Raw genomic sequence first — 64,399 nt, forward strand, 5'->3', positions numbered from 1 at the left:
CATCCCGGCAAACACCTTCCGTGTCTAAAGCCCTCCAAATGGCTTCCCTTCACCCTTCAAATTAAGGTGCCGAGCAGTGCCTGGCCCAGAGGAGGGGCCCAGACGAGTGTGTGCCGAAGGAGCGGATGAGTGAATGGATCCCAATGCCCCTCTGAGGCTAGCAGACCATCGCTGTGTTTGGCCCGTGCTGTTCACAAACTAATTAAGGAGACAAGATGTACACACACACACACACACACACACACACACACACACACACACAAGCATTAATTAAAGATCAGGCTTCGAACACTTTTCGTGAGCTTATGCCAAGGAAACCCACGTTGAGTCTCTGTCCATCAGCCTGGCATCTGGAGGCAATGGCTGCCTACACTTGGACTTGAGTGATTGTTTAAAGCCCCGAGCTGCGTCTCCCGCCTATTGAACACTCTGGGGGCTGACAGTTCAGCTAAAATGCTAATGCACCCGGGCAAAGCAAAGGCCATCTATTTTCGCACTCTGTCCCCATCCTGAGAGTGCGCATCTCAGGGAGCAAGGCTGTGCCTGCGGGGAACGTGTGAGAAGTGCTTTCGGCTCCAAGAAAGCAGAGCTGGATGTCTCTCCAAGATTCTTTTTTTAAAAAGCTATTCAATAAGTATATTGCAGAGAGGCCTATTCTGAGCATGACGGGGAACGTACAATATGGCTCTCACGAAATGAAAGAGCCGGTGGTGGGCTCGAGGACTCAACAGAAACAGGTGACGATGGCGAGAAACGAGCTTAACGCAGATTTTAAACACACCGCACACGCGCACGCTCCGTGAGCACCAAAGGTATGCTAGGCACTCTTCTCGTTACCTTACGTGCATTTATTTAAAGCCCACGGCAGCCACACGGGGCAGGTCCCATTTGCTGTGCCCATTTTACAGAGGAAGGAGGGCAAGTCCAGAGAGGTTAAAATAATTCCCAAGGTCACCAGACAAACTGAGCTGACTGCCAGAGCAGAGATGTGAGCAGTGCCAGGGCCTTCCTGGAGGAGGGGGGCAGGAAGGCGGCGTTCTGATGAAGGAAAGGAAGGAAAGGGGAGATCACACACACACGGAAACCAGTAAACAGGTGGGGGGGGGGGGAGGACTAACTCTTAATCAGCGCCCACTGCGTAATTTCAATAGAATTTCATGGAATCCTTGTGGGTACCCCCGCGGAATAGAAAATCATTGTTCCCACCTTCCAGATGGGGAAACTCAGGCCCGAGTGAATAACCGGCTTCTGGTTACATGGTCCCTAAGCAGTGGGGGGGGGGGGGGGGGGCTGTCTCCAACCTCGCCATGCTCAAGGGCCCAAAGAGGCAGCCTGGGTGGGGGTGCAGAGCCTTTCTGGGGCCCGTTTCCCCCTTACAGCTTTCTTCAAAGCCCATCTCATCATCAAGGGGGAGTTTCCTTCTCTTGGCTGACTCTGGTGCCTATGAGATTAGAGGTTTCTAGAAGCCTCTCTCCCACTTTCCCCTCTTCCCTTGCCTTTTTTTTTTTTTTTTTTTTTTTGAGCTGCCTGGGTGTGGGTGGAGAGAGAGAGAAAAATAGCACTGCAGTTCTCAGAACCTGGCAGGTACCTTTGCAGCCGCCCCCACCTGGCTGACTCTTGCCTGGAGAGACCTGGGAGGAAGGAGGAGGCGGTTGGGAGGGCTGGCTGGCCTGGGGGCGGCTCACCCACCCCCCATAGGACAGCCCCGAGAAGTCATGAACAGTTAGAGCTCTGTGAGTGCAGGTGAATCCCGGGAAGTCTGAGGAGGGAGGAGAGTTTAGGGCTGCCCAGGTGAGGAAAGCCTCACCTAGTGGCTAGTGAATCTGTCAAAATAACAGCGCATTTCTTTGGCAATGGGCGGCCAAGGCTCAGTCGGGCAGAATACTAACTATGGGGATGTTTCTACTTTTTTTAGGAAATGTATAAAAATAGCACCTGATTCTTGTAGCTAATACAGATAAGGAAAAGAAAACCCCACCATCCCGTGATAACCACTGTCATGCTTCAACTGCTTGATAAGTTGCTCACCTCATTTAAATAGTATCATCTTATTACCTTTTCGTGACAAAACCCTCTTATCAACTCTACTGGAACTCAAAGCTGGCCCTCAAAAGCAGGGATCACACACACTGACATGCACGTACTTTAAACGTGTCATTGTAACTTAGAACTTACAAAGGCACAACCATTCAGAAAAGAGGACTTCTCTCTAAGGGTGGCGTTTCTTTCTTGCATACACTATACCCATATGCTTGACTTAAAATTTCCAATCTGGGTTTATTTGAAGAGAAGCAAAATAGTCACAAAGCGACCTCACTGCAAAGTCCTACATTGTGGCAGTATTTTCCAGTCTTGTGCAGTCACCTTGCCCACAACTAGCTTGAGAACCATTTTTTAAAAACTCATTTTTCTTCTCTTTCTTAAACATTTCTATTGTGGTTATTAAGACAACTCTATGATTTGCACTTGTGTTCTATAAGTTGAGGTGGTATTTGCTTAAATTAACCACACAACCATAGAGCAGACATCAAAAGTTTGGGGAATACATTGATTCGTCACAGTGGAAACAAAATTGCACGGAAATATGAGAAAATAGGAATGGAGGAAAATAAAATATTCAGCATGGCATGGGAATTAATTAGTGTTTTGAAAGGGGGAAAAATGTTGGTAAATCTAGTAGATCATTCAGGGAACATCAACTAAGAAAGATTCCACTACAAAATACAGATCTTTCCACATAATTGATCTAAGGGCTTCAAAATTTCCCATTTTGTACAGATGCATTGCAAGTCATCCTAACTCATCATTTGCTTTTGGTTTCCGTGTTCTAACCTTTAGGTGGCTCTCAATTTTTTTTTACTGTGATAAACAATACTGTGATAACTAGTCTAATCATTTTCTTCCTCACACACTTGACCAATGAGTTCATTCACTCATTCACTCAAAAAAATATGTTTGGAGCCCCTACTAGGTCCTGTGTATCATCCTAGGTGTTGGGGATCCAGCAATAAACCAAGTCAACACAACTCCCCGCTCTTGGGATTGCGTCCCCATGGGAAGTGTCCGTGTCCTTAGAATAAATTCCAAAGTGTTGGGTTCTTGGTCAGTGGCTATACGCCGTCTTAGGGCTCTTGATACACATTGTCAAAATGCACTCAGAAACAAAAGAAATGACGACTTCTAACTTTTAACCAACCTGAGTCATTTCAAAGTTTTCTGCACACACATACCTACACCCTACACACACAGCTACCATGCATGTTAGGTAGCAATTACTGCGTAACAGACTCCTCCGAAACTTAGCCACTCGAAACAAATTATTATCCCATGCGGCCCATCTGGGTGGACTGGCACGGGATCTCTCACGAGTGTAGTAAAGGGGTCAGTCACCCAGAGCTGTAGTCAGCTGGAGGCTCGACTGGGTCACCAGATTCTACTTGAAGCCGGTCCCTAAGGGCAGCAAGCGCGTACTCAAGGGGAGAGGAACGAAGCTCAACCTGGAATTTGGGGACATATTTTAACAGCACCACACCACAGGCAGGTGAGCCTTCCAGGGCACTGACTGTTGCCAGGAAGAGAAGCAAAAACCCCAATTTTCTTGTCCCAAAATGCATTTCGATGAGCCTTACTATTGCCTTGTATCTTTTTTCTTTTCTATTTTTTTAATAAATTTTTGAACGTTTATTTAATGTTTATTTATTTTGAGAGAGAGACAGAGCATGAGCAGGGGTGGGGCAAAGAGAGAGGAAGACACAGAATCCGAAGCAGGCTCCAGGCCCTGAGCTGTCAGCACAGAGCCCGATGCGGGGCTCATACTCACAAACCATGAGATCATGACATGAGCTGAAGTCAGATGCTTAAGCGACTGAGCCACCCAGGCGCCCCAATGTTTATTTGTTTTTGAGAGAGAGAGAGAGAGAGTGAGCGCATGAGTGGGGGAGGGGCAGAGAGAGAGAGGGAGACACAGAATCCAAAGCAATCTCCAGGCTCCACGGTGTCAGCACAGATCCCAACTTGGGGTTTGAACCCACGAACCACGAGATCATGACCAGAGCCAAAGTCAGATGCTTAACCAAACGAGACACCCAGGCACCCCTTTTCTTTTCTATTTTTAACTAAGCCTATTTTCTTCTTATAAAATACATGCTTATTGTTGAAAACTTGGAAACTACAGGAAAGTCAAGATAAAATAATAAAATTGACCCCTCATCTCACAACCTGGAGACCACCCACTGGTAACGTTTTAGTTTATGTCCCCCTTCCTATGCATGTTTCCTTATGTTGTGGGGAACATAATGAACACACAATTCTGCGTCCTGCTTTCTCACCTAATATTATCGCAGACATTTTTCGTCAAGTCCCTACCACCTCCTTGTACTGAATATGTTTAATAGCTACTACTTTCCGTTATCTGGATGCCCATAATTGTCTCACTAATTCCCTTAGTGCTGGACTTTCAGGTTGTTTCTCATTTTTTAATTATTTCGAACAACTCAGTGATGAGTATCTTTGTTCCTAAAATTCTGAATCCATTTAGGATCATTTTCTCAGTTGGGTTCCCGGAAATATGACCGAGCATTTTTGAGACTGTTAGTACTTACTTCCTGCTATGCTTCTTGAAGTGCTATGCTGTCTTCCCATGATAACGTTTTCTTCCTCTTGGATCAACTAGTAACTAGTGTTCCTTTTCAACCAATGTCAGTGCTTAGTTGGTTTGTTGTCAAGTGCCTTCATTCATTCATTCATTCATTCGCTCAACAAATTTTATGCGAGCACTATGTTAAGTGCCAGGACTGGGCTATGTAGCAGGGATGCAATGATTACCAGAGCTCATTATTGAGAAATTTTAGCTTTTGCCTCTTTCCACAGGATGTGAAGTGGCTTGCAAGTAAAACACTGTAAGTGAATAATAAAATAAAGAGGGAAGGTCAGGACTGAAGGCAATAAAAACATCAACAACTGCGTTTCCCACAAGAGTTAACGAAACTGCTGTCATTGATTCTTAAACTTGGTTCTGCCCTCCTAACAGCAGCCATGATCAGTTACAGGGTTCTCATAGCTGGCAAAGGGGAAGCTTTTCCTCTGTGTGTCGCTCTGGGAATGAACGCTTTTCCTAGCACTGAATTCCAAAGGGAATTTCTTGGGTATGATTTTATTACATGGAAGACAGAGCAATGTAAGAAAGGAAGTCCTCAATAGCAACTTGGGTTTTTTAAAACAGTGAATGCAGTAGCAAATTTCACATGGCCCATCTTTAATGATCTTTATCAAGTCAGGGGCATATGTTAAAATACAGCTTCATGAAATTGACCAAGGGAAAAGCCAAACCTGAAAGTCTTCAGGTAAGTAGCCAATTAGATGGTCCAACTTGGCCCAAGAAAATAATTTAGAATTCCTGGAAGAAAAGAACAATGAGATACAAGGTTTTATCTATCAACTTGGCGAAGATTAAGCTTTCTTTAAAGATTAAAACCCAATTTTGGCAAGAGATGGGGAAGTCAGCCCTCTCATACACTGCGGGTGGGAATATCCATTAAGACTTTTCTGGAGGGCAATTAGGCAGGAAGTGAAAAGAGTCTGAAAAATATGCTTGTACACAGCAATTCTGCTGTGGGGAATTTTTTTTCCTAAGGACATAACAAAATATGCATACAAAGACTTATGAACTAGGAGTGTGTTCTTGCTTTGTAATAAACACAGATGGACGCACCCCAGGGCTAGATATCTCTGGAATTGGGGCAGCTTTGGGAGCTGGAATGTTTTCTCTATTTCATGTTAGTATTTCAGCTTCTTTTTTTCTTTTTAAAACTTTTCACTTTTAAATAATTTAAGACTCAAAAGAATTTGCAAAATAATGCAGAGAGTTGCCATACATCCATCACCCAGCTTTTCCCAATGATAACATGTTACATAACCAGAGTATATTATCAAAATCAGGACTTGGATCTAGTAAATACTACTCCCTAAATTACAGACCTTATCAGATCTCAACAGGTTTTGAATGCTCTGTGTGTGTGCGTGTGTGCATGTGCATGTTGTGTACTCATGCGTGTGTGTGTGTGCACATGCGTGCACCATAGGAGTGTGTGTGCATGTGTGTGCATGCATGCATAGGTTTGTGAATGCATGTGTCTGTGCATGTGTGTGTGTGTGTGTGCATGCGTGCACGTGTGTTGTGTCTGTAGGGGTGTTCGTGCACATTGTGTGTGCATGTGTGCATGTGTGTGTGTGTGTGTGTGTGTGTGTGTGTGTGTAGTACTATGAAATCCTATCGTACATACAGATTCACGTAGCCACCAATGTAATCAGATCAAGAACTGTTCTATCCAGAGGTGCCTGGGTGGCTCAGTTGGTTAAGCACCTGACTTTGGCTCTGGTCATGATCTCGTGGTCTGTGAGTTTGAGCCCCGCGTCGGGCTCTGTGTTGACAGCTCGGAGCCTGGAGCCCGCTTCAGATTCTGTGTCTCCCTCTCTCTCTCTGCCCCTCCCCCACTCACACTCTGTCTCTCTCTCTCTCAAAAATAAACATTTAAAAAATTAAAAAAAAAAGAACTGTCCAGAAAGACTCTCACTTGTGCTGCTACTTACACCTTCCCCAACATAGCCTGCAGTGACCTCTGACCTTCCTCCACCACTATAATTTTGTCGTTTCAAGAGTCATATAAATGGAGGCACGTGTGATAGAAGCTTCTGTGTGTGCATCTGCTTCTTCAGCTTACCTGTTTTCTCAAAATTTTGACTGACCCTCCCTCCTCCTAGCCTAAGTGGGTCTCTATTTCCCCCAAGAGAGGAACTCCGATGGCACAGTGCACCTGAAAGGCAGCCCATGTCATTGGTCACTGGCGAGCCCATGTGGATTGGCTGTTGGGGTGTCAGGTTCCCATTTCTGGGCCAGTCACTGTGGCTCAGGGGAGTGGCCATTTGACACAAAACATGGCCAACTTGGCCCACCCCATCACCATCCCCTCTGAGACGGGTGCAGATGCTGGTGTATCTACTTCGCAACTCATTGGGGAAAAGCCTAAATATCTGTGGCCTGATAGCCATTCCTGTGTTCTGCTTTGCAAGCACAACTGTAATTTGGGACTGATTTTGGGTGAACATGGGCTCCCTGGGTCCTCTACGGCCCCAGGGGACAGATGTTTGTCAGTGCAAGCCAATCATGGGAATCCCATTCTCCTTCCCAATGGCCGGTTCAGGCAAGAGCATATGACACAATGTGACCTGAGTGAGGACGCTTTCCATGAAGTGTCTCAGACAGCCCCTGAAAGCCCTGTGGCAACCACCTGGCTGGGGGCAGGTCCAGGAGAGAGAACAGCTCAGCATCAAAAAGCTTCCAAGTGTTTCTCAAGTAGGAGAGAGAGCATCCTTCTGGGTGGTTCTTCCAAAAGCCCTTTCACCAGGAATCACTGGCCCCCAACCCACTGCTGAGGCCAGAACAATCTATAACAAAACAGAACACAAACCAAGAAACTAAATTTGAGAAAGAAAAGATTAAAGGCCAGAGAGGAGATGCCAGGAAATTTCATTAGCCTGAAAACAGAGTAATAATTCTGTGAGTTAGGAGGGTCATTTTGTTCCAAAGGCCTGGAATGATTTCTGTGTCTCTGTGAAGGTTCCGGCCCCCATCCTAAGCACCTGACATTCAACTGTCTCCAGGCTTTGTGGGGATTTGAAAGAAGCAAAACTCTGTCCCCTTATCCAGGGACTTCTGCCTCCACAGGGGAGGGAGCCTGTTGTTTGTGCCTAATAATTGGGTGACTACGAGAAATAAACCCACGGACCCAATCAAAGGAGGGCCATGGAGACTCAAGCACAGTGAAGACAGACTTTAATCTACGTTCTTGCAACAGCGGGTGTCTGATGGACAGGCACACTCGGGGCAGATACAGCAGGCAATTTATCGCCTAGCGTGAAGCCCCTCCCCTGATTCCTCATTGGCCGAGCGCTACAGAGGTAAGTCCCTCCCCTGATTCCTCATTGGTTGAGTACTACAGACGTCACAGCCTTACCCAGAAGCCCGTTCTTTGGCGCATGCTCCTCGCAAAGCCCAGGAAGCAAAGCCTGCAAAAATAAGCCCCGGAAATGGAGAGGGGAAGAAGAACCCGGAAGTGAAGTGTTCTAAGGGCTTGGGACTCCCCTGTGCGTGTGGGGGTAGGAGAGTTCATACATATTTCCAATAAGTTGTAACCCTATTGTTGACAACGCAGCTTTTGTTTGGTGTTTCTGAAAATGAATCGTCTCACTTCTCACAGTGGCTATATAACTACTTGTCCAAACCAGGACACCCAGGAGAGTAAAACAGAGACCTGTTGATTCTGCTGGGACCGCAGACAAAAGCCGGAACCATCCAAAGCAAACTGGGCTGGAGGGTCACCCAGCAACCTGCCCGATTCTGGTGAGAGCTGCACTGCCCACCCCACCCCCACCTCACCTGCTGGGAGCCACATGTCAATCGGATATTTTACCTATTTCAGGACTTCTCAACCTTGGTGTGATGACATTTGGAGCCTTCATTATTACTTTTTGGGGCGGGTGGGGTGGGGGGGACCATCCTCTCATTATAGGATGTTGATGTTGAACAGCATCCCTGGTCTCCACCCACTAGATGCTAATAACAGCCCCCTCCTCAAGTTGTGACAACCAAAAATGTCTCCAGATCTTTCACGTGTCCTCTGAGGAGCAAAACCATCCGGGTTAAACATTGCTGTTCTAGGTCCATCCACTCACTGTTTCGAGGAAGGATTTCAGGCCGAGGATGTGCTGAGGAGTTAGAGTTTATCTACAGTTAACAAGTCTTACAGTATCGGGGCCTGCTATGACACACAGAAGCTGGGGTCAGGAGGATATGTGAGTCTCCCACCCAAAAAAAGTCCCTGTGCCTCTGAAGAGCCAGTCGGGGACAGTCCGTTGGCAAAAAATGCGTGCCTCCCACAGTACACAGCCCTGCAGCCAGATCACCCCCATCCCACCACGGTGTGCCAGGCATGGTGAATGAATGAATGAATGAATGAATGAACTCCAGTTCCATCTTAAACTTACTGAGTGACCATGGGCAAGAGCATTTAGTCCTGTTGAGCTTTAATTTGCTCATTTAAATAATAAAGAGCATCCACATGCCTTACAGTGGTGCCGTGGTACCAAATGAACTGAGACCCTCCAGTCCATTCTATTCAAAAGGGGGCAGGCAGGTTGCTACTGGCATCTAGTGGGTCAGAGGCCAGAGACGGTGCTCAACATCCTGCAACACACGGGGAAGCTCCTGCCCCTACCCAAATGCAGATAGTGCCAAGGTTCTGCAGCCCTGATAAGCCCTCTGCAGCCCTGAGGCACTGGGTTTGTCCTAGAACTTGGGGCTGCCTTCTCCTAGGGAAAGTTGTGGGGGGGGGGGGTCTCTGCCCTCCTCCTATCCCATGAAAATAAAGGAATGAGTTAGAGGTTGTATCTCCGACCTCTAAGGTTGTCCTGACCTATCAGTGGGAAAACTGCTTAACCTCCCCCCATAGACCAGCATTTATGAGGTTTAGGGAAGGACCAGGTGGTCATGACCTGAGCCAGGACCTTTCTGAGTATGGCCACAGATGGCTGGCACTGGGCGACATCAACAGACTCACAGAAGATGCCCCAACCAGGAGAGATAGTAGCTAAGTACCAGTTAGTGTCCCCATCTTCACTTCTGGACAGAGTAGCACCTACCTTCCCACCACCCATCCTCCTGGTGGGCCCTGGGGGGATCCTGGCACATCCAGGTGACTCACACTGCCAGGGACACCAGTGGTGTCCAGAAGACATTTTCCCCTTTTGTTCCCTCACTGCCTCTCCCGTGCTCTCGTGCTGCCCGACACCTGCTCTTAGAAAGTGCCTGGCAATTTTTGGTAGATGACTGTGAGCCATCTAGAAACCCTATCCTCCCCACAGAGATTTATAATTGAAAGCGCTTTAAAACCTAAATAGTAACAATTGCACCTGCTACTGTTTGCCAGACCCTGTGCTACACATTTTGAATATATTGTCTCCTTTATTCTCTCAACAAACCCTCCAGGTGTGTGTTACGGGCGTTATGCCCATTTTTCAAATGATGAAACCAAAACTTGGGGGGATCGAGTAACTGACCCAAGTCACTTAGCTAGTCAGTGGCAGAGATGAGACCCAATCTCAGACACATCTCCCCCCAAGAGGGCGTGCTCGTAATCTACTGAGGATAAATGTGTTATAGGTACGCGGAGGTGCCGCTTCCTGGAGCGGCTGGAAACCCGAGCCAGTAGCTCCCAGCTACAAGAAGATGGTCCCTTTACCCCAGCGGGCCATCTGCAATATCATTGTCTTGAAAAAGGGCGAGAAAGACAGCCTGAGCTAAGCTTTCTCCTACCAATGGATAGAAAGCCTATCAGGAAATTTTAGACATTTACCAGTAGATGGCAATGATGGAGGGAAACAAGGAGATATTTTCTATCCCCATGCGGGAACAGAATCTATGATCTTTACAAGTTTGTGACTGTAAGGAGATTTATCGTTCTTAATCAAGACTTCCAGAAGCTAGGGGCTTCCAGAAGACCTGAGGCAGGTCTGTTTTTTTGAGAGAACAACTTGTCGTGCTGACGGTAGGGTCCCACTTCCTGGAACCAAGCCTCCATGAATCCTTTGCTTGCTCTGAAAAGGCAGCCAGAGGCTTCATCTCACTGTGGCTAACCGTCTTCTGAGACTCTTTGCCCTGCAAAATCAGTGTCATACGCCTCACACCCACTGGGAGGGCTGATTAAAAAGAAAATAACAAGTGTTGGCAAGGACGCGGAGAAATTGGAACCTTCGTACATTGCTGGTGGGAATGTAAAACCACTCAGCCGCCGTGGGAAACAGTCTGTCAGTTCCTCAAAAAGTTAAATATAGAATTACCATCTGATCTAGCAATTCCACTCCAAGGTACATACCCAATAGAACTGAAAATGAGTGTTCAAAACAATACAAGAACACACATGTTCATAATAGCACTATTCCCAATGACTAAAAGGTGGAATGACTCAAACGTCCATCAGCAGATAAATGAATAAATAAATTGTGGTATATACATACAATGGAGTATTAGCCATAAAAAGCAGTGAAGTGCTGACGTGCGCTACAGTATGGATGAGGCTTGAAAACCTTACGCTCAGTGTAAGAAGCCAGACCCAGAGGGCAATGTATTGGATGATTGCATTTGCATGAAATATACCGAATAAGTACCTCCACAGACACAGAAAGCAAATTGATAGTAGCCAGGAGAAAGGGGGAGTGGGAAGCAGTTGGGTACCAGTTGGGCAGAGGGTTGCCTTTTAGGGAAATGAAAGCCCAAACAATCCTGAACGATATAGTCAATTTCAATGTTTCTACGGAGCAGACCCAGAGAAACCTACTGCAGGAGGACACTGTCCTGGCTGGGGGGGCACGCCTGGCCCCCACCCTTACTGGCCAGCTGGCTTCTCAGTGGCACATATTGCTTCCTTCCCAGATGCTGCCTGCCTAGAAAACCACCCTCACTCATACCTTTCAAAGCTTTTTTTGTTGTTGCTGTTAACTTCAAAGTTAGGAAATGGCTACTTAAGATGCTATTTTCTGTCCTCTCAGGAACCAGGTAATTGAGGAGGTGGCTGGAGCCTGGTCCTGCTTTCTTTGTTCTGAAATATGGGCTCTCATTTCCTGGCCTCCCTTTCTCCTTATTCCCACCCTACCCTCCAGGGATTTTGGCCCTTTGTTCTGGGTGCCCACCCCCACCATGCCAGTGCTTTCTACCCAAGGGTCTCTTTGCCCCAGGGAGGTGGCCAGTCACCCAACCAGATAGTAGGTGAGCTGAGCTGCTACACACACACACACACACACACACACACACACACACACACCGCTTTGTCAACAATCTTGCCAAAGGTCTGGAAGCTCTCTAAGGAGCTGTGCGTATGTCGCCTGACCTATGTAACACCTTAGCCCATGTGAATCCATGCTGCTGGTGGCATGGATTCGTTTATCAGATGAAATTAGTGTCTCCTGGAGGCCCGAGGGCATGAGTCAGCAGGCAGAGAGCTTTTATAGAGCTCAGTAGAGGTCCCTGGAAAAGTCTAGCACTTCTGAGGCTGCGATCAGCTTTTGCAAAGCTTTCCCCAACCACCTGGCTTCTTAGCCCTGCAGGGAGCTGTCCAGGTGCTGATCTGTTTGAGTGGCATCTTCCTGGGCCACCTTCAGACCTTGCTGCCTGGGTCTTTCTCTACCCGGTCCTGCTGCATTCGGCCCCAATCTATGGCCTTCATTTCAGTGGCACTTCCTTGGACACTCTGCAACTTTCTCCATGGTCAAAATGGAGAGGAGTCTTCATTTTGCTGATGGGCTCTCCTGCCCTTGGAACTGTTTTATAAGCAACAATCTAGTTGCCAAGGGGACAAGTTATGAGAGCAGAGGCTGAACAGCTGGTCTTAGGGGACAGGGAGAGCAGCTTGGAGGATGGCCAGTGGGAATACGAGCGGCTGCTCCGTCACCCGGCAGAGACATGAACGGCTGTGTGAACACTCCCAGGTTTCACACTCTGCTGCATCAAGAGGGGGAGAGAGTGCATTCTAATTGAAGAAAAGAAATCCATTTTCAGCAGGCTACATTTGGAGGTCTGACCAGGCATTTAGTGGGCTGTGAAGAGGAGAGGGGCGTTAGCTGGGGGCGTGGAAAACTGCTCAGGCAGAACTCAGAGTTGACAGAAAAGGGAGGGGCATGGTGAGGTCTGAAAGGGGGAAGGGCAGGATAGAGACAATGTCCCTGTAGACACCTCCTCCACCAGCAAAGTCAAGTCCAGGACAAAAAGAGGGAAACTTAGGATTGAATCTGTGAACAAGGAAGAGCAGGTGAGTAAGCACTCTCACCTGGAGGTTGAGCACAGCTCTGCCTTCTAGTTCCCCACCAACCAACTAGCCTGGAAGCATCATTTTGTGACCCAGCCTTCACCTTGAGGAAGAACAGAGAACCAACCTCTTGCTTCTTGAAGTCTAGTATTCTTTGGGCCCTGAATATTCTCAGGGCTAGTGGCCCTGTCATCTCAGCCTTCCCCATTTCCCCAGGCATGCAGAATGTGTGGCCCCCAAACAGCTCTGGGGTTCCCCTCCTGAGACCACATCCTGTGTGCCTGGGCCCCAACAGCTGACCTAAAGGATGTGGCTGCTGTGCCCACTCGCGGCATGGGTGATGCAGCACAGATGGAGCCTGAACATGCCATTCTCCCCATTCCCAAATTTCCCATTTCTAGGGAAAATTACTTCTTTCAACCTCCATTTCTCCATTCCATCTGGAAATCAGGGATAGCAATGTCCTAGCCCATCAGGTTGTTGTGAGAACCAAACGTGTTAACACATAGAAGGCACTTAGCAGTGTGTGGCATGTAAGTGATACTAATTGTAATAGGTACTAAGATTGTTAGCCAATGCTCCCCTAGGGACAACTCTGCATCAAGCTCAGTTCTTCCTCTGGCTTTAGCCAGTTCTGCCTCTCCCAACCCCGATTTCTTCACTGGGCCCTCTTCCCTCCCTTCCAATCCCCTGACACACACGAATACATACCCCACATGTCTGAGCTCATGCCCATTTCAAACTTGATCTGGATCTGCTGAGAATTTCTCATCTCCTCCATCCCAATACTATCAGTGGTCCCTTCATCTCTCTTATTACTCAGCCCCCATCAGTGTCGACGACCACTTAGGCCTGGAGTTTAGGGTTCCCCAGCCCATCTCCTCACTACACTGACAACATAGCCCATATGCTTCTGCATGAATTAGTCAGGTGTAGGTACTAGAAAGGGTAAGAAAGGAAGGAGGGAAGGAGAGATGAATCAGGTTAGACTAGTAGTGACAAATAGCTCTCCAAATCCAGTGGCTTCAAACAGCGACCTTTTCTTTTCTTGCTTGTGCTATGTCTATCCAAGGTCAGCAAGGAAGCTCTATGCCTTGTAATCATTTCAGAGTGACAGAATGACATTTTGACTAGTGTCTCCACAATCCCAAAGGAAGGGAAAAGAACATGGAAAAGCATTCAGAGGCCCCAAAGCTTCCACCTGGAAGTGACCACATGTCACTTCTGTTCATATTTCATTGGCTAAAGAAGGTCCTCTGTCCAAGCATGCCTTCAAAAGGGCAACAAAGGAAATTTCCTGGGGCGCCTGGGTGGCTCAGTCAGTTGAGCATCTGACTCTTGATTTTGGCTCAGGTCATGATCTAACAGTTTCATGGGTTCATATCCAGCGTCGGGCTCTGTACTGACAGAATGGAACCTGCTTGGATTCTCTCTCCATTTCTCTCTGCCCCTCCCCCTCTTGCACTCTGTCTTTCTCAAAGTAAATAAATAAACTTTTTTTTCTTTTAAGGAGGGGCACCCGGGTGGCTCAGTCAGTCAGTCGGTCGGTTAAGCATCTGACTCTTGACCTCGGCTCAGGTCATGATCTCAAGATTTCATGAGTCTGACAGCGCAGAGCCCGCCTGGGATTCCCTCTCTCTGCCCCTCCCCCGCTCGTGTTCTCCCCCACCCCCCAAAATAAATAAATAAACGCTTAAAAAAAGGAAACTCTTCCTGTGGTGTGGACAGCACCAAACACCCAAGTATGTATATATATATATATATATATATATATATATATATATACTTCCATCATGTGGACCTTCCCAATCAGTCCAACCCTCCCAAGGCACCCAGCCCCCACCTCTACCTCTAAGGGGACCTGACTGGACCTTTCCTCCTCTGAGACATAACTGGACATTTTCCTTGACATGAATACAAGGCACATTTTACAAAACTGAACGTGCTCGTGTGTGTGTGCGTGTGCGTGTGTGTGTGTGTGTGTGTGTGTGTGTGTGTGTTTCTAATTAAGACCTAACGCATGAAGCCCTCAGATTTGCTCGAATTGGCCCAGGATTCAGAAGAAGCTGAGGTTTTATGAAACTCTTCAACCAATGGGGAATGTATGAATTATTGAAAGGATGGAAAAAGAGACCCAGGGAGGAAGGGCTGCTCCATTATTCATCAGGCCCAGAGTCCCCAGGTCCCCAACCACTGCTGCTGGCTTTGACACCTACAGCCTTTTCCCATTATGTGTACAGGGAGCGTTTCAGACACGTCGTATCGGCAGCCTCCAAGCAGGGCTCCCACGCACGCCATCCACTGCCTGTCTCATTAGCTCAACCCTGGGCTAAGAATGTCAGTATGTAGTGCCCACCTGCCCTCCCTTCCCAGGGTTTCTGCTCACAGAAACCAGGCCTGAGGTCCAACTCCTTAAAAGAACCAGGCCTTTCACTCCGGCCCCTACCCCAGTTTTCTCTCCCTACCCTACCCCAGGCCATTTGCTTTGACCTCACACCTCTCACATTCTCATACCTTTGCCCATGCTGACCCCTAAGCCTGAAACTGCTTTCCCATATGCCTTTGTCTACCGGGTGAACTTCTATTCATCTTTAAGACCCAGATCAGACAAAGGGCAGCTAACTGCTTCTGAGAGCTTGTGTGTGAGACATGTGTGCCAACACGATCTCAGCCAAGTGTCACAATAACCCAGGGAGGTGGGTGTTAGCACCAGCGCCAGCTACGTAATTTGCGGGGCCCAGTGCAAAATGAAAATGCTGCCCCTTGTTCCAAACTGAGAAAGAACTTCGAGATGGTAAGAGCAGATCGTGAAACCAGGCACAGAGTGTTGTGAAGAATGAGCAGGTCCGTGGGACTGCACACATCACACGCCCGTGAAGTCAGCCCTGATTACTGAGGAGTAAACCAAAACTCAGAGGAGTTAAGAATCACGTCCAAGGTCACACAGCTTGTGAGGGGCCGAATGAGGCTGAAGACCTCATGCCATCTAATCCAAGTCCTTTTTTGCTCACCCTCGCATCTCCTGAGGTATCCTCACTTGCCTCGGGCAGAATGGCAGGGGGGGAGACTGTGAGCACCCCCAGAAACCGATTTTCCTTTTAAAGAGTGCTTTCTGCAGGCAAATGGGTCCGTTGCTTTATCTTGGGCACTGCAGGATGACTTGGAACACAAACGTCACACAGATCAAAGAGGGAACTGATCCGGGGAGCAGGTGGCATTCCGGCGTCCTTCCATCGGCCCACAGGAGAGGCCACTCCACCTGCCATTCCCACCCACATACCCTCACACCCACCCCCAGCCAGTCTGCTTCCACCACCACCCCCAACACGCGTACGCTCTTCAGTTGCCTGAGGCCATGGCTGCTGTCCAGCCGGGGTGACCCTGTACAACACAGAACCCGGGGCAGGATCTCTGACCTTTGCTGGGAATGTTAAACGCAGACCTTGAGAAAGACACACCTCCTGGCCGCAGTGTCCGTGTTTCACCTTTTCATAGCACCGAACCAGCTCCGCCAGCGTCTCTGTTTGCTGATTTGTTTTCCCTGAAAAGCTTCAGTCCTGGGAACATCCGTCTTACTGATACCCATTCCTTCAGCAAATACTCACTGTGCCCCTACTATGTGCCAGTCCTTCTGCCTTCGAGGAGCTCACAGGCACAGCCGGGGAGACTGCCAGTAAACTCGCCATTGCTACGCTGGTGACAGCAAGAGAAGTCTCCTGAGTCCAGGTGAGAGAAGGAGAAATTAATTACTGGGTCAGAGACAGCAAACCGAGTAATGAGTAAGGTCTTGGAGAATTTGTGGGAGTTTTCCCCGTGGAAAAGAGGGCAAGCCAAGCAGAAGGGACCAGCACATCTGGAAGAGTTTGGGGCTGCTGGGCATTGAGGGTTTGAGAGACGTGGACAGCCGTCCAAGGGTAAGAGGCCTTTCCTCCTGAGCAAGTTCTAGGGGCTACGGGGGAGCACTCGGGGAAGTAGGAGAAGAGAGGAAAAAGCTGGGAATTTTTTAGGCCTAAAATACTGTGAACAGAAATGTGGGGGTATACTTCCCCAAAAACCTTCAGTGGTCCCAGCTCCACATGGTCCCATTCACACACGACAATGTTTTCCCGTGATGCCCAGGTCAGATCTCAGCAGCAAAAGTTGCCTTACAGTTTTCAACAAACATGTTCATTGCTGATGTCTTGTTATTGGCAAGCTACCTTTGCCCCCCGAACGCATAGATAGCCCATGTCTTTGTCTTTGACCGTTTCATTGTCTACAGAAATTTTACTGACCCCCCCCCCCTCCCCCCCGAGCAGAACCTCCCTATGGCCTGGCTGGACAAGCTTACATCCTGGAGATTCATCCTTGCAGGGAGGCGCCTCCTACTCAGAGCAGATTCCGGAGCTGCTGGTCTGTGAGCAAGCCCCCCCCACCCCCCCACCACACACACACACACACACATACTGGACAAGGCTACAGGTCAGGCTGCCGTTGCAGAGAAGTGAAGGTGGGCTAGTATTCAGGCCAGAATGGGTAACCCTTGGGTGCCAGTATCCAATCTGACCGGACGGGCCACCTTGGCCCCAGACGCAGCTTTCAAATTAGCCATCAAGTCACAAATATTTATTGAGCACCTACTGAGTGTCCAGGGCCCAGGGAATGAAGGACACATACAAAGTGAAGAAGGAAGAAATTAAAAATGTTGGTTGCTACCATGTATTATTGTACGTGTGTTTCCACTCACGGTGCAGAGGGGCGAGCAATCTGCTTAATGCTACAGAAAGCAAGCATAGCGCTAGAGTCTTGAAAAGCACAGATCCTGCAGCCAGACAGACCTGAGTTGCAACGCTGGCCCTGCCAGTTTCCAGCCGTGTGTCCTCAGGCACATCACTTCACCTCTCTGGGCCTCAGTTTTCTCGGCGGTAAAATGGGATTGTTGGGAAGGCTTTAAATAACTTCATGCACACAAAGCGCTCTGAAAAGCCCGCAGGGCACTGGAAGTGAACAATAAATACTAGCAGACCTCGGCGTTGCTGTTTTTATCCTTAGTTATTACTAAGCAGAAGCAGCTGGGATTTGAAAGTCTGACTAAAGTCGGGGGGGTGGGGGTGGGGGTCTCAGTCAACCCCCATGTGGCCCCGGAAGCCTCTCCTCCCCCACCCCGGGCCCCTACTTTCCACCCGCAAACCCCGCGAAGGTGCTTCCCCGAGACGTGCTCACCTCCCCGGGTGGAGCCCAGCAGCCGCAGGGTCCCGCGGCCCGCCCTCCGCTCGCCGCGCGGGGGCGGGAAAGCCCCGCCCTCGGCCCCGCCCCCTGCCCGCCCCTCCCTCTGCGAGTTCGGGGCCCCGGCTGCGGCGGCTGCTGGGTCACCCGCGCGGAGCGGTTCGGCCGGACGCGACGGGACGGGCGCCCGGGAGCCTGGCGCCGAGCCTCCCGCGCGGCGCGCCGAGCCGGCGAGGCACCTGCGACCTGGGTCGGGGGCCGCGACCGCTCCAGCGAGGTAGGAGCCGGGAAGCCGGGGCAGGGAGGGTGGGGGAGACCGGCTCTCCCATCCTGGGGCGCGGGGTGGCGGTGGGGGGGGGGGGGGGGAGGACGACCTCCCGCCGGCGCCTCGGCTCCTGCGCGCGGCCGCCCCCCCCCCCGCGCCCGATTCCCGCGGAGCCAGGGGCAGCGGCCACACTGCCCCCCGCGTGCGCGCATGCAGGTCCGGCGCGGGGAAGGTAGGGGCCGCGTGGTGGCGGGTGCGCGTGTCCACGCCTGTGTGTGCGCGTGTGTCCGTGTGTGTGCGCGCGCGTGTCGGGGATGTGCGGGGGAGGAGATGACGCCCCCTGTTCGCCGGCGCTGCTGGGCAGTTCTTGTTGCCCACTCCAAAGCTGAGGGCACACGCGCAAGACGGGCTTGAGTGGGGCCGGCAGAAATTATCCGCGTAATGCGGGAGGGAAAGCACCCCCCCCCCCCCCCGCCACCTGTTGAGCTGGGCTGTCCACCTGTGCCTCGAATTCCCCGCTTCTCCCGCCCGACCGCGGGGACGGCGAGGATGCCCGGGTCCGGCGGGGTAGGGAAAGCGCCCCTGCCAGATGCCGCGGAGCAGAGGTGGACACGGAGGGGAGCAGAAGGTGGCGGGCATGGGGACCCGCTGGCCGGGGCTGAGTGTGAGCGCTAAAGCCACGAGGCACGCACCGAAACATTCCCCCCGTCACTCCAGAGCCTCCCTCCTCCCCATTTTAATTACTTGAACTGCCTTTGCCCTCATCCTCCTTGGGCAATTGATGAAGGTTAGTTCGTTAAAAAATTTAAAGCGAAGTCAGATGGTCACTTCTTGGGACTGAGAGGGATTTAAGAGGTAATTCCTGGAACGTGGCGGGGGAGGGCAGAGGATCCTGTTCCGAGCCCCTCCCAGTGCTGACCCTGCTGGGTGCGGGGTCGCAATGGCCAGGTGCAGCCTTGGGCTCTCATCCGCCTTCTAGAACTCACCAGCCACCTCGGCGTCCGTGTGTATGGTTGAGGAGGCTCTTGTTCAGAGAAAGGAAGGGATTCACCCACTTTGTGGGATTATCAGCGACTAGATGAGAGCTGGACCCAGGACAGGGTTCCCAAGTGAGAGACAGACGTCACACTCCAGCTGTCACCTGTGCTGCGTCCTGCCCCACACCATCCCAGGGAACAAAAGCTGGGACTTCCTTCTTGGCCACATTATGCCACTCCCTCATCTGTCTCAACCTCAAGCTTGATGAATTCACAGCCCGGGTTGCAGGGAGGGCGGGGGGGACTTTGGTTTCGAGCTGACATTCTGGCTTCAGGACATCTCAGGACCGCAGGCATCTTGGTGACAGATCGGCTGTGCCTCTCTGCTGACACCACAGCCAGCACCCCTCCCAGAGTCTCCTGCCTGCCTGAGAAGCCCTAAATGTGCCTCACTTCTCCACTAACGTGACGGCTGGAGAGAGCTGGGGGCATCCTGTCACAGGGTCAGGTCCCCAGGGTGCCTAGAAAAGGTGAAATTTGTAGCGGTTCCTAAGGCATCCCCATCCCAAACTTCTACCTTCGTCTTAACTTGTGGGAGGCAGTGGACACCCTGAGGGGCGGGGGGTGGAGCCAGGGCCGCCCTGTCCACGTGTGTCCAGTTGGTGAGACCTTGGCATCCTGGCAGCAGGCTTGTGAGAGCTCAGCCACTCTCAGGCTGTGAGCTGGGGTTCTGGGACTTGGGGCGGGGGTGGGGGGGGGGAACGCAGTGGGGAGGTCGGCTGAGTTGATCACAGTTGGCTGGAGGAGGCAAGCCTGATGTCGTGGTGGAAAACACAGGCTCCAATCCCAGCTGGATCACTGACTTTGTGACTTTGGCCGAGTCCCAGAAACACTTGGAGGCTCAGCTTCCTCTTCTGTAGAATGGGGCCGGGACACAGATGTCGGTGTCGGGCTCAATGGCGGTGTTCCGGGCTGCTCGTCTCTGCTTCCTCCAGCCCCCAGCCTGACTCTCAGCCACTGTCCTTGTGGGAGGTGACTGTGAAGCTAGGATCCCTCATGCCATCCTGAGCATTGGGGGGGAGGGGGGGTGCGTGGCGGTGGTGTGAGTTTGGGTATCAGGGTAGCTCACAGATTGACTCGGGGTCCCAGAAAGTGAGGACGCGAGTGTTGGAACCCAGTCTCCACCAAGCCCTGCCCCTCGGAGAGCTCGTGCTTCTGCCCTGGCTTCTAGCCACCAGTGTCCTGGGCCTGCCCACACGGCCTCCTGACTCATTCCTAGGTGGTCACCGGTCATGTGCCTGCTCTTTCCTTCCATCCTGGATTGGGGTCAGCCTTCCTCCCTGGCAGAATCAGGGCCAGCTACATGTGACTTCAGAGGCACCAGGAAAACCCCTGCCTGCCACCTGCCAAATGTCCTGTCTCCCCAGCCCTGGCTGCCTGCTGCCTAGTATTCCACCATTAGAGACTCCTTCCTTTCGCTCATGGCCTCATACCCATTTGTCAGCTATGAAACCTTGTGACTCATTTAAAAGCTTTCGGGACCTGTGTGCGAGGGGAGAGGGAGAGGGCAGAAGAGAGAGGGGAGACGAAAGAAGGTGGGGAGAGCAACAGGGAGAAGAAAGTGCTTTGCCAGCCTCAGAGTCTACAGAGAAAGGCCCAGGCCCAGTTGTGAGCCCAAGGAGGCCCCAGAGGGAAGGAAAGATTCAGGCAGATGGGGCAGGGCAGGCGGCAGGCAGAGGAAGTTGTGAACGTCCAGTGGGAATTCTCAGTGAGAATGTGGGGTGGGTGGCCCGCGGCGGCAGCAGGTGTTATATAGAGGTTTCCAGCCCTCTGCCTGGGGTGGGGCCTTTGCAGCCTGTTTCAGAGGTGAAATAGACCCAAGGCAAAAGCCTCCTTCCTTTTCTGCCGCCCCCCCCCCCCCCCCCCGGCACACGGCCATGTGGTGGTTAATGTATTCTAGGGCGGTGTTCTCTGCATTTGGAGAGCCTGGGCTCGTCACGCTGGCTGTTTAAAGCTGTCAGTGGTAATTTGTTAGGTCAGCAAAAGGCCTGGGCTGAGCAGGACCACGGGACCTTTCAACTCCTGTGATGCCCTGAACATCCCACGTCCTTCCTCAAAAGAGCAAAAACCACATCATTCACTCAGACCCACAAGTCTCCTGGGCTGCCAGAGGCCCGGAGGTGCAGGGCTCGGCTGGGATCACCCTCAAACGTGGTCCTCAAAGATCTCCCTTGTGGAGGTGGTTCCTTGCCCCGGTGGGCGTGGGGGGGGGCAAGTTTTGGGGGGTACGGGGATGAGAACTGACTGTCCCTGCCCAGGGGGTCCATGGACAGGCTGGATGCGGGGAGAGGCAGGCCAGCATCACCCCGGCCCTCAGAGAGCCTGGAATATGTCCTGACCGCATAGCCGTGAGCTGTTTGCAGCCCATCTGAGCACCGCAGAGAGCAGAGCTGAGACCAGAGAGAAGTTACAGGTCACCAGTCTGACCTGTTGGCCATGAACTCCCCAATGACAACCATTAAAAAAAAAAATTGAGGTGTAATTGACATTTAACGTTATATTAGTTTGACGAGCATTCTTTTCTTTTCAGTTTATTTATTTATTTTGAGAGACAGCGTGCAGGTGCACAAGTACAGGAAGGTCAGAGAGAGAGAGAGAAGGAGAGAGAGAATCCCAAGCAGGCTCTGCACGTCCACACGGAGCCCGGTGCCGGGCTCGAACCCACGAACCATAAGCTGAAGTTGGAGTCTTAACTGACTGAGCCACCCAGGCGCCCAGTTTGATGAGCGTTCTTGAAGATTAGTCTCAGTGCTGTCTGTTCTTGGATGATGATGACAACGGCAGCAACTCTTCATTCCAGCACAGTCATTTATTGAGCACCTACTGTGTACATGGTGATGACTATTCTGTGATGAAAATACAAATGCGGTATGACTGGCTTTCGGGGCCAGATTATTCTATGGCAGGGGCTGTCCTGCGTGTTGTAGGATGTTTAGTAGCGTCCCTGGCCTCTGCCCACTAAATGCAGTAGCATCCCCCCTCCCATGGCGACAACCACAGATGCCTCCAGACATTGCCAAGCGTCCCCTGGAGGGGGAGGGGGGCAGACTCGCCCATAGCTGCGAACCACTGGGGATACAGCTCTGAGCAGAACAGACAAAATTCAATCCCATTCCCTGAGGAGCAAGAGTTCTAGAGAGGGAGATGAACAATAAATATGCTCACGAGGGAAAAATTTAGTAGGCTGTCTGTGAAAATGCTAGAGAGAAGGACAAGGCAGGGCGGGAGGTTTGGAGGGTGGGGGTGAGGGTGCCGTTTTCAAAGGGGCTCCTACCCGGTGTGACCAAGAGGCTGGAGAAGGAGGAGGAAGAAAGTGAGGCAGAGATCTGGGGAGAGCAGGGGCAAGAGACAGTCCAAGAGCAAGGAGGACAGAGGTGGCCGGGTGGCAGCGGACTTTGGAACCACACGGAGGGGAGTTCAGATCCAGGCCCAGTCACTGGGTAGCTGTGTGTGGCCGTGGGCTAGTCCCAGAACCTCCCTGAGCCTTGGCTTTTTCAGGAACTCGTGCCCTGTCCTCAAACCCTCCTGCTGCCCGTGCCAGCTCGTGTGTCCCCCCTTCTCCGTGCACGTGCCAGTGGGAAGCCAGAGGGCAGGCAGAATCCCCTCCCCCCTTTCTCCCAGCTCCAGGCTCTTGTTCTGGACAAGTGCATCTATTCACTGAGCTGCAGCAACGCCATCTGGTGAGGTCAAGGCCAATATCTCCGGAGGTCAAGAGAAGTTCAGCCCTCCAGCTCCCTTCTCCCTCTCCCCTCTCCCTGTCCCCTCTCCCTCTCCCCTCTTCCTCTCCCCCTCCCCTCTTCCTCTCCCCCTCCCCTCTTCCTCTCCCCCTCCCCTCTTCCTCTCCCTCTTCCTCTCCCCTCTTCCTCTTCCTCTCCCCTCTTCCTCTCCCCTCTTCCTCTTCCTCTCCCTTCTTCCTCTCCCCCTCCCCTCTCTCTCTCCCTCTCCCTTCTCCCTCTCCCCTCTCCCTCTCCCCTCTTTCTCTCCCCCTCCCTTCTTCCTCTCCCCTCTTCCTCTCCCTCTTCCTCTCCCCCTCTTCCTCTTCCTCTCCCTTCTTCCTTTCCCCTCTCCCTCTTCCTCTCCCCTCTTCCTCTTCCTCTCCCTTCTTCCTTTCCCCTCTCCCCCTCCCTCTCCCCTCTCCCCCTCCCTCTCCCCTCTCCCTCTCCCTCTCCCCCTCCCCCTCCCCCTCCCCCTCCTCCTCCCCCTCTGAGGGCTGAGGAAATGGAGCCAGAAACATAAAGCAACTTCCCTGAAATTACAGGGCTGGTAAGCGGTAAAGCAGGGACGGACCCCAGGTGTCTCTGACGTTCAAGGAGGCAGGCTCTCCCTGTGCAGCTCTGTGCCGGCAGCCGAGGACATGGAGGCATTAAAAGGGGAGAGAAAAGTCTTGGGAGGGAAGGAGGGACACGACACTTCAAGGGCTACACTTCGGAAGGAGGTCACCAAGTTTTGATGACCCTCCTTGTTTACTGTTTTTATTTTCTTGTTTTTGAAGTAGTTGTGTTAGGGCAGAACAATTGGGAAATGAGACTCATTGTGTGTAATTCCAGAGAGCAGACTCTGAATGGGAAAGGGAAAGATGTTAGGGGGGGCAGGGGTAGCGCTGGTGAAGCCTCAGGCACCCTTCTGCTTCCTTGGTGTTGCTGCCCAATGTGGGGTTCCCCCGCCTCCCCAGAGTTCAAGGTCAGGCTGCCTGGATCACCACCCAGCAAGGATCCTGCAGGAGGCGTTCCTGCTCCAGGAGTCTGGACATGCACGAGGCCCTCACGGAGGGAGACAGCATGCTATTGACTCAGGCACTTGCCCAAGGGCGGAAACTGAGGCAGCTGGCACGGGCTGGGAGTGGGGGGGTTGGATGGAGGGTGTTGCTCTTGTGTGGAAAGGAGCCAGCTGCCAGCTGGCCCTAGGTCAAGGAGGCAAGAACCCTTGGAATATGGCAGTATTCCAGCTGCCCTCCCGGTGGGGATTCTCGAGCAAAAGGCAGGGGCCGCACCAGGAGCTTGGCATGGAGGGCTTGGCTGGGCAGGCTTGGTTCCCTGTCTCAAGCGGGAGAGCCCGCGTCGGGGAAGGGGACACTCTGGGGACCTGAGATGATGAGCCACAGCATGTCTGTGCTGTCCATCCCAGGGACAGACCCCCTCGAGAGCATGGGTCCTGGGTAGTCCTCCCGTTAAGAGGAGACAGCAGGGATGACTCTAACAGTAATAGCAACTAGCCTCTGTTGGGTGCTTATCACGTGCAAGGTCTCGTGTAAGGTTCCTGCTGTCCAGTCCTTACGAGATACACCGTGCTGTCGTTTCCCTTTGCAGACCGGGGACCGGGCTTGTCTGGTAAGCATTGGCGTGGGGGTGTAAACCTAGGCTCCCATCGTGAATGCCCCCGCCCGCATGCTGGGCAGTGGATGGAAGGAGCTCCGTCATCACTCCATGCGACCTTGGGCACGTGATTTTACTCTTTGAACCTCACTTTCCTGAACTGTAAAATGAAGGGCAGAGGAGTTAGCGCGCAGGGTTGGTGCAATGATAAAATTAAAAGGGAGACAACAGACATCATACGACGTCAGACAGCAAAATATGCCCAGTATGTGGTGGCCTCTCGCTTTGTCTTCCCGGCCCTGTGGACACGGAGCCTGTCACACCCTCTTCGTGATGTCTGAAAGAGGTTCTGCTGAAAGCTGAGCCCAGCGGATCCTTCTAGGTGCCTTGTTGGTGACCTTGGCACCGACGGCAAGATCAAGTGTAAAGGCAGTGAATATAATCATTGCTCCCATACGTGTCCCCTGCTCTGGGCCTCCCATGCTGACTTTGTCTAACTGCCAGGCAGCTCTATGAGGTCATTACCGTTAACCATATTTCATAGGCAAAGAAACTGAGGCACAGAGAGGTGAGTTAGCTTGCCCGAAGTCAGCCACAGCATAGGGGGTAGAGCCACAATTTAAGCCCAAGGAGCCCAATGGCCCTTCTGAGATCCTTGGAATTTGTAAAAAGGGAAATGTTTCCAAGTCACCGGGCCCAGGGTCTGACTCTTCCAAAATTCTCTTCTCCTTCCCTTCATTTAAACCAAAAACACTTTGGGGCACCTGGGTAGCTCGGTTGGTTAAGCGTCTGACTTCAGCTCAGGTCATGATCTCACCATTCGTGAGTTCGAGCCCCACATCAGACTCCGTGCTGATAGCTCAGAGCCTGGCACCTGCTACAGATTCTGTGTCTCCCCCGCTCTCTGCACCCCCCTCTCTCTCTTTCTCAAAAATAAATGAACTTACAAAAATTTTTTTTAAAGCAAAAACACTTCACCAGACAGGAACCAAGGGGACGTAATGGACTCAGCTCAGGGGTCACTTCCTCCAGGAAGCCTTCCCAGATGTTCCTTAGCTAGGGACCCTTGTTTGTGCTTCTGCAGCATTCCCAGCACACCTCCATCAGCCTACTTGCCCCCAGGACCGCCAGCATCCATTCCTCCCTGCTTCCCCACTAGGTCAGGGGCTTGCCAAGTGGTGCCTTCTACCTGTTTTAATGACCTTCACTCCCGCTGGTTACAGGAATCCGTGCCCAGTGCTTCCCCTGCCCTTTGCAGATCTGCTCTCACCCACGAAGCTTGTGTTCACCAGTGGCATTCACAATACCTCCCAGAGGTCAGTTCCCAGGCGTTAAAGGCAAGTTCGGGACTTCTGTCCCTGGGGTCCGGGGCACGAGGTCTCGGGCTGCTCCTGGAAGCAGCGGAGTATCTGCTCCCGAATGTGCAGTGACAAGACCTTAAAAACATGTCCCACCTGCCCCGCGGCTGCAGGACCGTGTGGTGGGTAAAAGGCGTGGCCAACAGAGGCCGAGTTCTCCGACGCGAGGCAAAACCGGGAGGGAGGCTGGAGTTTGCCGAGCAGTTACTTGGCGCCGGCTGTGTGCCCAGCACCTCGTGTCTAGACCTCCTCTGAGCCACTCGGCAACCCCCACTGTCCCCGCAAAACAGTTGCTTGTATGCACACACTTCTGGCCTGCGCTCCTTAAATTGCGTGGTGAGTCGTGCTCTTTGATGTAAATAGATGCGATCCTCAGGGGGTTCGTGGCGAAATACACATAACGTAAAATGTCCCATCTTAACCACCTTAAAGCGCACAAGTCAGTGGCACTTAGTACATTGAAACACTGAGCAACCATCACCACCTTCTAATTCCGGAACATTTTCATCATCCCCAAGGGAAACCCACCCACCAAGTCCCTCCGCCAAGTCCCCGGCAGCCACACATCTGCTTTCTGTCCCCATGCATTTACCTCTTGTGGACATTGCACGTAAATGGAACCCTACAGCGTGTGGCCTTTTGTGTCTGGCTTCTTTCGCTCGGCGTGATGTTTTCCACGTTCACCCGTGCAGTGTCAGTGCTTCGTGCCTTTTTAGGGCTGGATGATATTCCGTTGTGTGGATATGCCACATTTCGTGTATCTGTTCGTTCATTGCCGGACATTTGTTTAGGTCTCTCCCTTGGCAATAGTATGAATAATGCTGCTCTGAATATTCACATACCAGCCTTTGAACACCTGTTTTCAGTTCAAGAGCTTTTTAACTATGGTTTCCCAGGTTCTATGAACATGGGAGCTCAGCGCAGTTAAGCAAGTTGTCCAAGGTCACGCAGCTGTTCACAGGGAGAGCCAGAGCTTGAGCTCACGTGCTCTGCGCTCTTGACGGTGAACCTCTTCTCTTCCAGTGCTCGCAGGAGGCCAGGGTCTTGGGTTCAAGCTTCCTAGGAACGTCACTCTGTTCCTGGCTCCTGACTTTGCACCTGGCATTCCCCTGCCTCGCATGGCTTGCCCTCCAAACAGAGGTCCCACCGAGTGTGGCCCCGGGAGCATCATCCTGGCAGCCATGAGCAGGAAGCGTTGGCATGCCAGGAAGCAGTGCCTTCCTCCATGGGATAATACATTCAGACAACACCCACCGCCAGCCATCGCCCTGGGAGGCAAGCGACTTCTTGCTTGCTCTCTTGCTCTCAAAATAGGTGCTTGCTCTCATCTCACTTGCTCTCAAAATAGGTGGCTGTTCCCCGGCGGGTGACCTTCACTTGTACGTCTTCATCCTGGAGACCCAAGGCGCCTTGGTCAGCCTCCTTGCTTTTCAGGAGAATGCCAGGTGCTCTGGGGCTAGCAAGTGCGGAGCACCAAGGCCAACTCCATCCTGCCAGGGCACAAGGCACCTCTTTGATGGAGCCCAGGGCGTGGGCTGTGAGTGATGTGGTCAGGAGGGTCCCCGCCCCCGCCCCGTTATTTCCCGGAGGGGATGCTGTCTCCTGAAGAGGGTAGGCGGGATTTGCTGTGTGCATGGAAAATGCCTTTATTTTTTCCACCACCTGCATCAGGATAGCTGTCCCCACTCACTTTCAACTCCGGAGCTACCCTGAGACCACCTCTGGCCTTGCTCCTGCCCCATTGCAGGAATCTTGACCCTTCTTCTAGGTAGTAACCCTGATAACCCAGGCCACACAACCTGACCCTCCTGGAGTCCACTCCTGTTTGGTGCGGTGGAGACACTGGGGCTTTGTGGTGTCAGAAGGCAGGCACAGAGCCCACACCTACCTCTCTCCCTGTCTGTGTGACCTCAGGCCGGCGCACGTCCTCTCTGGGCCTCAGACGCACATGAATGGGGAACGCCAAGGCGGCAGTCACAGAGTATCATGGCAACTGAGTGAGACTGATGTCTAGAGAGGCAGCTGGGATACTGCCTGGTCAATGCAAAAGTTCACGAATACGTGCTTCCCCCTGGCTTCCCCTCCCTGCGTTGGTCAAGTGCTCTGCCTCACCTGCTCAATGGGGGCCCGGCAGAAGTGAACCTGGGACCTCCCGGGTCTGCTTGCTGCCCAAGCCCAGGTCCAGATCTGAGGCCCTCATTCCAGGGGAGGGCCTTGTCAGCTGTAGAAGTTGTGGGTGGGCTGGCCACAACCCTTTCTGGGCTTCAACAATCGAGAGCATTTGTAGCAGGAATCCCTACCCACCTTCAGATGCGGAAGCCGCACAGGGAGTTCTAGGGTGCAACTCTAGCCGCAGTGACGGTGCATGTCGGTAGAACCGTGGTGGTGGGCTGGGCCACGGTGCTAGGTTACTAGTCCTCACACCCATCCCTGAGGGGGCCCTAGGTCTCTATTTTTATCCTCTCTTTATAGACGTGGAAACTGAGGTACAGGCAGGCCCCTCTGGGCTGGGCCACGATGCTAGGTTACTAGTCCTCACACCCATCCCTGAGGGGGCCCTAGGTCTCTATTTTTATCCTCTCTTTATAGACGTGGAAACTGAGGTACAGGCAGGCCCCTCTGGGCTGGGCCACGATGCTAGGTTACTAGTCCTCACACCCATCCCTGAGGGGGCCCTAGGTCTCTATTTTTATCCTCTCTTTATAGACGTGGAAACTGAGGTACAGGCAGGTAAAGACGACGTACCCGACGTCACTGAGCTAAAGTGACGGAGCGGGGATTTGAACCCAGAGCAAATCTGAATGAAGGACACTTGATTTTGGTAACTTCTTGGGACACAGCCCCGGGGTATGAATTTGCAGGGGGTGGGTCCTTCCACCTCTCATGCTTCCTTTGCTCTGGGGGCATTGATTGCCCCCTGAGGGCACAATTAAAAGGGCCCCCAAGGTGGGAGCCCCCTCCCAGCCCTCTATATCCTTGGCTGACAAGCTGCCCCTCTCTGAAACCTTCTGTGGGACATTGCTCCAGATTTCCAGGCACCCCTCTGCCTTCCCTCCTCCTCCTTCCCCAGGAAACTTCCAGAAGCTTGAGGGGTAAGCAGCTGCTGAGTGCCAGGAGCTGTTTCAAGCCCCACATACTCTACTGTGTTTCATCCTCTTAGCACCTGCTCAAGTTCCTAGTTGAGAAGATGGAGGGCCTAAGAGGTTAATTAAAATGTCCAGATGAGAGCACATAGTATGCCATGCAAACTGGGGGGCTGGAGACTCAAGACCAGACCTTGGCTGATGATGGTGCCAGGTGTGGGCTGGGCCCTGAGTGTGAGTCACTTCATGCACTCCCCATTAGGTTCCTAAAATAGGTGCTGTGACTGTCTCCGTTGAGAACATGTCTCTACAAATTCAGACTAAAGTGTTACTGGCTGATAATGCTATTTGTACCCGTTGGATTTCAGCTCAGTTTTGAAGGTACTTGAGCCCAAGGCAGGTAGGAATTTTATCTCTGCAAGAGAGATGGGTTTGGGGCTATGATAGGAGCCCTGCCTCCCTTCTTTAACCTTCTCCCTTTACCACCACCCCCATCAGCTGGTGACCTGTTCAGACTCTGCTGAGCAGACCCCGGTGCTGTGAGCAGAGAGGAGCCAGGGCATCCAAATCAGATAAGTGGGTGGCCCCTGCACACTGATTGAGAACTAGTTGTCAACCCAAGGGCCAGCAGGCAACGGCTGGCCATTAAGGGCACACCACTGGGTTCACCCAGCTTCAAGATCGATTCATATCAAAACCACAGCCAGCACTTGTTTTCTGTCCTGCTTCTGTGGAGGGAAATAAAGCACAGAAGGCACAATATAGAGACATCATTCTCCACTACTGATTCCTCCCACACCCTCTCACTTGCCTCTGGACCGGAACGTCTGTCTCCCTCCTGATGGATGTGTTGTCGTGAGAAGGGTGAGGAGCACTCATCACGTGAGGGGCCCCAGGACACCGCACGGGGCAGGAGGGGCTGTGGAAGGGAGTGAAATCAGCCCGGGGCGGGAGGCAGAAACAGCCCGCTGTGCCCGGTTCCTACCCCCGGGAGGGGCAGGTCCAGCACCGGTCAGCTCAGGGGACCCCTAACACTGAGTCCTGGGGATTGCACTTCGCGGCTGAGCGGCCTCCCAGGGCTCTGTCCTGGGGTCTGCGTGGGAAAGCACCCTGCCTCTTTGCGGGGGAGAATGGGGTGAACACAGGCAGAGGACTGTACCCCAGAGGATGCGACGTCAAGTCCTCCCTGGGCCGAACACCTCTCTCAACCTTGCTTTTCCCCCGCAGAATGAATCCTGCCCTCCATAACACCATCTTCCGGGGCTCGATAGGAGAATCCAGGGAGGTCACAAACCTGCATGAAAGCATTTGTTAAAAACATCATTAATGCCGAGAGTCAAGGTCAGTGCAGTCAATCGATCAGCAAACACTTCTGCACCCTGTGCTTTCTCCCTGTTTGCCTGACGGCTGACCCCAGGTCCCTGGGTGCGTAACCTCTGTGGGATCAGAAGGTCAGACTATGAAGGTGCAGAGTCAAATAAGCAAGAAAGAAGATGAGATAGAAGAATTAAAACCCGTTCTTCCTCGAGGAGGTGGGTCCCAGGACAGCTCCCTGCCAGTCTGGCGAGCAGCTGAGTTCGGTCAATCATCGACAAGCTAGTGGAGGTGAGAAAGCAAGTCAATAGTCTGTCCCGCCTTTAACCCTGAGAGCCACTCATGGGCCGCAGATTCATCCAGAGAGCGTCCACAGGTCTGCCGGACTCCCCAGCATCCCCGTGCTGGTGCGGCTGCTTGCTTCACGCTGTCCTTGTACCCCCTGCCGCCCCAGGCAGCCCCATTTCTGCTGCTCTCAGCCAGGCACTGAAATTGACGGGGGATGGGGGCCTGAGGACCCCATTAGTGGCCTGCAGAGTTCCATGTGACTTGGGCATTGCAGACTGAGGTCAGTTGTCCATTAAGCTATGGAACTGAACACTCCACTTAGCAGTGTATATGGGACACAGTTAAATAATGAAAATAAAAATAGAACATCGCAAGAGCCTGGGGCTGGCTGGCTTATGCCCCAGGAAGAAGCAGGGGAGGCCATTCCCAGGAGAGGGGAGAGAATTCACTGTCAGCCTACCTCTGCCATGAAGCTGCTCTGGTTTAAAATATGTATTTTTCTTTATATATAGGTCATCTTTTGTTAATTTTTAAGTTAAAGGTCGTATATATGTATCTGTGCTTATTATAGCACATTGGGAAATTCAGGAAAGTGGAAAGAGGCAGCCTTCCTTCCTCTCTCCGACTCTGTATTTTTGGGTGGGGGTGTTAGAGATCTCTGGTACCACCCCTAGGAAAGAAAGGGGAATGAAAACCCATCCACCCCCACCCCCACCCCCCGGGCCCCATGCTGCACCACCACAGTCAGCCAGCAGGGGGCGAGTCAGCCACCTACCGTCTTACCCAGTCGGCCTTGTCCCTTAGCTTCAGGAAGACAGGTAATTAAAAAAAGGGGGGAAAGATCATTATGTTATTTTTAAAATGTGGCGCATCGGGGCGCCTGGGTGGCTCGGTCGGTTAAGCGTCCGACTTCGGCTCAGGTCATGATCTCGCAGTCCGTGAGTTCGAGCCCCGCATCGGGCTCTGTGCTGATAGCTCGGAGCCTGGAGCCTGTTTCGGATTCTGTGTCTCCCTCTCTCTCTGCCCCTCCTCCATTCATGCTCTGTCTCTCTCTGTCTCAAAAATGAATAAACGTTAAAAAAAAATAAATAAAAATTAAAATAAGATGTGGCGCATACTTATTAAACAAGTTTGGGGAAAATAAACAGTAAAGTAGAAAGAAAAAAATCCATCCATGATCTTACTGTCAAAGCATCACTCTTAATATTTTTATATTTTCCATCTCAGGTTCTTGTTTTGCAAATTAGCAAACAAATCATCAGTATTTTTGCCCCACTTATTCTTCATTTAACATCGTCCTACTGTCATTTCCTTCAGTGGCAACATGAGAGTCCGCTGGGTGGGTGGATAAAGCCGCAGTTCATATATAACCCCTCCCTCCAGAAAGGCATTTTGGTGGTTCTGAGCATTTTGCTACTACAAACAACAGTGAATAAACACCTTTGTGTGTTTTTGCACTTGTATTTATATCTATTTCCTTAGCAGCAGTTCCCAGAAGGAGAATTTTTGGGACTGAGAGCAGCGAACGTAATTAAGGCTGGATGTATGTTGCCCGGTGGCTTTCCATAACGGGCACCCCCACTTTATTCTGTTGCCAGCAGAGTCTGAGGGTTACTGTTTCAGAGGTGAAGTTGTTTTTTCTTTCTTTTTTTTTTAATTAAAAATTTTTTTTAATGTTTTCATTTATTTTTGAGAAAGAGAGAGTGTGAATGGGAGAGGGCAGGGAGAGAGAGACACACACACACACACACACACACACACACACAGAATCCGAAGCAGGCTCCGGGCTCCGGGCTGTCAGCACAGAGCCCGACGCAGGGCTCGAACTCACGAGCCATGAGATCGTCACCTGAGCTAGTCAGATGTTCAACCGACTGAGCCAACCCAGGCGCCCCAGAATTGTTTTTTTTTTTTCCCTAATTGAGCTTTTTATTTTGAGCTAATTGGAGATTCGCGTGCAATTGTAAGAAGTCACACAGAGGGATCCCCTGAACCCTTTACCCGGTTCCCTCCATGGTAACACCTGCAGAATTACAGCACAAAGCAACACAACCAGAAGATTGACATGGGCGCCGTCTAGATGCAGCTCATTTCCGCACCACAAGGGTCCCTCCTGTTGACACTGGCCTCCTCTCCCCGCCCTCACTCTGGTCTCTGATCCCAGCAACCACTAATCTATTCTCCATTTCTTCCTCTTTGTCATTTCAAGAACCTAACATAAATGGAATCATGAGGCAAAGTTTTAAAGACAATTATGGTCAAAAAATAGAGGAAACAAACTTACAAATAGAACTATAGAAAACACAATTTTGAATTGGCGAGTCTCCAGGCCAGCACTGCCCAACAGAAATAGAACGTGAGCCGTGTCATTTAAAATTTTCTGCAGCCGCATTTAAAAAGTATGAAGACATCGTAAAATTAATATATTTTATGTAGCTCAGTATACCATTTCAATGTATAACCAACGTGTTTCCTTTTTAGTTCTTCTTTAATGTTTATTTATTTTTGAGAGAGAACGTGCACACAAACAAGGGAGGGGCAGAGAGAGGGGGAGACAGAGAATCCAAAGCAGGCTTCTCGCTGTCAGCACAGAGTCCAGCGCGGGGCTCAAAGCCACGAACCATGAGTTCATGACCCCCAACCGATTGAGCCACCCAGGCTCCCCATCAACATGTAATCACTGTTTTAAAGACCATCAATGAGACATTTTACGTTCTTCCCCTGTAGTAAGTCTTGGAAGTCTGGTGCGTATTTTGTACCGACAGCACATCTCAGCTTGGACTGGCCACGTTGCAAAGTGTTCCAGAGTCACATGTGGCTAGTGGCTGCCATATTGGATAATTCGGCTGTAGTCCACCTTGCACTGAAAACAAACCAGGCTTGTGAGGGTCCCCTTGTTGGCTAGTGGCTCTCAACCTTGGTCACATATTGGAATCACGTGGAATTTTGTTTAAGTATTGATGCCTCGCCCCACCCCCATCCAACCAGAGAGTAGGATGTAATTGGTCTTAGAAACAACCCAGCATTGGGATTTCTTTTAAACCCCCCAGGTGATACTAATAGGCAGCAGGGATTCAGGACCCCTGGTTTAATAAGGGTTTGAGGTTGTGTCCTCTTCTATCCTGTCGGGCTGTGGGACTCTTGTAGAGGCCTTGGGGATGCCGTTCTCTTTTCTCCTCTCAGTTCCTGACCCAACTTCCTAGAGAGCAGGCGCTTCAGCAGTCCCTGAAGGTTTCTGCACCTCCCAGCCCTTCGGAGTCCCACCTCAGTCTCTGCCTTATTCAGCTGGAGACAGTTATCAAGGCTAGTTTTAAAGGGAGATGCCCACAAGTTTCCTCACGAATTGCTCCCAGCCCATCAGCACCATCTTGTTACCCTGAATATTTTCCCCACTGGGATCCACCTCCTTCGTGGCCAGTCTCGCTTCCTTTCTAGATCAAGGAATAAAGATGAAGACGGGCGGAGGGCCCATGACCTACTTTATGTCACGGAATCCTCACAGCCACTCTGTAAAGGAGCGATCATTCCTGTATTATTGATGAGACTCTGAGAGGCTCAGTGCATTGCCTGAGGCCCCAGAGCCCACGCTTGCACGTCTGGGCCGGCCTTGACCATGTGGGCCAGTGGCATTATGAACTGAGCAGCCAGAGCCAGAACGAGATCAGGCTCATCCTGCTTTGCACTTCGTTTTCCAGACCAGGGCTTCTCCATGGCTGATGGCTCTCAGGCCTGTGAGGTGTGTCGCCGGCTGAAAAGGAGGGAGGGCAGTCTTGTCACCTACTGTCCCAAGGGGGTCCAGTAAGTGGTAGGACCCCTCCTTCTTGGCCCTGAGCTCTCTCCCCTGGTTTTTACTTTGTCATCCAATCAGGAAATATTAAAATCTGTTTTAAGAGGCGCCTGGGTGGCTCAGTCACTTAAGCATCCAACTCTTGGTTTTGGCTCAGATCATGATCTCACAGTTTGTGAGTTGGAGCCCCACGTCGGGCTCTGTGCTGACAGCAAGGAGTCTGCTTGGGGTTTCTCTCTCTCCCTCCCTGGCTTGCTCTCTCTCCCTCTCTCTGTCTCTGTCTCTGTCTCTCAATAAGTAAATAAACATAAACAAAAAATTTTAAACGTGATTAAAATCTGTTTAAAAATGCTGTAAGCATTTTTACTTCATCTCTCAAAGGTCATGAGGCCTCTGCTGGGGCACAGATTTCCAGGGACCACTGGGCCTCCTCCCAGGACCGAGATGGCCAACGGACTTCATTCCACATCCATGCGGCCACGGGCCCCCTGACTCACAGGGAGGGCCACGCTCACAACCAGGACATCAGGGCCCGCAGGTTGGCCCAGACATTGGCTCATCTCCGGTCACGGGGGCAGGAGGGGAACAGAAAGCATCATGCTGAGAACTGACTCCTCAGGGAAACGCCTTGTCCCCTTCTATGCTTCTCTGTCCTTGCCCGTCTTGTTCCGGGCTGTCACCCTGTGGTGGCCGATACATCGTCCTTTCTGCGTTAACATCCGGGAGGCCTAGGATTCCGGGCTCGTGGGTGTTGTTCCTGGGCCCGCAACAACCTGGCCTGCCGTCTGTGTGACCTAGGACTTGGGGCAGGGCCGGACCGCATGGGACAAGGGCGGGAGATGGGGCGCTGGAGCGAGGGGAGGCACGTGCGTGCCACACACCATTAGAGCCCTGAGTTCTGGTAGAACATGCTGGAGGCAGGGAAATGGTGCTTGGCAGGAGGTATTTATAGAAGGGCGTGCTTGGGGTGCTTTGTAACGTGGCCGGGCCACATTGATCGTCTCGCAAGAGTCCTGAAGCAGCAGTGTGTGTTTCTGGGGAGGTGTGCCCTTTGCCGGGGGCCCAGAGCTGGTCTGTGCACCCCAATGCTGTCCAGGCAGCTTCCCCAAAGCCAGACCGGTTTTCCTCCCCAGGCTGCCCCCACCCCTCCTTTCTCCCTTCTCCCAGTAGAAAGAATCAGCAGAAAAAGAAACCTCTCCCTTGAAACATAAATACTCTAAGCATGGAGGGGTTGGGGGGGGGGGGGGGCGTAACCAAGAATCACTCCCGAGTGTCCAGCAGGAAACAACGAACTGCTTTTTTCTGCTCTTCCCCCTCTTCCTCCATAATCGCTGTTTCATAAGGAAAATCTCTGGCTTGTACCATCCACCTGAGTGATGCGAAGGCCAGGGACAAGAGGGCTTGAAATCTTCTGCCCTCGTATCCTAGGCGAGAGGCTGATGATGTTGAGAAAAATCAGAACCAAGTTTTCACCTGCCAGTCAAGAGTGTCCCCTGTCTGGAAGAGAGAGTTTCCAAGGTGGTGAACTGAGCTCTCTGTGGACACATCACCACCGCGGCTGCACGAGAACCCGTCTGAGAGATGAACGAGAGGCCGTCCGGCATAGCAGATAATAGGGCCAGGTAGCGGGGTTCAGACGCCAGCTCCCCCACCTTCTGGCTGGGTGACCTTGGGCACATGACTTCACCACCAACCTCCCACCTGTAGAGTGGGGATAATGACGCTGGTTGAGATGAACCATGTGCACCTACTATGTGCCAGGCGCCTGTTCCTATTTTAAACTGGATGCATTTAAACTAGCTCACCGAATCCTCATCGCCCTGTGAAGAAGCTCCTACTAGTGTTATCCTTACTGTAATAACAGTGCCTCGCAGCAAGGGGGTGTCTCAAGGATTAAGTGAATTAACGCGTGTCAGTTGCCCAGCACAGTGTCTGGGTCGGCCCTGGAATCGGGGAGACAGAAGGTGCACAAATGAGAGAAGCAGCAGACCCAAAATCAGGGTGCTGAGGAAAGGAGAAAAGCCTGGGCCCGGCTCTCTCTGCGGGCTTTTGCAGACTGGATCTGATGGATGGCCAGTGTCACCCAAATTAGATCAAGTCTGAACATTTTTCCTGTCTACACGTATTGAGACACGGGGTACGGAGTTGTTTTTCATTCCTGGCTGGCCTTTATTGTATCCGATAGCCATGGGGGTTGTGATGTTATAGCTGGGGCCGAGCCGCCGGTGCTGTGAACAGAAGGAGGCGGCCACATGAGTGGGCTTGTAATTGGCAACAATTAAGACGTCGTGCCATTGAATTACGTCGTTTGCAACCCTCTTGGCTGCTCCGTTTAAGTGGAATCTAAAAGAAGAGGGCAGTATGCAACTCTGCCTTTTCTACAGAGGATTTGAGTTTCCACAAATCCTGCCACATACGAATCCACTTCTGTTGGGGTGGCTGTTAGTGGGGTGTCTCTTTTCACATCGGGCTGGTGATAGGCTGGCCAGGACGTCTGTCTGCCGGTGGACTGCCGTGTCTCCTTGCTGCGGGGGTCCCACAGGTCCTGCACGGCGGGGGCGGGACTTGGCAGGGTGGAGGGGAGGAGGGTGTGCCTGTGGTTCACGGCTGGTGGCAGGGCTGGGGGGTGATGGAGGCCCCCGGTCAGAAGGGAAAGAAGTTCAAGGTGCCCGCATAATTTATTCAAGAGCCCACCTCCGGATTGTTGGACGAAGTGGAATTTTTTAACTCTGTGGGTTAGATGGAAGAAGGGGGTGGTCACCATCACTCCATGGGGGAGAAATGCACAGAGTGTGGGCCGGACACACCTAAGCGTGACCGCCGTGTCTTCAACCTCGGGTTCCTCCGTGTAAAGAACAGATAATAATGCAACTTGGCAAGGTGGATCTCAGGATGAGATAAGGGACGCTCAGTAGATAAATGGGCCCGCCAAGTGGCAATCGTCATCACCCTCCTCATCATCGTGGTCATGGGTTGTCTGGTTCTAACGCTCATCCTCTGGGTCTTCAAGGCGTGTTTGTGCCTGGTATGCATTTGTAATGTGGGCACGTGAAATAAAAATGAGTCTCTTAAGCCAGCCGCGGGGGTGAGTGCCCTACACACCCCTCCTTTTACTGAGAGCTTCCATTTTAAGTGCCTTAACATGTATCAGTTCACTAACCCCACCCCCCACCCCACCAAAACCATGGGAAGCATTACTATAATCATCCCATTCTACAGACGAGAAAGCCTTTCAAGTAGTTCTGGATGTGAATCGTTTAATGAAACCCTCAGACAGCCTGCCAACGTGGGTAGGTCTGCAGTCAGGAAGTGAATCTGAAACTGATTCATTGAGCCACAGAAGGGATGGATGATTAGAAAAAAAATAAATAATAGAGGAAATGGAGCCTTGTTCCACCCAGGCTCCCTGGGCGGGGGGAGGACTCAGCAAACAGGCAGAGGTGGGGAGCCACCGGGGGGGAGGGTGGCGACACCCTGACTTAGGGGAGAGTCACAGCCCACGTGTCCCCTGTACCCCTGCCGGACCCCTTGCTGGTGCAGACGCGACACCCACTCCTGACTGCTCAGTCTGGCTCTTCCTCTCTCCAGGAAGCACTGAAGGTGGGACCTCAGCCTCCAAGCCATTGTCATGTTCTCATTTCTGCCACATCAGTGGTAGATCAAGATGGGGAAAGTTGCCCAAAAGGAGGGAGAGGAAGGGGCGTCGATCTCGTTCTCTTGCTCCTGAAAACACTACCTTAAATGGGAGTTTTGGTTTTTTTAACCTGAAGCCCCTGAACACATCCCTGTGGGATGTAATCACAGGACAGTCCCCTCCCCTTTCTCACATGGACTCAATGGGGATAGCTCTTCTCGAGGCAACCTGTACTGCTTGTCTGGTCTCTCAGGAATGCGAAGTTCCCCAGCCAGTAACTGCACTGTCCAGTCCCAAGTGGTAGCCAAACCTTCCAACTTTAGGCAAAATGATAGCAGTTGTCCACCCTTAGCTCAGCTGTGTTGTGGTGAAAGCCTAAAGCCCTGCAAAAGGGTGCAGCTGGCCTCTTGTCTGCTTAGCTGCACTCCTCCCTCTTGCTGTGGGTTTTGGGGGTGGGGGCAGAAAGAGGGAGCAGGAGAGGTAGAATTCTTACCTGACTGGCATTCTTCATGACATGGCATAGACTCTCTGGGCTTGGGGGTGTTCAAGGCTGGGTCTTTTTACCACTGTGCTGTTCTTGGGTTCTTCAGAGACACCTCCCCCCCCCCCCCCCACACACACACCCATCCCTAATGCCTTCTAATTTGTTCCCTTCATGTGGGTTTTGCACTCCCTCATGGTTCCATCCTCAGGCTCTTGGGAACCCAGTGATTTCCTCCCAGCTTCTCTCTGCCAAGGCTCCTTCACCCTTCCTGGCAGCCATCTTGGATGGGACCTAAGTCACTTCCATGCTGGTGCTATGCTCTCAGGCTTGGCCCACTCATCTGTGGGAACACTCCTACATCCCTTGCCCCCAGCAAACTCTGGCAGTGCAAACCAGCCGCCGAGCAACACTGACGTCTCCTTCACTCCCTCCACCACAACAAGTAGCCAACATCTCTCTCCTTTTAGATTTTCTAGGCCAGACTCACACACCAGACCACCGGACTCCCGGCATACACTGAATCCTCTCACTGAACTTGAGGTTAGGGGCAGGGATTTCCCACCCTCCCGCCCTCTGTGGGATAAGGTATTTTTAACAGCCAAGGACACATCTGTAGCCCTTTCACACATTCTTCTTCACACATCTCCCGCAATCTTCAACTCAGTTAACAGTTTCACCATCAGTGTGGGTGAGTACTTTAAGAGTCATGAATCCAGGGACGCCTGGGTGGCTCACTTGGTTAGGCTTCCAACTCTTGATTTCGGCTCAGGTCATATCCCAGGGTCTTGGGATTGAGCCTTGCATTGGGCCCTGCACTGGGCATGGAGCCTGCTTAAGATTCTCTCTCTCTCTCTCTCTCTCTCTCTCTCTCTCTGCCCCTCATCCCTACTCACTTTCTCTCTCTGAAAGAAGGAAGGAAAGAAAAAGAAAGAAAGAAAAAAAAGAGAATAAAAGAAAAAAGAAAAGAAAAGAGTCATGAATCCATTTCACCATTATTCCACTATTAGTTTCCTGGGGTGCCCTGCTCACAATTTTGGAATATAGTACCTACTATCTTAGAGATCTCCCTCTCCCTCCTCTCCCTCCTCTCCCTCCTCTCCCTCCTCTCCCTCCTCTCCCTCCTCTCCCTCCTCTCCCTCCTCTCCCTTTCCCTCTGTATATATTTAGATACATAGATTAGATAGATAGAAATCTACATACATATATACAATACTTATACATACTTACATAGTATAAGTATACTTATATAGTGTATATGATTTTTTTTTTTTTAATTTTTTTTTTCAACATTTTTTATTTATTTTTGGGACAGAGAGAGACAGAGCATGAACGGGGGAGGGGCAGAGAGAGAGGGAGACACAGAATCGGAAACAGGCTCCAGGCTCCGAGCCATCAGCCCAGAGCCTGACTCGGGGCTCGAACTCACAGACCGCGAGATCGTGACCTGGCTGAAGTCGGACGCTTAACCGACTGCGCCACCCAGGCGCCCCGTATATGATTTTTTTTAACCCAAGTATCATACTATACACAATTTCTTGGATTTTTCACCTTTATCACCTAATAATTAATCTTGGAGAGCTCTCCATATTGAACATACAGAGCTTCCTCATACTTAATAGCTACAGTTTGCATTCTATTATATGGTTGAATCCTAATTTATTTAACCAGCTACCCCCTCCCCCACAGTTGCTTGCTGTGCATGTAGTGCTGCAGAGATAGGTTTCCACGCACATCTGTGTATAGGGTTGTGAATTTATCCAGAGCGTACATTCCTGGGAGCAATAATTGCATTTTTAAGTTTCGTGGGTGTCCCCGAATAAAGCTGCAAATTCACTTTCACCAAGTATATATGAAAGTTCCTGTGTCTCACAACCTTGCTAGCCCTGGATATTCATTCATTCATTCATTCATTCATTTATTCTCCCTTTCTTTCGGTCTCTGTCTCTCTCTGTCTTTCTGGGGGTTTGCCAGTTATACTAGTGTATTTTTTTTTTATTGAATGCTTGGTTTTTTTTTTTTTCCATCAATTTCTGCTATCTTGTTTTCTTCCTTCTATTTGGAGAGGAGGTTTATTTGCATTTTTTCTATCTTCTTGAGATAGATAATTAGATAATTTACTTTCAGTTTTTCTTTTTTTCCAATACGTGCTTTTAAGGCTATAATTTTCCCTCTAGCCTAACTTTGTTTTATGCCACAAGTTTTGATAAGGCATGTTTTTGTCATCATTCAGTTCAATAGACATAGAGAAAATCTTAAAATTAGTCAGAGGGGGGAAAAAGGCACACTAGCTTCAAAATAAGTCTACATATATTTTAAACCCACAATATAGTATTATTTTTCCTTTTTAGTCACTATTTATTTACATGTATCCACACAGTTACCCTCTTCATTCTTTCTTCTTCTTTCCTGTATTTCTATGCTTCAGTACCAGATCATTCTGCTTAAAGAATCTATTGAGTATTTATTTTGATGCAACTTTGCTGATGACAGATTTCCTCAGTTTTCATTTTTATGAAAATACTGAAAAATGTTCAATGTTGAAGGATATTTTTGTTGGGGATGAAATTCTAGGCTGATGATTGGTTTCTTAAAGCGCTTTTGAAATGTCATGTTATGTCATGACTTTCATCATTCCTGTTTCTGGTGTCTCTTTTGTTTTATCATAGTCTTGCCTCTTGATGTGTCTTGTAATTTTTGATTGAAGGCTACACATTTGAATGGAAAATTGTAGTAGTTCTTAATGGTGTTATCTCCCCCAAGTAGAATTTACTTTTGTTTTGGGCAGTCTGTTAGATCAGAGAAGATTGCCTACATCCAATCGTAAATTGAGCTGATTTGAAATAGGCTTAAATATTGCAGAAGCTGATTTCTTACTTGTTCACCTGCAGTGTAAGCCTTCCTGAGCCCTGTGTTTGAAAGATTGGGCTGTTTATCAGACCTGCCCTTCTGGGTGAGCCCTGAACACCTATTATTGACTCTGTAGCATTATGAGTCTGCTAGAAGATCCTCATGGCCTTTTTCTCAGCCTCTCAGATCCACACTCCATATGAACTGGCCCACGCATCAAGTGGAAAGTTGTACAACATGTCAGGCTTACGTCAGTGTATTTCCTTTATCTTCTGGCTTTTTTTCTGAACTAACCCCAGAATCAGACGTCATTTTTTTTCTAAAGATAACTCATTGCATTGAATGCATAGGTCAATTTAGGGAGAGTTAACATTTTTCCTACATTGTCTCCCTACCTGAAAACATGATACTTTATTTATCAGCCTTGTTTTATATTTATCAATAGTTTTAATGTTGCCTTTATACAGCACTAGCACATAACTTATTAAGGTTACTGCCCTATAGTTTACCATTTTGTCGCTACATAGACAGCATTATGTTTTCCAACTGTATTATAGCTGTTGTTTTGTTATGTTACTTATATGTCCACTTCTTTATTTCAATAATAGTATTATTTATAATGTTTTTTTTTCAGCTGGTCTTGATGCAGGCATCCATGCCTACCGTCCTCCACTATTGATGATGATTATGCACCTCAAAAAGTCTCAAATCACCGATGTAAGACATTTTGCTTTATAAAGGAGGCTCAGATATTTCCTGGAGCATCATCAATTGTATAGAAGACTTGGTCTTGAAAATCATGTTGATGTAGTGAGGATAGCAATCAGGGCTGAGCAGAGCCCAGGTGCCAATCTTCTTTTCTTCTTGGCAGAGATAGGGGAAGAGCTCTTAACTGGGGCACTTTGGAATTCTGTGTGTCCATATAAGGGGACCTTTGTTGTACGTCAGGTAGCAGGGGTAAAAATACCGTTGAAACCTTTTTTAAAAAGCCTGATAATACTTCTAAGAGTGCTAAAATGTTTCATATCCTTTAACCCAGAAATTCCACTTGCAGGAATATATCCTGAGAAAACACTTGCAGATGTCCACAGGTATTTAGCTATAAGGGTGTTTGCCTATCGTTGTTTACAATAAGGAACTTTTTTTTTTTTTTCTGAAACAGCCCAGTTGTTCCACAGTCGGGAAACGGTTGCATCAGTTTTGGTATATCCAAATCATAGGATATATATTCTGCAGCTACTGAAAACAGTGCAGAAAATATTGATGATATTAAGCAAAATGAAATCAGGCTATACTGTCGTACGTGCAGTATGCTCACATTTGTAATGCATGGAAACAATATATTTTGCATAGAATAATTCAACAAAGAAAGTCATATTAATGGTGCAGTTGCTATCATCACAGCTCATCAGTACCGCCTGATTAAACCCTCTCCCACTTGCCTTGGAGTCTGTGGCCGTGCCTGAGGAGAAACATTGTGGATATTTTGTAGGGCATCTTGTTGGACCTTCAGCAAAATCGTGGTCAGCAATCTCCCCAGCTGGACTTTTTTTTTTTCTGGCAAAAGCAGTGGCCCTTGGTGTATGTTTGTGATGGCTCTTGGTTTCCTCTAGAAACGAGTCCATCAATAACCTCCTGCTATCAGACACTGACCTCCATTGCAGGAGGTTTGGGCACGCAGTGTCACGGTGGCACAGAGTTGTGCCAGAGTTCCGCCTTCTCACTTCTACAGCCTGGACTCCCGGCAGGACAGACTGACTCTGGCTTTTGCTCTTAGCCGCAGGGGAGGGAGCACTAGAAATACAGACAGCATATTCCTTGGGTCCTGCTTTTGTCAAAGGACAGTGAATCCTTGCCTGGTAATATTCACTTCCTCCCACAGGCATTAGCATTGTGGGCAGGGAGAATTTGGTGGGTCCAGCATGGAAAACAGAGCACTCATCAGCGCCCAACCAGGAGCTTCGTCATCACTTGGTAGAGGGCAGTGTCTCTAAACTAAGGCGAGATGGGTCCCAAGTTGGGAGAGCAGGACAGTAGTGATGTGTAGACGTCTCAAGGCTTCAGGTGACTCACCTGATGCTGAGCCTCTAATGTGCTTGACACTTAAAAATTCAATACATATTTGCCAATATTATATTTATTATCTGTGCAGAAACACCACCCTGCCCGCCACGAAGACACCTTTTACATCATCATGCAGAGCGCATTTCGCTCCTGAAATGAGAAGAACCTAAAATCTTTCCAATCCAAATGCCTTCGTTGATAGGGAGGCTGGAGAGGGTAAGGGTTTGGCAGAGTAGAAATGAAGGCAGTTCTGCAGGCAGCAATCGCCATGATCAGAGGGCGATTGGAGAGCTGGATGGAGATGAGAAAGTCCGGGACATTGTGCCCTTTTTCAGGGACAGATTTACCCTATTAAATCTGCCCTGTTATTCACTTGCTTTGGGGTGTCAGGCAGTGGGACTTTGTGACCGTAGCACTGTACTGAGATGGCATGAGGTGGCCCAGCCTTATTTGATTACACTGGGATAAATCCTCACAACAATTCTTACGAAGCTTTCCCTGCTTTACAGATGAAGATACTGAGGTTCAGAGTGGTCATGTGACTTGCCCAGGGGGTGACATGGGAGAATTGGCATTGCAACTCAGATCTGCCTGATTCCAAAGCCCACGTGCCGTTCGCTCCCCAGCATAGCTGCAGATTCTAGGGATTAAACTGTGACCCTCAGTCCACCTGGAATTTATATCATACTTAGGCGGCGAGAAGAAGGTGCCCATCAAATGAGTAATAAAGTTATTTTGGTAATTTCTGCTGTATTACAAGTTACCTCAAAACCCAATGGTGTAAAACAACAACTACCATACTTTGCTCGTGATTTTGTGGGTCAGGAATTTGGGAAGTGCTCGGCCGGGCTGTCAATCAGAACACCCATTTATGGCCTCCAAGGCAGTGGTTCTCAGCCCGAGGTAATTTTGCCTCCCCGGGGGCATTTCTGTCTATTACAGCGGGGGTGCATTGGCATCTGGTGCTAGAGGCCAGAGATGCTGCTGAACATCCTGCATCCCCAAATGTCAGTAGGGTCGAGGCTGAGAACCCCTGCTCCACAGCTTGGTGATCGTGGGGGAGTCGGGCTTTGTACCTGGGGACTGGCTGTCTTCTGCACGGGCTCCCCAGACAACCAGGCAGAAACGGCATCTCCTGCTGTGACCCAGCCTCAGAAGTCACATGGGACACGTCCACGGCCTCTGTTGGTCAAAGTAGTCACGAACCTGCCTAGACTCAAGGGGGAGGAGAGGTGTGTCGACCCCACTTCTCAGTGGGAAGAGTGTCACAGAATTTGTGGTCACTTTTTAACCACCGTAGAATGTGATGGGGGTCAGCATGATGGGAAGCAGGCAGAGACACATGACCACTGGGGGCTGTCCTCTGGTCACCAGCGCATTCTGCTGGGTGTTGGCCAAGTGGCCACTGAGTCACGTAGACCAGCTGAGAGTTGCAGCGGCTGTAACTGACTCAGAAGCCCTGTCAAGGACCCCGCCCCCACCCCCACCTCAAACCCTTCATCAAGTGCTATGGGGCTTTCTCTGGGTTAGTGGGAAACAGACCAGGACTCTGCGTTGGACTTTTCTTCGATTTCTTTTCTCCTTCTCCCCAGTTAAACCCTGTCCACCACTCCCCCCACACTCCCAGTTCTCCACCTGGGCTGTCTCCCACTCCTGTCTAGAAGCTCACCTATCTCTGAGCACCTAAGTGCTTCATCATTGGCTTGGGCAGGGAAATGTGGCATTAGTGATTTAATCTCCGCGAGACATTTCTCCCTAATTGCTAGTCACAGATGATAATTAGCGACTGTTAATTCCTGATAATTAACGAGCAGATTCATAGAGGTAATGGCACCAGGGAAATCATCTTCAAAGGCTCCAAGCCACCATGCTTCTGGGCCCCAGCCTCCAAAGGATGCCACTAGATTTTGGCATCTCTCGCCCGGAAATTAACTGGGACCCTGCATTTCTGTTTACATAGGGCAGTGATTGGACAATTGGGGACTCTAATCTTTGGTCTTCTTCCCTGGGTATAGGTTTGTTTTGTTTTGTTTGTTTTTAGAAGCTTTGTCGAGCGCAGAACAGTATAGAGAAAATCAAATACATCCAACCTTGTGACCTGGAAGTATCCACCGTCAACATTTGGGTTCATTTCTTCCCAGTCTATGAATTTTTTTCGTAGTTGAGCTCATGGCAAACATGTGGTTTTATACCCCCAGCTTTCTTCATTCAATATTACAGTGTCAGCGTCTCATCGGGCGTCAGCGGCTTATATAAAAGGTCTGCCTCCCCCGTGAGAAAAACCAAATGGATGTTGTAGACAAGGGACAGGATTCATGAGGAGAAGTAACCAAAGAAAAGCAAAGACCTGATCATGTGGGAACTAGGAATTCATTCCAGACCAGAGTGCCTTCAGGGGACTGCCGTCCCTGCCCCGCCCACTGAAGACACCGACACCGGCTAGAAGATTGTCACACGGGAAAAAGAGTGGGAAGCAGTAAACTAAAGATGTTCATGGTGGGACATCGCAATAATTTTCACCTTCTGCCTTACGATTTTCCGTGCAGCACAGAGAAAAAAAAAAGCATTGGATCAACGTTCAGAAGATTTCCGGTTCGCACTCTGTCCCTCCACGAACTGGCTGTGTGATCCCAGGTAAATCTCTCATACGGACCTTGATTTTCCTAAATGTGCTTTGAGGGAAGTACGTGGGTTAGTCTTCTCGCCCTAAAAGGTGGTTTTCGGAATCGGAAATGGTGGGTTAGAGTATGCGTCTCAATATGAGAAGATATGCCGGCTGACCCCCTAGAAGTAAACCCAGTAGGGGCAGGAGACAGCCGTGCGTAAACACTTGGCTGTTTACAAAGACAATCTCCCAAAATCCTGTGTCACGTACATTTCTAGATTCCCCAGTGACCTGCTCCGGATGTGCCTCTTCACCCCAAACTTCTTGAACCCGTTTATTTCTTCAGTAGGGAGATGATGTAGCCAGAGTGTAGACCTTGGAATCAGACCTAAATTTAAATCCGTACTCTGTCACCCACCTGTGATGTCCTGTAGGCTACGTAACCTGTCTGAGCCTCAGTTTCCCTGTCCGTGAAATGGGCCTAATCCCACCTACTTACGGGATTGTCGTGAAATCCTGATGAGTTACTATACACAAGGGGCCTTTCCAGTCCTCAGCCAATGATATTAGCTATTTGTAAGTAAATAATTTCATAACCGAAGCATCAAAATAACGGTGTAAGGAGTAAGATTACCACTTTTCGCTCTGTGCAGCGTTCCATAAATTTGTTACACACTCTGGAAGGGGACTTTTTCCCTTTGCCCCAGCTCATTGCAGGCTTTGAGTCTCCTAGGACAGAGCTGGGCTGCTGGGTCAACTTCAGCCTCTTTATTTCCTGCTTTTATAGCTTCAGATCCAATCTCCTCTCTACTTTCCTCTCCCCAAATCTCTAAGATCTAAATCTTTTTTTTGTCAAGCTTACTGTTAAAATTGGCTATTCAGCTCCAGCCAGGCACTAGCTGTCGTGTTTCAGAAGCTCGGGTCTGTCTGCTTGTTAGCCCTTTGCTGTGTGATAATAATTCCTTACAAAGCGCTGTCATATCTCCTGCTGCATTTAATCCCCCAGCAAGTTCGTGGGGTGGGCAGGTTAGAGCTCAGCATTCTTCATGGGGGGGGGGGGGGGAGCGCTGTTCCCAGAGTGGGTGTCACGGAAACAGGCGCCATTTTGTGGAGGCAGAAGTTTGGAAAACATTGCAATGAGCAAAACTAAACATGCTTTTCAGGCCCATAACATATTAGTGTGCAAGGTGACTCTTCAAGACCTAGATGCAGTGCTTCCCGTGCCCTTTTTTCCCCCCCACCAGAGTCCTTTTTGCTAGAATATTGTTCCATGGAACCCACTTTGGAGAACACTCATAGAGGAAGCACAAGTTAGGTCTCGGAAGGAGGCGGGGTGAAGTTCAAATGCAGGCACCGCCACTTGCTAGCTGAGCCATCTTGGGCAAGTTTCTTAACCTCTCTGATCCTCAGTTTGCTCACCTGTAAAATGGGGGTGGTAATAGAGCTGTACAGATTAAAGCGTTTTGCGGAATGCCTAACGATCATAAATATTCAATGCCCTTTAGCTTTCATTGTTATTCTCTTCCTCTGTGTTACATAGCAGAAAAAAATAGCCCTCAGAAAGGTTACTGTTTCAACCCTACACAGCGAGTCAGTGACCAGGCTGAGTCCAGGTTTCCCAGCTCTCGCTTGCAGCATCCGGGGCTGTTATTCTCACTGGGGGTCTAATCCCTTTATTCTCCTCGCCTGCCCTTACGTGCCAGCCACCCGCGGGGTACCAATTCCATTCCCTCTGGCAGATTTTGGAGTTTTGCAAGCCTCACATGGGAGTACCCAGCAAATTGCTATGGAAGTCTTCGTTATTATCTGTCCCACGTCACCACCCCGCCCACCTGCCATTTCCCTAGGGCTCCTGCGGGCAGCCTACCTCCCCCCCTGGGAACCCAGAGTTCTGGGTTCTGCCTGTTATGATCCTGCCCACCCCCCTTAGGTCACGGTCATGATGCTGCCGTTTCATACTTCTCCAGCCTGTGAACTCTGCGAACAACAAAGCCTCTGCTCCCTTTGCCTCTTTCGTAGCAGCCAGCACAGGGCTCCGCACACAGTAGGTGCTTTATTAGATGCTTGTAACCCAACCGGGAGCCAAGCCATCCTGCTCTACTGCCCACCCCACTGAGTGGACAATGACGTGGCTCGGTGGTGGGGCTGGCCGTCTGGGATTTTCTTTTTCCCTCCTCTGTCAAAGCCAGTACGGGAAGGATTGTGCTCTGCAGCCTGGTGGGCAGGGCGCCTTTGCTTCCGTGGAACCCACTTTGGAAAACACTCACAGAAACGGAACAGTCCAGGTCTCAGGAAGGAGGCAGGGTGAAGTTCAAATGCAGGTACCACCACCGGCCGGCTCAGCAATCTTGGGCAAGTTTCTTAACCTCTCTCCGTGTTCTCACACACACACACCTCCAGGAAACCAGCGTGGGGCTTATTCTGTAGACAGTCAGCTGAGGGGGCAGGGCCGGTGCTGTGGAACTAGGGTCCCCCCTTCTTGTGAAGGGCACCCATTTCTCTCCCTGTCTTCCTTCTCTCCACTCCTACAGCAAGCTCAGACCTCACAGACGAATCAAGCCTCCTGACCTGAGTGTGGCTTCTGTCCCCTTGCAGCTGGCTCAGCCAGATTATACCCATGTCTCAGCTGAGGGATGATGCTATGCTTTGGGAAGGGCCGCTGGATCACCCCCAGGGCCCTGAGCTCGGTGACCCCACCTCCCTATCCCAGGTGCTGTGGCACCTGACTCTTTGTGAGCATCAACGTCCTATTTCAACGTTTTTGACTTTGTATTACTGCAAAGGGCCAATGGAAGGTGCTGACACCCAGGCAGCGTGGCAGGCTTGACCGGCTCAGGCCAGACACACTGTCAGAGTTTCCGGGGCTGCCAGCCTTCCAGAACTGTGCCTGCACCCTGCAGCCCCACTAGGTGGCCCTCCTCGGGGCTCTCATCACATCTTGGGCTTTCCCCATCATGGCACTGACTACATTGTAGCATAGTTGCGTGTTTGCTTGGCACAGAGCTTCTCAGAAGTCCATAGATACACAGCTCACCTGGGTCTTGTCGCAATGTCGATTCTGGCTTAGAAAATTGGAGGGACGCCTGGGTGGCTCAGTCGGTTAAGTGTCCGACTTCGGCTCAGGTCATGATCCCATGGTCCGTGGGTTCGAGCCCTGAGTTGGGCTCTGTGCTGACAGCTCAGAGCCTCGAGCCTGTTTCAGATTCTGTGTCTCCCTCTTTCTCTGACCCTCCCCCGTTCATGCTCTTTCTCTGTCTCAAAAATAAATAAATGTTAAAAAAAAAATTAAAAAAAAAAAAAAAAGAAAATTGGAGGGCCCTGGGATTCTGCGTTTCTGACAAGCTCCGGGGTGATGCTGATGCTGCTTGTCCGTGGGTCACACTTTGAGTAGGAAAGATCAGTCGTTCTCAACTTGGGCTTTACCTTAGAATCATGCAGACTGTTTATAAGATACCACGGCCCCCACATGAGCCCAGTTGCACCAGAATCTCTCAGGCTGGCAACCCAGGCCTTAGGGATTTTTAGATGCTCCCTGGATGTTTCTAGATTAACCCAGAGTTCAGTTCTGAGCCGGCCCGTGGGCTCCATCAGAGCCGGCATCTGTGTTACCCAGCTCTGAGCCCAGGGCCTTGGCCTCAGCAGGAATCGGTAGCTGTGCTCATGGCTCACTTTGTGTAGATGCTTGGTCTCTGGCTGGTTCAGAGCTGGCTCCTGCCAATACCACGTGCTGGGCCGCCAAGGTCAGATGGTTTCTGATGAGGTGGGTTTAGGAGGCCCATTGGGTTTGGACTGTGATGTGGCTTCTTGTGACTTGTGTTGACCCAGAGCTGCAGCTGATTAGAGCCCATGAGGAAGATACCCTCCCAAGATGCCTTCCCTGCCCCTCTGCCTTATTTATATATTTATTTATTTATTTATTAATAAATGTTTATTTATTTTTGAGGGGGGGAGGGGCAGAGAGAGAGAGAGGGAGACACAGAATCCGAAGCAGGCTCCAGGCTCTGAGCTGTCGGCACAGAGCCCGATGCAGGGCTCGAACTCATGAGCCGTGAGATCATGACCTGAGCTGACGTCGGATGCCCACCTGACTGAGCCAGCCAGGCACCCCTGTGCCTTTTCGTAAAGGGTTGACTTTAGTTCCCTCCCGAAGACCCCTCGTCCTGGCCTGCTCAGAGCCGTGGTGGCTACCACCGGCCCACCCTCTCTCTGCCTCCAGAGTGCACCTCCTGCTGGCGGGACCTTGGCCACAGGCCGCCCAGCGACCTCTGGGAAGATGAGTGGCTGCGGGAGGAAGGCCCTGACCCTGCTGAGCAGCGTCTTTGCTGTCTGTGGCCTGGGTCTCCTGGGCATTGCGGTCAGCACTGACTACTGGCTGTACCTGGAGGAGGGCGTGGTCCTGCCCCAGAACCAGAGCATGGAGATCAAGATGTCCCTGCACTCCGGCCTCTGGCGTGTCTGCTTCCTCGCAGGTAAGGGCACCCCAGGTTGGGACAGCCTGGCCGCAGAGAGAGGGGCGGCTTGTGCCCCCTTGAAAAACCTGCCCGAGGGGCTTCCCACGGGGAGGAGATGCCCCTGCTGGACGGGGGGCGGTTCACCAGGGACGGTCCTCGTCAACTCTGGGTGGCGCTCCCTGCAGTGACCAGGGCCCGTTCCAAACTCAAGCCCTGAGTCACGATGTCATGCCCCCGGGACCTGCGTGTCCTCACCTGAAAGATGACTGTAACCACGCCTTCCCCGAACTGCACCTCGCAGGCTGGACGAGGTGGCCTCACGCGGGTCTGGAACTGTTGAGGGACTTCTCCATCTCAGGGCCTCCCCACAACACTCCAAGGCAGGACTTACTTTTCCAACCTTATGTGAAGATCCGGGGAGGCGAAGTGAGTCTCCGTGACTCAGTGTCACATATATCCGCTAGTTTACAGAATGGGAACTACTTAGCGGTTTTCCTATTCCAACCCCATGAAGTGGGAAAGAGAAAACACAGATGCGGGTCCTTCCAAATCTGCAAGATGGTGTAGGCTCGGATCCCGCCTATCTGGGCCTCCCTCCAGTTTGCTGGGACTTCTCTGGAACCCTTGAGTTGCCGTTCCCAGCACTTGGCCTTTATCCCTTTATCATGGCCCAGAGCCACCTGCACAGGAGGGGCATCTCCATACTCTGTGACTGGCCGCAAGCCTGAGCTGGCTGGAACTGCCACAGTGTGACCACTGAGCAATCCTTGAAGGGCCCTGTCACCTACGTGCACACTGGGCAGAGGGAGCATGTGGTCCCTTTATAATAAACGGGGTTTTGGAGGATGGGGGTGGTGATTGGTGCCCACCAGTGTTCAGCAGGGAGAGCACCCCGAAGCCTGGCCTCCCGGTGACTTGTGTCTGCTTTGGGAATGGCACCTGACGTTGACCTCACCTCCCACCGCCCTAGACTATGTGGCATCGATCACATGGTCACATGTACATGTGAAGCAGCGTTTGAAGTCCCTAGTATTTGGCTTCCAAAATGATTGATAAGGCTTTCCGGGCTCTGTTCCATGACACCCACCCTGGGGAGTCTAAGCCAGCCATGCACCATCGTCGGCCGAGTCTGCCCCAGAGCAACGAGACGGCCGCCAGATGTGTTATTCAACCTCCGGTTTGCAGGGCGGTCTGCCTCCCATGTGACTCTTGATGCGTGGGTCCGTCTTCACAGTGGCGCTTCTGTAGGAAACATGTGATGTCGGGATGTGATGTCTGCAGGAAAGATGTGGGTCACCAGCCAGGGATGGGACGCCCTGGGGTTAGATGCAGCCCAGGTGCAAATACACTGTGGGTCAAAGCCCCCAGAAGCAGCTGGGAGCCCCATTTGAATGTACTCACTTCCCGTCCACGTTTCAAGAACCACCTGGAAACGTCGATTCTTGTCTTCACAGGTGAGGAGAGGGGCCGCTGCTTCACCATAGAGTATGTGATGCCCATGAACACCCAGCTGACATCAGAGTCCACCGTCAATGTTTTAAGTAGGTGCCTCAGACTTTCTGACCTGGGTCACTGGCTTCCCAGAGCAGAGCAGGGCGAAGGGAAGAGTCGGGGCGACCAGGCTGCTTTGCAAGAGCTAACGCCCTTTGACTCAGCCGGCGGTGCTGGCCTGAGCTCACCAGAGCTCACTCTGCCAATTATTCTTCCAGTGGTGATGACGGTCTTGTGACCCAGGCAAGGGAGAGGGCATTCTGCCTCGTGTCTTAGCCCGTGCGGGCTGCTGGAGCAAAATGCCACAGACCAGGTAGTTTATCAACAACAGAAATTTCTCTCAGTCCTAGAGTCCGCAAGTCCAAGATCAGGGTGCCGGCCCGGTCACGTTCTGGTGAGGGCCCCCTCCCTGCTACAGCCGGCACCTTCTTGCTCTGTTCTCACGCAGATAAAGGGGAGAGGGAGCTCTGGGGGGGTCTCTTTTATAAGGGCATTGATCGCAGTCATGAGGGTTCCACCCTAAGCATTCAAGCTACAGCACTCAGGGAGCTAACGCAAACTCTCTGGCCCCCAAGAAGATTGACTTCACGGCCTTTGCCTCACCAGGGCTGATTCTGAACCACCCGCCTCCACCAGTAATGAACTTGCAATACAATTCTGATACTAATCGCTCCAAGTTAGCACAAAGTCACAGTCTAAGTTCTCAGCCCCCAACCGGACTGCTCTCACTTCACACACCAGCTGGAAGTTTGGAAGTCACCAAGGCCACCAACATTTCTGACAAGCTGGCTACAAGTCAGGGGTTCCTGTGACCCCCCTCAGGTTCAAAAAATTGCTAGAACCACTTGGAGAATTCAGGAAAGTGCTATACTTATCACAGTTTTATTATAAAGGATACAGATCAAGATCAACCAAATAAAGAGGCACGTAGGGTGAGATCTGGGAGGGTACTGAATGCCGAGTCTCCATGTCTTCTCCCCACGGGATCAGGACGCATCACCATCCTGGCACATGGATGTGTCCACTAACCAGGAAACACAACCAGGCTTTGGGGCCGAGTTTTTACTGGGCTTCATTACAGAGGCAGGTTGAGTGAGCTATCAACCACATGACTGAACACAATCTCCCCCTCCTCTTCCCAGAGTCGGGCCTGTATCACATGGCTCAAAACCCCTAAACTTCTAATCCCATGGTTGGTCTTTCCAGCCCCCATCCTGAGTCAGCTGATTGGAAGAAACTCGGTGTAGTCAGGGAGCCCACTATGAATATCAAAGACACTCATCACTTGGGAAATTCCAAGGATATAGAGGTCATCTCTCAGGAACCAAGGACAAAGATCAGATACATTTAATATGCAGACCATTCCCAAAATTGAAGAAAACCAAGGCCAGGAACTGTCTCCTGCACCACTCAGAGATAGATGCCTTTGCCCATGGAGAATACCCCCAGGAGAGGAAGTGAGAAGGGTGACCAGGCCCTTCCACAGCTGCCATATTAGATGCCTGGTAGTTTGTGCTGGGAGAAAAGACAGAAACATGTTGGCCCTTGAAATCAGACCTCCCAGCCCTGCCTCAGGGACAGAAGCCCTGCCAGCACTGGGAGGTCCCCAGGCCCCCCAAGGAGGGTATGGAGCCCAGAGAACTGGGCCAGCCAGAAGACTTCAGGGACCGGTTGGCAAACACTTCCAGGAACACTTGAACTGGGTGGGTGAGCAGGAAGTAAGGCCGTGGGAAGCTGACAGTATCCTCTTGTCCCCTCGATTAGAAATGATTCGTTCGGCCACACCATTCCCTCTGGTCAGCCTCTTCTTCATGTTCATTGGGTTTATCCTGAGCAACATCGGACACATCCGTCCCCATAGGACTATACTGGCCTTTGTCTCCGGCATCTTTTTTATTCTCTCAGGTAAGACGTGCTGTTTTCTTTCGTGCACTCTGGACTCTTGATCAATGGCTCTGCTCTGGGAAGTACTGATCACAGCTGTGGGTCAACCCCTGGCCCTGGAGCCACTGAGTTAGTGCCCCAGGGAGAACTGAGTCACAGTGAGGGACACCGCTGATGACCTCACGTCCATCCATGACCCTGCGAGAGGAGAGACCTAACAGGCTCACCTGGGGCAGAGTGGGGATTACAAGCCTGGGCTGTCTCCTCACGCCTCACTGTTACCACCTCTTGCTTCTTAGTTCAACCAGTAGTGAGCCTACTTATTTTTGAAGGGGGTATTTCTTCCTGATTTTGCAAGAAAGTGCAACCTGCCTTTGGAATACTGGGCCCTTCACTCCCAGCCCTGAGCTATCCTACAGGAGACTCCTACTGTCCCCTTCACTTTCCAGTCACACCCCATGCCCAGGTCCCTTAAATATGGATCTATCTTTTTGGATTGACACCAGGTTGTCTGTCTTTCTTTCTTTCTTTCTTTCTTTCTTTCTTTCTTCCTTCCTTCCTTCCTTCCTTCCTTTCATTCATTCATTCATTCATGATATCTACCAGACTTTATTCTGGTATTGGCATCATTGCCTCCAAAAAGGTCAGCATAGTGGGAGATCTAAACAAGTAGACAGTGAATTTGAACACAGCAGAAAAAGGACTATGATAGCAGTCAGCCAGAACTGCTATGGGGCCAAGAGCAGTGGCTGAAACTCAGACCAAGGGTTGATCAGGGAAGACGACCAGGAGAAGGCGAGCTGAAGGATGAGTAGGAATTAGGTAAAAGAGTGAGGTTCGGGGTGGGGATGGAAAGGGAGCCTGGAGGAAAGAGAGAGGATGGAGCGGGGGGGAGGGGGGTAAGGTGCAACGTGGTGGGAGGAGAGATGGGATGTGAGGTCGCCTTACAGATTTTGGACATTGTGAGAAACTTCAGAAGGATGTTGAGCTGAGGGATGATATGATCATATTTGGGGATTTGGGAATGACCACCTGGGGAATGAAGGGAGAGGGGGATGCAAGACAGGGGCAGGGAGAGCAGGTGAGAGGTTATTTTGGTGGCACAGGAGAGAGGTGACGGTGGCCCAAACTAAGGGGATGAGAGGAGAGAAGAGGGAGTGAAAGCATTCAGGTGACATTTGGAGGGTTAACTCAACAGGACAAGGACTAGGTTTCCAAGGGAAGAGTCAACGGTGGTGCCAAGTTCTTGCTTGGGCAGTGGGTGGATGACGTGCCACATCGTTGATCTAGGGACCACGGGAGAAGAAGCAGATTTGGGCCCAGCTCGTGAATTTAGTGTAGGAAATGCTGAGTTTGAGGTGTCTGTGTAACATCTGGGAGGAGGCATCCCAAAGGCTAGAGGGTCCATCCGTCCTTCCTTTTCTCCTTCCTTCCCTCCTTCCTTCATTCCCTCCTTTCTTTTCTCCTTCCTTCCCTGCCTCTTTCCTTCCTTTCTTTTCTCCTTCCTTCCTTCCCTCCCTCCCTCCTTCCTTTTCTCCTTCCTTCCCTCCCTCCTTCCTTTCTTTTCTCCTTCCTTCCCTCCCTCCTTCCTTCCGTTTCTCCTTCCTTCCTTCTTTCCTTCCTTCCTTCCCTCCTTCCTTCCTTCCTTTGCGCCTTCCTTCCTCCCTCCCTCCCTTCCTTCCCTCCCTCCCCTCCTTTCTTCTCCTCCCTTCCCCTCCCTCCCTCCCTTCCTTCCTCTCCCTTTTTTTTCTCCCTCCATCCTTTCTTCCATTCATCTGTCCATCTTTTTTTCAACTGACCCATCCATCTTCCATCCATTCTTCCATCTATTAATCCATTCATCCACCTTTCCATCCATCAATCCAACACATATTTATTGAGCACCTGCAGTGTCCTGCCCTCTGCATGGTGATATTTCTACCTAGTCTAAGAGGTACAGACTCAGGGGTTAAACTTTTCCTTTACCTTTCTATGAACTTAAAATAGTCAAGGCTGTACAGTAGCTTCAAGGCACCTGAAGTTTTTCAGAAGCAGGCAACGGGATCAGAAATCTCAGAGTGAACTGGGCCACCTGAAGTTGTTTTCATGATAACAATAACGAGGATTCCCTTGGGCCAGCAATGATTCCAATGTGAGTTAAGCACCAAGGAAGGCTTGAATCACACCTATTTTCCTTTAATGTTCCCCTACAAGATGCCCTAGTTTAATCATGTGAGTGGAATTAAGCCTGAACAGCTCAAAACAGAGTAATTAATTATGTCCTGATTCAGTTACAGTAACTAATTGAATGCCTGAGGCAGTCACTTGCACCAGGCACAGGAGTTGGGGCCCCACTGGCCTCTTGATTTAACGCTTGCCAGAATCTGGACAAACTCTGGCTCAACCTCTCCTGCCTTACAATCTCAGTATGCCGCACCCACGGTCAGCTGGGCTGTGAAGACCACGGGCCACTTGGTCTCCACAAGGAGGTCACCACCCCCTGCTGGAGATAGGGATTGGATGCCCTGGCCGCCTCTACCAAGGGAGCCCGTCTCATTCCTCAGTTTAGCAAAAGCCACGTGCTAGTTCAGTGGTCTGCACCCTTACTTCATATTATCATTAAGAGAGCACAGTGCCAGGGGCCCAGCCCAGGCCAAGTGACTCAGAATGTTCAGGGATGGGGCTCAGGCAAGTATGTCTGACAGGTCATCGTAGTGGGCAGGTGGGTTGAGACCCACGGGGCTTCCCTGGCCCAGAAGGTGGCTGGATGGGGAGCTTTCTTAGCACCTACCTACTTTCTAGAAGGTCATAGTCTCAACAAGGTCTTTAGGAGGAGAGCTCCTACTCTCGTTCTAGTCCAGAAGGAGACCATTGTTACCACAAGGCCCACAGCTTCCTTCCTGAACCCCAAGGGGAGGTGGGTGCCCCATCAGCAAACTCCCCGGGCTTCTTCCCTAAGCACCCCCTTGCCCTTGCCCCAGGCCTCTCTCTGGTGGTGGGCCTGGTGCTGTACATCTCCAGCATCAACGATGAGATGCTCAACAGGACCAGGGACACGGAGACCTATTTCAACTACAAGTATGGGTGGTCGTTTGCCTTTGCTGCCATCTCTTTCCTTTTGACAGAGGTAACCTTCCCCCAGCAGGCTGGGTGGGGGCAGGGCCACTCAGCGGGGGTGGGGGGGGCTGGGTGGGGGCGGGGCAGGAAGACACTCGGGGGCGGGGGCGGGGTGGGGGGACGCACTCGCTGCCCTTCCTCCTCCCCGGATTGTATCACTCTCTTCACCCCCGCCCGCTCCTCCAGGACATCCCAGTTCTGTGCCCGCATGCATGTCCCTCCCAGCTCCAGCTGCTCTGGTGGCTGTGTCCTGTGCAGGCCCCAGCTGGGGAGCAAGGCCAGGCCCCCCCGCAGTGAGCTCTCCTCTGCTCTCTCCTCACTGTAGAGCGCTGGGGTGATGTCCGTGTACCTGTTCATGAAGAGGTACACCGCCGAGGACATGTACAGGCCTCACCCCGGCTTCTACCGTCCCCGTCTGAGCAACTGCTCGGATTACTCAGGCCAGTTCCTGCACCCGGACGCCTGGGTCCGGGGCCGCAGCCCGTCTGACATTTCCAGTGACGCCTCCCTGCAGATGAACAGCAACTACCCAGCCTTGCTCAAGTGCCCCGACTATGACCAGATGTCATCCTCCCCCTGCTGAGCCTCACCGCCTTCCTCCCTGGACTGTGGACAACCAGACGGCCCTTCCCATGCTCCCCTGATGGTCTGTGAGCCCCAGGCCCTTGGTTGACAGGCCCAGGCTGTCCCCACCACGCTTCGCTCTTGTCCCTTGTCCTTTGACCCGTGTCGTCTCCAAGTTTCCCCAAGAGCGGCTCTCGCTGCCCCCAGCGTGGGGTCAGGAGTCTGGAGCCAGCGGACAAGCTGATCGGCTGAGAGTGTGGGCGTGGCCCCGCCTCTCGGGTGCCAATCACTCCTGCGGCTCTCCCCTTCCTTGGGAGACGTGGCTGTTCCAGCTGTGTTATCTGTCCCCACACACCTTCCTCCGTGGCCCCAGGCCGAGACGAGCTCTGAGATGCCGAGTTCCTTACACAGAGCCAGCCGGACCTGTGTGCCTACCAACTAGCCTGGCCCCCGTGTTCGTGTTCTGGACCATCAGGGCGAAAGGTGAATCTCATACGGAGGTCTGGCTGGTTCAGAATTGCCAAGCAGTGTTCCTCGTGAAATCCCTTATCCGTTTTCCTTACCCACGTTGGTCCGCGCGACACGCCGTCCTGTCCTCCCCGCCCCCCTCCACCCCATAGGCTGTGAATCTTCTGCCCTCTCTTCCCACCAGGACTCAGCTGCCCCAGCCTTGTCCCTACCAGGCTAAGGGGGGGGGGGGGGATTCTGAGGCTACTCTGAGAAAGTCACAAAGAGGTGTTAATGGCTGATGATGTCTTAATATGTATGGCCCCTATACCGTTTTTAACAGGGGTCTATAATGCCTTAACCCAAGAAGTGACTCTGACAAGGAGAATTTCAGACTTTGGCTGGTCCCAGTTAGTACCATCAGGCACTGTTTCAGGCCCTGGGGATAGTGTCCCTGCTCAAATGGGCAGTATTTCCTGTCCAAGGCCCTAAAATAGAATCCTATAGACACACATCTATACCACCTAAGTAGAAGGCAGCTTTCAAAGAGGCTGCCTGGGATTTGGAGCTGGATTTGCCAACACCTGGTGCATCTTGAGTCTAAGCAAGCCAGACTTGGAAGGATCCAGCCGCTCTCTGTGAACATTTGGGGGTTGCCCTTTAATCCTAACACAGGGCAGTATCCGCTTGCTGGACTTGGTTGGGGCCTATGTCGGCAACTAGATGGTTCCAGATGAGGCATGGTGATGCCCGTTTCCCTAATAAGCAAAGCTGGGCTGGGAGGTACCAGGTCCTCTCCATGAAATGCAGCGGGGCGGGTGGGGAAATCCTCCACCGCAGGATGTGACCCCAGTTCTCCAGGCATCTTCTCAGTGTGTGTAGTTCCGGTTTTGAGATTGTGAGTAGCGAAACAAAGCCAGGCTCTCTGCCATGTGTTTTTGCATTGCCAGCTTTTCGGTCTTTCTCTTGCTCTCTTTAAGATAGCATTGGGTTCCAGGTTCGCAGGGCCACCGAGGGCAACACGTGGGCCCTGGAAAGCTGTACCAAAACCCACACATCTGGAAAGGACAGTCTATTCGTTTTCTAGAACTGCCGTAACAAAACACCGCAGACCCGATGGCTCAAAACACAGACCGTTATTTTCTCACAGTCCTGGAGACCGGAAGTCAGAGATCAAGGCGTCAGCAGATTCGCTTTCTCTCCCTGGCTTGCAGATGGCCATCTTCTGGATGTGTCCTCACAGGGTCTTTCTTCTGCTTGTGTGCCCACCCCTGGTGTCCAAATTCCCTCTTATAAGGATGCCAGTCAGATTGAATTAGAGCCCATCCTAAGAGAGCCCTGTTTTACCTTAATCACCATGTAAAGGCCCTGTCTCCAAATACGGTCACATTCTGAGGTTCTGGAGGTGAGGGCCTCAACACACTACTTTGGGGGGCCACACAATTGAACAGGTATGGGCAAGTTGCTTTGTAGCTGGATTATAACACCTGCTTCACAGCACAGTAGAGAAGATCAGAGGAGGCGATTCTGGTCCCAGCTCAGCCACTCACTCAGCACGGATCCTTGGGCAAGCCCCGTCTGCTCTGAGGGGCTTGACCTAAATTATTTTCTAGCCCCCCACTTCGCACACACCCACCCCCAACTCCGTTGATTCAGCCTCGTGTAGAAAGCTCCAGAATGCCATCATACGTGACTTTTCAATCCTTGCCTCGAAACTGATAGCAACTATAGACCCAACCCAACTTTCCAGTCCATTGGCACCTTGCAAATGACCATCGCAGTCTGGTTACTGTTTACAGAATAAAACGGAAACCACATTCTTCTCCGCAGTAGAGGCATCGGTTAGTGTACGTGCAGACCAGTAGGTAGCATTTCCGAACTGGACCGCTTGTTTAGATGTGCTCTTCTCCGGTTTTTGTCAATGTGATTACCCTCCTAAGATGCACTTCCCTGTCCCTCATTTCCCTTTCTCTGTCACTGTACTGAGCTTGTTTTTGCGCACCTGGAAAAAATAGAATCCACGCCTAAACACGAGCTGATTGTTGACTGACGTCATTAGGATGGGCCTTTATTGGCCTGGCTGCTGGACTTGCTAAGCAAAGAAGCTCTTACCTTGGGAACATACAGCTTCTGCTTCTCTTACGAACAGGTTCTGGGTCATCGTCCTCCTTCATGAGGGAGGGGGGAAGGTTATCGATCATTGTGGAACCATTATGGTTTCCTTTCCGTCCACACACGAATCTCAGAACTGGAGGTCTGTTTGCAGCCTCCCCACAATCAAATATTAAACTGTGTAATCTCAACTCAGAAATCATAATCTGGCTCCTTTCCCAATGCCCTTGCTGATCTCTTGTTTCCTCAAGAACTCAAAAAAACACATTGAAGAGATTTTTTTTTTCTCCCCCTCCAACACTTAAAGAGGGAGGGTAACGAACTGAAGTCTGATAAATTGGGGAGTAAAAGCACTCAGGGTCACCAGTGGTTGGGCAGGAATAATTCCACTGCTGGCTCCCTCCCACATGGAACTCACCAGCCTCCTCCTTGCCCCGCGGGGGGGAACTCCGTGACACCCTCTGTCCCACCAGATGGCCTTCAGAGGAATGGGGTGTTATTAGGACTGTGGACTGAGTTGATGGGGAGGCATTTGGGGGCAAATCCCCAAGTGCCACCAGCTTCTCAGTGATGTGGGGGGGGGGCTTCCTTAATGTTTGGGTAACTCCTTTCTCCCCACATAAAAGTGGTGTATTGGGGTTCTCCAGAGAAACGGAACCGATAGGATGCACCTAGAGATTTATTTTAAGGAATTGGTTCCCATGGTGGTGGAGGCTTGGCAAGTCCAGAATCACCAAAATCAGATGGGGGACACCAGCAGGCTGCAGATTCAGGGAAGAGTTGCAGTGTGAGTCTGAAGGCCATCTGCTGGTAGATTTTCTTCTTGCTTGGGGTAGGTCAGTCTTTATTCTATTCAGGCCTTCACCTGATTGGACGAGGCCCAGCACATGCTAAGAAAGAATCCGTGTTACTCAAAGTCCACTGCCATAAACGGCAATCTCATCTGAAACACACCTTCACAGAAACTGCCAGAATAATCTGGGCACCATGGCCCAGCCAAGTTGACACTTTAAATGGATAAAGGGCAGATGAGATCCGGGGAAATGGTATTCCATCTTCAGCATTGCAGGGTAGGTGGGGCGCCTGCGTGGCTCAGTCAGTTGAGCATCCGACTCTTGATCCCAGCTCAGGTCATGATCTCGCGGTTCGTGGGGTTGTGCTCCTCGTTGAGCTGTACTCTGACGGTGAGCGCCTGCTTGGGCTTCTCTCCCTCTCTTTCTGCCCCTTCCCTACCCTCTCTCAAAGCAAATGCATAAACTTTAAAAAGAAGAATTGCAGGGTAGGTGTGAGATACAGGAGTAGGGGGAGTCGGTGCATCCCTGCTCACCCATGCACGCACGTGTACGGCCACGCCCAGGGCTCTGTTCTTTCGCAGGCTGTCCCTCCAGCCGAAGCCATCTCCCTGATGAGTGCGTGGAGCACGTTTGCAGCTCCCCCAGTGTTGGCTGGTATCCTACACTCGGTGAATACATGCTCCCGTGCTAACACAACCCTTGAGAAGTTTCTCAGCCTCTGGAACACAAACACTCCGTGAGTGGGAACAGGTGAATGAGTGGATTCCACCGAACGTGCCAGATGGGCCAGGGCCCAGCCTGCACTGCAAGTGTGAAGTCAGCCATGGCACCGAGTCTCAGAGGCCGCCACGGTGCAGACCTGACTCTCCCCAAAGGGGTGGAAGGTGGTGAGCCATAGCTGGGCCAAAGCCCCCGCCCCCCCAGGACCCAGGATGGGGGCTGGGGCCTCAGGCCCTTCCTTCTGGAAGAATTCTGTTTGCTGGATTCCCACCTACAACTGCACTGGGATCCTAGTGCCCTTGGACAGGTCACACCCTCCCAGGGCCTGCCTCGGCTTCCTCATGTGTACTAAAGGCCGATCTCCCCGTCTGCTTCTGGGCCAGACTTTTCTGCCCGGGTCGCCCGCCCTTGGGTGTTTGCATCCAGCGAGGCTTCTGCTCTGCTGGTTCCAGGGTGGCAATGGACCTGAGTTCCCTGCAGGGCACTGCTCCCGCTCTGTGTATTGTCAGCAGCCTAGGGACCTCCTTTTATCATTCATACAACGAGGGAGTTGGATAAAGTCATCTGCAGGTTCTGTCTCCAGCTCAAAAGACTGTAAGTTCTGTAGGCAAAATCCAACCAGGCTCAAATGACAGACCCCCAGCCTCTGCCTCCTGCCAAGGGCACCCAGATGACACCCCCAAAGAATGCAGAATTTAGCTAAGAGAGCACGTACTCGGGGGACCTCAAGGAAGAACAAGATTGTGTATGATAGAATGCAATTGGCAGGCCCCAGAACAGCCGGAGGGGAGAGGAGGGAGGTTTCAAAGATGAACTCAGCTGTCCCCTTCTCAGCCAATGGGAATGGGAGGCAGTGGAGCTTCTCAATCCAGCGTCTGCTCCCCTGGATGGCGTTATGGGAAGTGAGGCCCTGGTGAGCCAACTCCGGAGGTCAAGAGCCTCCAAGGGGCTCAAGGTCAAGAGGCACCACTTTGGTGCCAAAAGAAGGGCAAGAAAAGTCTTTCCCAGCTGAAAGGTACCCAAAATGTGACTATGTCTGTTAGGAGATGAAAGTTTCCAGGTGGGAGTTGGGTGAGGGGAGGGAACTGACAGTTCCCTGGAAAAGCTCATCCTAGAAATGTCATCAGGAGCTCAGTCTTGGCCTTGATTGGCAGATGAGATGCTGGCCGATTATCCCAGTGGGCTGAGGGCTCGGGGATAGGATCCGTGGCTTCCTCTGCTGAGTCCCAACCCAGCCTTTCCACCTCGGAGCTGGGCTTCAAGCCTCCAGCTACCCCCTCCGGGAAAACCAGTGGCACATTTCAGGCCTCAGTTTCTCCACCCATAAGATGGACAGCCTCCTCGGCCTCTCTGCCCTGGGAAGGAGTGAGCCTGAGTGACAACTTAAATGGGAATCCTGGGGGTGCCCGGTGGAGCAGATGTACTGGCTCAGGGCTGAGCACTGGTTCGGAGTCACCATCTCTATGCCCCAAGCTTAGCTGACTTGCCATGTTTTCCCGGCCCTGCCCCGCTCCAACCCCTCATCCTGCGCGTAGCCTGGGAGGGGCTTTCTTCCCATTCCTCTGGCTCTCTCCTCACCAGCAAGGAGCAGTTTTGGGGGGACATATCTGATACCCCATTGTTCACTGACCTTGGCCTTGAGATCCTCCCTTTTTAAAGCCGGTGGAGATCAGATTCTGGCTTATGCGCTGCAACGAATAGGTCATTTCAATGGCAAAAGTAATAGTTTGACCCAAACTGCTTTAAACAATAGGAGTATTTCTTATCTTCACGTCAGGAAGGCCAGGAGTAGGTGTGGGTCCAAGGACTGGCTAATTCATGGGCTCAATGATGCCATCAAAAACCCAAGTTTTTTCCATCTCTTGGGGGTGCCGCCATTGACTTTATCCTCAGGTTGGCAGCAATCCCAAGGGTCCTATCTAGATACAACAACATCAGAAGGAAGTGAAGGACTATCTCTTCTTCTGTGGCTTTCTTAGGAAGAAAGACCAATTTCCCAGAAGTCTCCACCTCTGGGGTCATGTGCCCATTGATAAACCACCATCTGGCAAAGGGAAGGGGTGACCACAAACTCCAGTCATCTATTGAAATAATGAGTTACCCTAAACCTCAATAGCTTCATCGCAATCATATCACTATTTCTGACACTTTGGGGGGCTGACTGGGCTCAGCAAGATGGTTCTCACTCAGGATCTCTCAAGGGGTTAGAGTCAGCGACTATCATCTTCAAAACTTCCTTGCTCACTTGTCTGGCAATTATGTCCACCGGGACCACAGCCAGGGCTGTCGGCTGGGACACCTTTGCTCAGTCTCTTCACAAGGCCTGGTCTTCCTTGGAGCATGACAGCTGGGGTCTGAGAGTGAACATCCTAAAAGACAGGCAGTATTGCCTTTCTTTGAAGTAACCTTGGATGTCATCTGGTGTGCTTTCCATCGTAATCACCAGATCACCCAAATGTAAGGGGAGAGAACACAGATCCTGCCAGTTTGAGACGTGATGCATGTCAAAGTCCTCTTGTGAAGAGAGGGACATGAGAAAGGAATCTGTTGTGGCAACCACCTTAGGAAAATACAATGTGCTGCACTATGATTGGATTTGACCAATTGTTCTTCCAGGTATAGATTCTGATTTTGTTCTGAGCTGGGCACTGAGACTGTTTCTCTAACAATTTCCAGGTGATGTCAAGACTGTGCCATGCTCTA

General features: G+C 51.2%; 1 protein-coding gene across 2 annotated transcripts; it reads left to right on the forward strand.

Annotated features, from left to right (window-relative positions):
• Positions 1 to 18,169: 18,169 nt before the first annotated feature.
• CACNG5 (calcium voltage-gated channel auxiliary subunit gamma 5) lies at positions 18,170 to 58,310 on the forward strand. 2 transcript variants are annotated; one of them, XM_058703615.1, is made up of 7 exons: positions 18,171 to 18,336; positions 46,079 to 46,166; positions 50,354 to 50,606; positions 52,043 to 52,129; positions 53,844 to 53,984; positions 56,924 to 57,069; positions 57,385 to 58,310. In XM_058703615.1, the coding sequence occupies exons 3-7, from the start codon at positions 50,411 to 50,413 to the stop codon at positions 57,640 to 57,642; spliced, it is 828 nt and encodes a 275-aa protein (XP_058559598.1). In that variant the 5' UTR covers positions 18,171 to 18,336; positions 46,079 to 46,166; positions 50,354 to 50,410; the 3' UTR covers positions 57,643 to 58,310. The 2 variants fall into 2 exon arrangements, with proteins under 2 accessions (XP_058559599.1, XP_058559598.1); XM_058703616.1 differs by lacking the exon at positions 46,079 to 46,166 and having other exon boundaries at positions 18,170 to 18,336.
• The last annotated feature ends 6,089 nt before the right edge of the window (positions 58,311 to 64,399 follow it).

The sequence above is a fragment of the Neofelis nebulosa genome, chromosome 16 (assembly GCF_028018385.1).
Source record: "Neofelis nebulosa isolate mNeoNeb1 chromosome 16, mNeoNeb1.pri, whole genome shotgun sequence".
Taxonomy (NCBI): Eukaryota; Metazoa; Chordata; class Mammalia; order Carnivora; family Felidae; genus Neofelis; species Neofelis nebulosa.

Coding starts and splice junctions, on each gene's coding strand:
- CACNG5 (XM_058703616.1), top strand. CDS start 50,411: ATGAGTGGCTGCGGGAGGAAGGCCCTGACCCTGCTGAGCAGCGTCTTT. Junction 50,607..52,042: donor GCGTGTCTGCTTCCTCGCAG/GTAAGGGCACCC, acceptor TTGTCTTCACAG/GTGAGGAGAGGGGCCGCTGC. Junction 53,985..56,923: donor CATCTTTTTTATTCTCTCAG/GTAAGACGTGCT, acceptor CCCTTGCCCCAG/GCCTCTCTCTGGTGGTGGGC.